The sequence below is a fragment of the Euleptes europaea genome, chromosome 7 (assembly GCF_029931775.1).
Source record: "Euleptes europaea isolate rEulEur1 chromosome 7, rEulEur1.hap1, whole genome shotgun sequence".
Taxonomy (NCBI): domain Eukaryota; kingdom Metazoa; phylum Chordata; class Lepidosauria; order Squamata; family Sphaerodactylidae; genus Euleptes; species Euleptes europaea.
In genome coordinates this window covers 42,345,272-42,410,965 of record NC_079318.1, presented here as the reverse complement: position 1 = coordinate 42,410,965, position 65,694 = coordinate 42,345,272, and the positions used below count along the sequence as shown (strand labels likewise).

General features: G+C 44.2%; 1 protein-coding gene across 1 annotated transcript; it reads right to left on the bottom strand.

Annotated features, from left to right (window-relative positions):
• Positions 1 to 15,459: 15,459 nt before the first annotated feature.
• PPP1CB (protein phosphatase 1 catalytic subunit beta) lies at positions 15,460 to 51,882 on the bottom strand. The gene is made up of 8 exons (XM_056852337.1): positions 51,803 to 51,882; positions 36,640 to 36,771; positions 31,574 to 31,804; positions 30,812 to 30,916; positions 25,286 to 25,357; positions 23,556 to 23,707; positions 17,460 to 17,594; positions 15,460 to 16,474 (listed from the first exon to the last, which is right to left on the bottom strand). The coding sequence occupies exons 1-8, from the start codon at positions 51,852 to 51,854 to the stop codon at positions 16,370 to 16,372; spliced, it is 984 nt and encodes a 327-aa protein (XP_056708315.1). The 5' UTR covers positions 51,855 to 51,882; the 3' UTR covers positions 15,460 to 16,369.
• Between the last annotated feature and the right edge of the window lie 13,812 nt (positions 51,883 to 65,694).

Below are 65,694 nucleotides of genomic sequence, written 5' to 3'. Positions count from 1 at the left end.
CTTGTCTTTCCAAGGTTGGCCAGGGTTGTGATAAACAGAGCAAAGCAGACAAGATGTCTGAGAACCGTTAGGGAGGGAAAGAGTCATTGTAACTAGATAGAAATACCAGGTGCACTAACAATAACCCTTAACAAGTATTATCTAGACCACTGGTTCCCAACCAGGGGTCCGTGGACCCCCAGGGGTCTGCGAGAACTAAATTAAGGTCCGCAAAACAAAGTTATAAACCCATAATAAATTAATATTTTCAATTAAAAGTTCTCTATTTTAAAATATATATATTCAAATATTATTCTAAGTTTAATGTTTAACTAACAGTTATGATTAAAGTTTATTGTCAAATTCTCAGAATTTTTATTTTGAACCTTGGGGTCCCTGCACCGAACAAAAAAGTCCTAGTGGTCCCTGGTCAAAAAAAGGTTGGGAACCACTGATCTAGACCAATGAAATTATTCTTATATCTCTGTAAACCAATGATTTTCCTTATTTTAGTAAACCAAAGAAAGTTATTCTGATTCCCATGGATCATCCCCTAAACCTCTGAGCCCAATGAAAAGCTATAATGTAATATGCGTAGTTAAAATATTATAATGAGCTTGCAGAAGGTGATAAAAGTCCAAACACACTTATGTCCGGGGCTCCGGGCTCCATTTTGAAAAGCTTTGAAAAGGCTAGAGTCTGGAGACTCAAACAGCTGTTTGAAATAAAAGAAACCGGACTTCAGAAAACTGGCTTTGAGTCTTTGTGTTTGAAACCCAACTCCTCGATTCTTCTATAACACCACCATGAAGATATGTGGGCCAAAACGTAATAAGGGGTGGGACCATGTGGCCCCTGGCCATGAAATTAGCCGTCCAAAAATGTTGGAAATTTCATCCTGGTGACAATTACCTCAGTTTATGTGACCTACAGAGGGAAACGGGCGGGATCTCAGCCTCGTCCCACCAATCAAAAATCTCCTCAGAAGAACCCCTTTTAGTGCAGAACTGAGTTCGGCCTCATCCAGGCTAAGGAGCGGCTCCCGTCTCTCTTCCGTCCAATCAAGGCACGGGGGTAATGAGTGGGAGCCAATGAAAACACGAGGGGCTCATCAAAGCTCTCACCACCAGTCCCTGCCTGGAAGCACAAAGGAGCTCGCTTTCTCTTGGGCTGAGGAGAATCATCCAATCAGGGAAAAGTGGGCCTTGTTGCTATGGTGGCTGTCTTGAAGAAAGCGGTCTTGGAAGCTTTGGTCTAGGCAGGCCCTTACCTAGGTCCACTCTGTTAGTGGAAATAACACGCACATCCTCCTGATCTGTGCAGGGACAGAAGAGTAGAGATTAAATTTATAAGAACTTGGGCGGCAATCTAAGTAGCCGGAGGGGAGAAATTACAGCAGAAAATGGAGGAGAAACCGTTTAAGCAGTCGATTCCCTGTTTCTCTTCTTGGGAAGACCATCCCCTTCTGAAGCGCTTTGTCTTTACAAAAACTTGGCACCAGTGTTTTCATTTACACATTTGGCCCGAGGTAATCTCAATTATTGTGTGTGTGTGTATGTGTGTACACACACACACACACACACACACTAGGGTTGCCAACCTCCAGGCAGTACAAGAATATGCTGGGATATCTGCAAAAACAGTTTGTATTGGAAAACCAAACAAACATCAACAGCAAAGTGCTATATACAGAAGTGACAATTCACATCAGTGAAGTGCTATATACATAAATTGCCATAAGCATATACACTTTGCTGTTGTTGTTTGGTTGGTTTTCCAATACAAACTGTTTTTGCAGATATCCCAGCATATTGTACTAATTTCCTAACCTATGGTAACAGTACAGAGATGTTTATTTTTGTTGGAACCTCCAGGTAGTAGCTGGAGATCTGCTATTACAACAGAGTTCCAGCCAATAGAGATCAGTTCACCTGGAGGAAATGGCCGCTTTGGCAGTTGGACTCTATGACATGCCAAACCCCGCCCTCCTCCTGCCAATGGCGAAGAGGGACCTGGCAGCCCTAATATACACACACACCACTACACATTCCTCCCTAATTGTAATATTCAACACACACACACAATCGATGAATTGTAGGTAATTTATTGGACACCAGGGGGCACTGGAAGATAAACCAAGGGCCTTCCAGACTACATTTGTGTACTAGTTCACAGCGCCATTGCGAAATGAAATGCAGCCGTAAAACCAACTCCACCATGAAAGCAGTGCAGGCAATAAAGGAACATTGGCCAATAGCAGCAAAACCCCCCATCAAAATAACACTTATTAAAAGCAGTCAGTCATGTTCGGTGTCTCTCAGGCAAACAGATCTTCTGGATCTCACAGTGACAGTGCAAACGGAAGGAAGGAACAGCTTTGTATATCATAGTATATCGGGAATCCACTGTCAGGAGGATAAAGGGGGGTTAAATGGCTTCTTGCAGCCTTGTGTTGAATCCTCTCCTGAAGTGCTCCATGCACTGGCAGGGAAGAGTCACTCTGTCCTTTGCCCCTGCAGCACTGCCTGATTTGGTAACCTTAACCCAGTTTTTATCTTTTTAAAAAGGGCTTGATCTCTGCATTCCTCCTTTTCAGCATATATGTGCTAGGGAGACTAGAGAACCAGTAAACAATTTAGCTATGGAAAAAATGCTACCTGCAATTTCACACATCCCCAGGGCACAAGCAATGCACCATTGCCGTACACTGAGATTGTGCTACTTCACAGTCTTTGTCACTGTCACTAAATTTCTTTGTATGCAAGGAGGGGGATGATTTTCACCAATTCCCTCCTCCCATGGAGACCTTTGATTCCCTCCCCCCTCCAAGCTATTCCTGGAGGTCCCATGACCCCCTGGAACAGCAATTTGGCAGGGACGAATTTGGGATTTCCAGGCAAAGAAGGGACAAGCAAACCTCAGAAGCCAAGCTGTTGCATTTTCAATATCTTTAATGCAATTTGCATTAATGCAAAATTAATGCAATTTGTACTTATATAACTTTATAGGCTTGAGACCCACATCTTCTATGCCAATTTTAGATTATTTTTATACACTATTGATACAGTACTGAAGACACTAAGAATAATTTTGGAAACCAGTGTTATCCTGGGGGACAGAGGCTCATATCCCAATAAACCCTGGACTTACTGGATTACCCTGGGGAAGCCAATGTGCCCGCCAGACTCAGTTCCTGTATCCTGAAAATGAAACTTAAGAGTTCAGCCTGATGGGTAGGGTTGCCCCCACCAGTCCACCTGGCTGCCCACCGACCAGCTGAGGGTCGGTGGGCAAAATGTGCACATGGGCCTGCCCAAGGCGCCATGTCACTTCCGGTTTACACCCGGAAGTGCTGCATCGCAAGGGGCCGTTTACCACTCCCAGTTTGAGTGGCAAAGGCCCCATTGCGATGCAGCACTTCCGGGTGTAAACCGGAAGTGCCGCGATCATGTCGGCGCTGTTGCGCGCACACGCAATCACACCTCACCTCCACCCCAAAAACCGCCCCCCGGAGGAGAGGAGAGACCTGGTAAGCCCACTGATGGGGTTGCTGTGAAGGCAACTATCAGAACTGTGTCAGCTAAAAAAGGTGAGCGTTATGTTCATAAACAGCAGTCCAGTTGAAGATCTTTTGAAATGTCAGATATTTTGTATGCAGAGAACACCTTGAAGGGAAAAGTGGCAAAGTCATTTTTGTGCACAGCGTATTAGGCTGCTTAGATTGTGGCCTATGTTTCTAGCCATCACTTTAAAACCTTGGCAATACCAGAATGATTGATGTTCTGCAGGCGCCATCTTGCAGATTCTTCAATGAATAGCAATATTGATCGCATGCAGGAAGCTGTACTAGGATTAGGTAAGTAGCACCCCCCCCCCAAGCCCCAAATTCTACATACCTCAACTATTGTTGCCCTTGAAGATATAATAGTGGCAAAAGGTTCTGCAACTCCATTCTTGGCCATGAAATGCAAGGGTAACAGCTCTTTCCAAAGATACAGAGGGGTTTGATCTTAGAAGGGCACAACTCTGCATAGGATTGCATGGTTAACCTGTTGCTGTGCTGGCCAAGCCAAAGACAAATTGCAAGGGACATAATGGGCTGGATCCAGTACAAACTTCAACTTGCTCTAGAGCTCTTGTGCAAGCAGAAATGCAAGAAAAAGATCACACCAGCTGGTTGCGCTAAACCAAATGTACTGTATCCTCACTTGCATTTCCACTATGCAAGATCTTGTGCAACCAATTTCTGGGCACTATAAATAGTGTAGAAAGTGCTAGTAGTTGCACAAAATCTTGCGCAAGTGGAACGGCGCTAAGTCTGTTTATATTTCTGCTTGCGTATCGCTGAATCCAAGTAGGGGAGTCGTTGACAGAGCCATTGGCTGGTGTCTCACCTGATGTCAATGTAGTGAAGGCTGTCGCCCCTTTCGCCCTTGTTCACTTCCAGGTATGCCCTTTGTTAATTAGTCACTAACCAGGTTTCTGTGCTTAAAAGCAACCAGGTTATGTGACAGGAAACCAACTAAAAACCTGGCTGTTGTTCAGGCCACACATATAGGTTGTTTATGCATGGGAGTTTTACCTGAGGTTCGTTGCTCGCTGGACCCACATGTTCCTGTTGGGAGTCTATGCACCCGCAGTCTGAAAGCTCAAATCAGGAAGTTTTAAAATCCCTGCCCCTTGAAATGCTGCTTCGTAATTGGCTGTAGTGAGAGAAAGGTTCCCTCCCCCCCCAATTGCCGCATAAAAAAGCATTTTAAGAAAATAAAACAAAAAATGGAGCGATCTGAAAAGAAGGGGGGGAGAGAAAAATACAAGCTTGGGTTTTAAAAAGCCTTTCTTCTGCTCAGAAAGGGCTCCCAGGAAGTATTTGAATCCCTTCCTCTGGACATGCTGCTTTGTAATTGGCTGTGAGCTAAACTAAGCTTGCATGTCCCGCACTTTGCCTTATGCATGGAGATTTCACCTGGACTGAGCTCAGGGGAGAGGGAAGAATCGGGTTAACAGAGGAACGGGCAGTCCTGCGATTTGTAAGGCCTGGCAGCGAGGTCATCTCTAATGGAGGGGAAACTCATGCATAACTCCAAGGAACAACCAAGACAGACAGGAGGTGAACATGAGTGAAAGTACCCATAAACAACCATAGCATGCCAGATTGTTGCATGACCCCAAAATTTTCAGCTTTCTGTTACAAAAAGGCACTTTTACAATAGTTAAAGAATTCACCCTAGTGGTAGAAGAAATGCTATTTGAGTGAGTGGGTGCACCCCCCAAGTTATTTAGAATCCAGGGTTTATCAATCTTCATTTCCCATCTCATAACTTTGTAGCTATGAGTGATAGCAATTTTTGCCTGGAGCAGAGTTGAGATTTGAAAATATGACAACGCAAGTATTAAAGGAGCAAGCAGAAACATGCCCAAGTTGTTTTTCCAGCTCTCAAGAACTCTAATCCCATGTATCAATATTTTTGTAGGTCTGGCACAGGTTGAAAATAACCATTTCAGAACAAGAGCTTATTTGAACAATATCTGCATCAGCACGCCATGCACTACACATAGCTATTATTTTTACAGCCCATCAATATGCTTGGTACCTTACAGAAGAACAGGGCTAGAACAACTGCCCTATGAGAAGTGGTTAAAACACTTAGGGCTGTTTAGCTTGGAAAGAAGGTGGTTAAGGGGAGACATGATAGGGGTCTATAAAATTATGCATGGTATGGAGGGACAGGGAGAAACTTTTCTCCCTCTCTCATATTAGAACGTGGGGTCATCTGCTGATGCTGGAGGGTGAGATTCAAAACAGATAAAAGGAAGTATTTCTTCACAAGACACATAATTACATTGTGGAACTCCTTGCCCCAGGATGTAGTGATGGCTCCAGTGGCACCTTAAAGGTTACCAGTTTATTCCTACATAAACACTTGCGAGTCACAGCTCACTTAATCAGATGCATGCATTTTAGGAAGTGAGCTCTGATATACCATAGTTGGGGGTGCTCACAGACCGCAATTTGCTGGTGCAAAAGCAAGATGGCATGGGGGTGGGGGGGATTTGTAGCTGGGGATGTTTTAACTATTATTATAAGCCACCTTGAATCAAGAGGAAAGGCCAAATACAAATGTTCTAATAAATAAACATTTTAAAATGCTGGAATAAATTTTGTGCATCTTTAAGGTGCCACTGGACTTCCGTTTCATGAGAACAAGAGGCGAAAGGATTTGCCTGTTGGCAGAGATGTGGGGCAGACAATTTTCTAGTGTTCAATTTTTCATGGAAAATTTTCCAGTTCTGAAGATCTATTGTTTCTTAGAACAATGATAAATGGATGCTTTTGCCAATACGAATACAATATTAGGCAAGTTTGGCAGTGTCAATGTTGTAATTAATGGGTTGGATCCAGACTAAATTTTCTACTATTGGAAAGTTTCCATCAGCAGAACAGAACTTTCCTGCCTCCTCTGCCCACTGGTCCCTGCCAAATGCTGTTCCTGGGGAAAAGGCGACCTTCAGTGTCTGGAATAACACAAGTGGCAAACCAAAGGGGTTTGCTGCAGGCAGTTGGCAGAAGCACCTCTTCCTGAGGATTTATGAAAGCATACATATGTGTTTTTTATTTGTAAGATAGGCAACGCCAAAACCTACTAATTACAAAATACAAGCCACATCTGGAATGTGTAATTTAAGCTAACATCACACCCATTCAAGGAATAATAAAGATAGGTTACATAGGAGTGTTACCAAAGAATTTGCAAATGCTAGGTACATTACCCACTGATAACACGAATAATGCAAAACCCTACCTACAGGACTGTCTCTCCTGATATACTTCCAGAGAGCCCTATGCTCAGCTGGAAAAAACCTTCTGGTGAGGTGATCCCTGGCCCAAGATCTATCATAAGAGCATAAGAAAAGCCATGCTGGATCAGACCAAGGGCCATCAAGTCCAGCAGTCTGTTCACACAGTGGCCAACCAGGTGCCTCTAGGAAGCCAACAAACAAGACAACTGCAGCAGTATTCTCCTGGCTGTGTTCTGCAGCACCTAATATAATAAGCATTCTCCTCTGATATTGGAGAGAATAGGCATGCATCACGACCAGTATCCATTTTACCTAGTAGCCATGGATAGCCTACTCTCCGCTTCCTATTTTTCAGCCAGCTCTCAATCCATAAGAGGACTTGTTGTCTTAGCCCATGACTGTGAAGTTTGCTTAGCAGTCTTTGGTGGGGGACTTTGTCAGAAGCCTTTTGGAACTCCAAATACACCATGTCCACAGGCTTATTCCTGCTTATTGACACTTTAAAAAAACCTCTAAAAAGGTTAGTGAGACAGGACCTACCTTTACAGAAGCCATGTTGGGTTTTGCTCAGCAGGGCTTGCCCTTCTATTTGCTTGACAATTCTATCTTTAATAATGCTTTCCATCAGTTTATCTGGAACAGACGTTAAGCTAACTAGCCTGTAATTTCCTGGGTCCCCCCCTGGAACCTTTTTTATAAATGGGTGTTACATTGGCCATTCTTCAGTCCTCTGGTACAGAGGCTGATCTAAGGGACATGTTACTTATCATTATTAGAAGTTCAGAAATTTCCCATTTGAGGTCTTGAAGAGCTGTAGGATGAATGCCGTCTGGTACCTGTGACTTTTGCAGTTTGCCTAGACGATCTAGGACTTCCTGCCTTGTTACCACATTTGCCTCAATTCCTCATTCCCCCCTCCCCAAAATTTCTGTTCAGGAGAAGGTATCTGCCCTGTATCTTCAACAGCGAAGACAGATGAGAAGAATTCATTTAGTTTCTCAGCAATTGCTTTATCCTCCCTTAGTGTTCCTTTACTCCTATTGTCACCCAGGGGTCCAACCGCTTCCCTAGCTGGTTTCCTACTCCTAGTTAACTTAAAAGAATTTCTTATTGTTGGTCTTGATACGTTGGTTTTTTTTGCATCCCTAATTGTTTGCTTGCATTTCCTTTGTGCAAGTTACTGACCTCAAAGGAGCCAATTCACTTACATGTCTGGTTGAGGTAATGGCCACGAAGAAGGCCACCTTCCTGGACAAAAGGGAAACAGGACATGTACTCATAGGCTCAAAGGGGGGCCTAGTCATTCTAATGAGGACCAGCTGGAGGGACCACTGGGGAACCAAGACAGGAACCGGGGGGAAAACATGTAACAGACCCTTCATAAATCTCTTTGAGAGGGGGTGAGAAAAAACAGTCGACCCTTCAATTGGGTCATGGTAAGCGGATATCGCGGCCAGAAACACCTTCACCGAAGATACTGCTAAGCCCTTACGTGCTAACATAAGCAAAAACTCAAGAATTAATGTTAGAGGGCAGCCAAAGGGTAGGGCACCCTTCTCTGAGACCCAGTTCTGAAATTGTGTCCATTTCCTAGCATAGGAATCTCTGGTAGAGGGTTTCCTAGCCTGTAATAGGATCTCTTGAACCTCACTGCTTAAGGTATACCCTGTGCATCGATCAGCCACGCTGTTAGGTGAAGTCTGGGTATGTCTTGATGCCATACACCCGCCCACACTAGCAGATCCGGGACCTGAGGGAGGGGAGTGACATTGGGACTGGCCAGCCTAACTCCGGGTACCAGATTTGTCTGGGCCAGCTGGGGGCGATAAGAATACAAAGGGCGTTGTCTGCCACAATCTTGCCCAACACTCTGGGTAATAGCGGGAAGGGGGGGAAGGCATAACAGAACAGATGGGACCAGCTGATCTGGAATGCATCTCCCAGGAAGATGTCGTCGTTCCCCGCTAGGGAGCAGAAATGAGTCGCCTTTGTGGATTCCCAGGTTGCGAATAGGTCCACTTCTGGGTAACCCCACTTTGCAAATATCGGCAAAGGTATTTGTCCTGGATAGACCATTCGTGATTGGTCCCATAATCTCTGCTGAGACTGTCTGCCCATGTATTTGCCACCCCTGCGATATGGATTGCCCTGGTGACTCCATTGGAAATGGCCACCTCCCACACCCTGATGGCTTCTTTGCAAAGGGACCTGGAGCCAGTGACCCCTTGTTTGTTGATGTAAAAGACTACTCATATTGTCCGACTGGAGGAGTACCTTGCGACCACGGACCACATCTGAAAGAGAGGTAAGGGCCAGACGTACAGTAACCAATTTTAACATATTAATATGGAGGGTGGATTGTGACACCGTCCACAACCCTTGAACTGCATGACCCTCACAATGGGCCCCCCACCCCTGTAGGGAACCATCAGTGGTCAGGGTCACTTCATGAGACCAGTACCCGAAGGGAGTACCACTGAACAGGTGAGTATCAACCAACCCCCAATTGAGAGATTTAAGTATAATCCAGGGTATCGAAAAATGGTGGCAAGGGGAGTGTAACGTAGGCTGAAAAACTCTGAGAAACCACAGCTGCAATGGTCTCATGTGGAGCCTAGCATTCAGGATCACTGCTGTGGTAGAGGCCATTAGCCCTAGCAGCCTTTGGATAGACCTGATGGTCTGCCAACGCACCCTCTGAAAGGAACAAGCCAGTTTCTTGATAGAGGCAGCCCTCTCCACAGGGAGTAGACCAAGGCTTTGTTGGTAATCTAAGAGCCCTCCAATGAAGAAGATTCTCTGGGCAGGGATGAGATGGGATTTCTTCCAATTTATGGTGAGGCCTAACCGCTTGCATGTGGACAGGACCAGGTTGACCTGACTCTCCAGGACGTCAGGAGATGCGGCCACAATCAGCCAATCATCTAAATAAGGAAAAATGGTGCAACCCAGAGTCCTGAGGTGGGCCATCACTACAGCTATGGTCTTAGTGAAGACCCGGGGAGCCGTGGCCAAGCCAAAAGGGAGGGCAAATAAAGTCATAGATGCTCGAACCTCAAGTACTTCCTGTGGCTACTATGGATGGAAATATGGAAGTAAGCATCCTTTAAATCCATCACCGCAAACCAGGCCTCTGGGGCCAGCAATTCCATAACACTTGGAAGCGACACCATTCAGAAACGTGAAACAAACAAGAATTTATTCAACTCTCTGAGATCCAATATAGGCCTGCGGCCTCCGTCTTTTTTATCTACGAGAAAAAATCTGGAGTAAAAACCTCACTCGTGGGAAGAGGGAGGGACACACTGAACAGCCCTCTTGGTGAGCAACTCTTTTAACTGAGTTGCGACCTCCTCCATTGGGTTGTCAACGGCAGCGGGGGGGGGGTATAACGGCGGTAAACTTCTAAACTCCAACTTGTAACCCATCATAACAATTTGAAGGACCCACTCATCTTGGCAGATGGCCTGCCACTGATCTTCTTCCTGGACCTGTGAGAGTCAGAATTTGCGACCCTGGTGGTGCATATCCTTCTGAGGAGGGGGTGCCGAGGAGGCTTGGTTCTTATTGCCTCCGAAGGTGTTAGGTCTCCTCCCATTCCCTTGGGGTTGGTACTGTTGCCGAGGATACGGATATTGCTGCTGCTGCGGAGGCCTGTAGTAGGAGGGATAATATCCCTGCCTCCTTTGGGGTTGGAAGCGATCTCTGCTGCCACTAGTAGCAGGGAGGACCCCATATGATCTGGCTGTTTGCCGGTCTGTTTTCTTTTAAGGAACTCATTGGTCGATGGCGAAAAAAGGGTCTCTCCCTCAAAGGGTAGGACCTCGACTCTAGCCCTGGTGTCAATTGGGAGTGCGGTGTTCCTGAGCCAGGAATGCCTTCGAATTATGGCAGACGCTAAAGTACGTGTGGAGGCGTCAGCAGCATGCTTTCCTGCTGCAATCTCCTGCAGGGAAACTTTCATGGCCTGTCTGCACCGGTTGAATTGCCTTCCTAGGTTTTTCCGGGATCTCATCTAAATGCAAAGATATCTTCTCCCACATAAACAGCTGGTAGCCGCCCAGGATGGTCTGGTAGTTGGCTATACAAAAGTTGAACGCTGCAGAGGAGTAAACCTTTCTCCCCAAAGTGTCGAGCCGTTTACTTTCCTTGTCTGAGGGTGAGGCTTGAAGGCCAATCTTGTGTTTTGATTGCATCTCCTCGGTGATGATGGAAGGAGGAGGAGGATGGTTTGTCAAAAACGAGCAGGAATCAGGTTTTACCCTATAAAAATTCTCTACCCTCCTTGTGGTGGGGGGGAGTAGAGGCTGGTTTGGTAAAGATGGGAGCTTGAATGTCTTTAAGACCCTCCAGTACAGGAAACAGCACCAATATCAGCAGAGCCAGCATGGAGTCTGCTCAGGATCTTGTCCTTTGGCCTCTTGTCAATTGCAGTGACGTCAAGTACTAGGGCTGCAGCAATTCTGAGTATTTGGTCTGCTCTAATCCTAGAGTCCTCAGTAGGTGAGGAGCTATCTTGGTCACCGACCTTATCATCCGGGGATGATTCAGAAGTGGCATCAGAGGCAACAGTCGTCACAGAGGTGCCCTCCATAGGGTCATAAGGGTCCAGGGAAGGAGCAAACTGCTGAAATTCAGGTTGAAGAATTGGAGGGTTAGGTTGAACAGGCAACATCTGTTGGAAAGGCTGACCGTATATATCCAAACCTCTGGATCTGCAAAATTCAATCCAACTAGGGATGTCAGCAGGAGAGAAGAGCATCTGTTGTGGATGTTGATAACCCTGCCATAGAAGGTTGGGAGGTGCAGGGGAGCCTGAGCGAGATTCAAAACCCTCAGGAGAAGGGTAGATTAAGTCCTGTTCCAACAATGAATGAACCGGTGACCCCACCGACGGAGTCTTCGGTGTGTGTGTGTGTGGGGGTAACAGCCCGCGCTGTTTTAGCGCTGGAGCTTTTGTTCCTTTTGGCAGACTTGTCTTTATGTTTCAACTTTTTGGAAGAGGAGGAGGAGGAGGGCTCTAAAGAGGTGGAGGAACTCTTTCTCTTTTTAGAAGATGGGCTTGGTTCCGGAGGCATCGGGCCCATAACTGTCGGGCCCGACCGTGAGCCCGTTTGGAATGGCGCCGGGTCGGGTGGAATCGAGCCGACTATCAGCTGGCCGGTCGGAACTGAAGAAGCTGTCGGGGGCATTGAAGTTGAGCATGCGACCAAATTAGGGGTCAAGGCTTCCTGTTCCGGCATCAGGGCCCGAGGCGTGGCTTTTTGCAAAGGAGCCGAGCTCCTAGCTGGGGCCGAGGCAGTGCTCCTCTTTGCGGAGTTAACCGACGTCGCTCCCGATTGATCAGCTGGAGAGCGGGTCGGGGTGGAGCGCGCCGACGCGGCTTGCTTAGCGGCCGCCTCCAAAGATTTTTCTCACAGGGCAGCCTTTAAAGGGAAGGCTCTGTCCTTTCGGGCAGTATTAGTAAACCCCTTGCAAACAGTACAGGCTTGTACAACGTGCCCCTCTCCCAGACACAGCAGGCACAGGTCGTGGTCGTCGGAGAGGGGCATTTTTGTATCGCAGTCCGCGCATTTTTTGAAAAGTGGCTTAGACGCCATTGCGGCAATATAGAAAGATCTGACCTAGGCCAGATGAACTGCCTCAGGTCACGGTAAGTCTGTAGGAAAACTCACAAATCGGAGATCACTAGAATACTTCTACACCAAACGGCGGCGAAAAAGAAACTGAGGGAGGAGGGGGCGCCCCTCCCATTGGGTCAAGTGGTGGTTTGGGCAGGAAGGAACCACCGTGCTCTCCCAGGAGGGGAGGGGCACCCCCTCTGTTTCTAGGCTAGAAAAATCTTCCACTGAGAGGCTGGCCTGCACCTGCGCAGTCCCATATGTGGGGCTGCACTAAGGCTGACAATGAAGTAGTAATGTTAGTGATGCTAAGGAAAATGACTGAAACTGAGCTGTCCTAGTGACCTCTATGAAGAGTTAAATTGTAATGAAGTAGACTAGTGGTGTAACCACCTCTATGGCATATCATTCACAGTGCTACAATTAGTGTCATTAGTGCCTTTTTTGTTTAGCATAGGTTTAAACAGTGTCACATAAGTACATGCTATGTTGACTGTAAATTTTTGCAAGTATTATTTCAATTAGAATAGTTACCACAAAACATTAAAAACTTATTTGAACAACATTTAAATCTCCTTAATTAAACTGCTTCAGTTCAAGTATTTGTTCTTGGGACATAAAACCTAACTAAACTGTTTGCTTAATGAGTTGATAAATAGGCTTATAATCAAACCATGCTTTATTCAGGGCATCCAAAAAAAAATCAAATAATGTATTTTCTAGAAAATACATTTCACTGGTATTAGCCTCCAGAGGGGAAAAAAGGCCAGACTTGAAAACCAAAGAGGCAGTGTTAATAGGGTTTATTCTTACAATAGGTTGTAGCCCATGGATCCATTCTGCTAATGACACAGCTTTCCTCAAGTGCAAAGAGCCACTTGTGCTGGAGAAAGGCTCATTATACCAGGGAAAGTAACTCTGTTGTTGGAATGGATCCATCCCGATAGTCTTCCAAGTTGGCAAGGCCGGTTCTAATATAATACTTTGTATCAACAAAATGGTTTCGAACAATTTGTGCATTCACATGTAAAATCTTTTTTCAAAGGTCATCTGGACAATTTGTTCAAAACCTATCCCATGAACTAGTTATATTCAACTGCCCAGCTTCTGTGCTGCCTGAACAAATTAGCTTCACTGAATATGTATGATGCAAGTAATCTTTGGCAGGCTTTGCTTACAATTCAAATGTAGAAGAATGCTCGACATAATACACAAGCATCCACAAAGCAAAACTGTACTCTTAAATTCCTGGGAATTAAAGGTAAGAAAACTAGTTTAGAGTAATGATTCGTACTTCTGTTCTTATAGCACAGGAAGAGGCTACGGGGCCTGTAACAAACTGCAAAGCCAAGAAAACCTCACATCTCATTTGACCTTTGAGAATGAACCGATGGGAGCCAGTGATAAGCATTTTACTTACAAGATCTAGAAGCTGATCGCAACTGACTTTAAAGTAGCTTCAAAGAGGAGGCTTACCATGAACAGTAATTTTAACCATTACATTCTATATTGATTTCACAGGCATTTTAAAAATACAGCGTTACCAGACACGGAGATGTGACAGGGAATGTTCTTCCCTTTTAAGTAAAGCTGCTTAAAAAAATAGTGTTATTGTTTCTGAAAGTGGCTTTGCACACACAAAAGGTCAATGTTAATACTTTGTGAGTATTTGTTTAATGTATACAATTTTAGCTACTGTGACTCAAACACCTTATCTGACATGAGAGAGCTCCACCTAGTTTACATGCTATTGCAAAAGCACCTGGTTGGCAACTGCGTGAACAGACTGCTGGACTTGATAGCCCTTGGTCTGATCCAGCATGGCTTTTATGTTTACTCTGCCATCTTATCACTATCCTGGTGTGGTCATCTCTTTTCTCCAATGTGGATGTCTCATGAAGTTCACGGCTGGATCCTACTAGTTTTTCTGCTCAATCTCACCCAGTTCCTCTCATTGCAGCCTGTCCCACATGGCTTTTGTCCCTCTGGGTCCCACAATCCCCAGCATAGATTTTTCAGTGTTCAAAGAACCTTTCCTTTTACCATGAGAGAAAGAGTTGGTAGATCTCAACAATGACTCCTTTGCATTCAAATACTACGCCAATGTAGGTATCACCACAATGAGAGAAGCACAGCTGCCAGCCATTAGCCTACAAGCTGGCATCTTGCCTGGCACAGCATATTTCTTGCCATTACATAACCTGATTCACTCTACTCAAATCAGTGCCATAGGGCTGATACAACACTGCAGGATTTTTATATTAATGCCAGTATTGAACTTTTGGCTGCATAACATCTGTTGTATGGCATAATGTCAAATCACTTTATTAAAAAGTCTTCACTTCAGGAAAGAAAGGAATAGAATGACCAGTCAGACTTCAAATCAATTAAACAACTTTACTAAATGAAAAAAACCTACATTTAATATATGCATTTAAAACAAAATGTAATTAGAAAAGAGACTTAAATCCATTTTAAAGAACTTCTCACTTTGCCAGAAATCACCCTTGCATAATATGTGTCAGTTCATAAAATGCAAGTTACCAAAATCCTCAACTTATGATTTGTGAAGACAATATTAAGGAGTTTTACATTTATTGTTGCACATTTAGAATGGTATAAACCAGCAGCTTCTCCCTAAATCATATAAATTTGACTGTGTTCAACAAAATTTGTATTCTTATCCAATCTGTCTTTCCATTTTTATCCTCCTACAATCTCTGGACATTACTTTACCACTTTGCCATTTGTCAATACGAACCCTTTAAGAAAGGAAAACAAGAAAAGAAATACTGCATCAACTCTTGATCATGTACAGAAATTATTGCTACTATAGTACACTACAAAGCAGAAATCTATACAGAAGTATATGAACTTTGATCATGAAAATCCAGAGATATAATCTTTAGTGACATAAGCCTTACAATCATGTAGAACATTCACATGGCAATATTAGACAGTCCAACCACCACTAGCCATAGTTAGCCTACTGCTCACTGATCAACATCCTATCAAATGCACCCTCCTGGAGGGCGTGGTAGAGTGTGGGGGGAGAGAAAGGGGAAGAAGAGGGCTAGCTTTTCAAGGCTTGTCAAAGGAGGATCTTCGGTGAGCTATGCAAGATGCAATTTAATGCAAGTATGGCATTACCAGGAAGCTAAGCATGCCAAAAAGGTGTTTCATGCTAATAAAATCTAATGCAAGGTACCACTTAATCAAGTTACCAACTAATAATACCATTCTTGTCCTATTTTAGTAAAATGAAGTGCCATCATGAGTGTTAATTTAAAATGGTGCGGTGCACGAAGTCATTCTGTGGAAATCTACGATAAAATGAAAGTTTAGTTCTTCAGAAAATATTGACTGTTGGATTTTCCAAGCAGGGCACTTTATTCAAGTTAACTAGCTTGGATGTGGTTTATCTTTAGATGCTATACTCCTGTCAGAGGGGCACGTATTAAGTTAGCAGGAGTACTGGAAGAGGGGAAACAGTGGCAGCTGCCTTAAAAAAAATCCCTGCCACAATTCATTTTCAGTCAGGGAACATTGCTAGATACTTTGCCATCATTCTACCTACAAAATAATAGAAATAAAAGCAGTCAAGCAACAGTAAGACCACATTACACAAATGAAACATCATGCTCTCATCTGGTTTAGCTATTACATCAAGCTTAAATTGGGATGTTGGTCAACTTTAAAACTGATGAGAATTATGCAACCAAAAGAATTTGTTTAGATCTGATTTGACTCTATGTTGGTTATTGGAGTATACTTGTTACAATACAGTGTTGCACATCAGTCAACTAGAAAATATTAAAGATCCTTTACCCGTCTCTTTAAGTTAAAGATGTGACATCATAAAGGGTGTCAAATGGCTGGATGGTTTTACAGTGCACACTTATTATATACTGTATATATGGAGTTTTGTCCTTTATAGATCTGATGGTTGTTCTAATGTGTTCCTTTCTTCACCTCTTCTTCGGTGGATTAGCTGTGCGAGGTGGAGTGACTGGACGTCCAGAATTCAGTCCACCATACTGGTACTTTGCTTTCTTTTCAGATGGTTTCAGAATCTTAAAAGCAAGGAAAAAGTATTTCTTATAAGAAACCAATAAGCCACCGAAACAACTATGGTAAAGCACCATGAAGATTTGAGCTTCCTGAATGAATAAATAAGCAGCCTGAATGAAGCAATATTTACTTCGCTTACACTTCACCTTTCTCCCCAGTGGGGGCGCTAAGCAGTTTACATTATTCTCCTCTGCTCCATTTTATCCTACCAACAACCCTGTGAGGTAGGTTAGAGAGTGTATGATTTGCCCAAGCCTCCATGGCAGACTGGGGGTTCAAACCTGGGTCTCCCAGATCCTAGTCCAACACTAGCCATTTCACACACTTCCCCATCACTTTCTAAACAAGCTGTTGCCCTTTGTATGAGCTTCACATTTCCGGCATACCAACAAAAGACAATCACAGAAAGGGATTATGCAGGAACTCACTCTGCTCATTCATCTAACCAGGATAGGACCATAGGTCAGTGGTAGCACATGGAGAAAACAACTAATGCCTTAGACTACGGAGAGCTCTTGGCATTTGAAATAAGCAGGACTGAACTAGATGAGCCAATGAGTTGGTTTGTTACACAGCAGTCTCATAAGCAAACTAAGCCGGGTTCAAAGAACCAGTCACATTAGCTCTATCCAGTTTTTAGCATGTTATCAATACTACTTACCAAATGAAGAGACAACAACATGAAGTTCTGACTTTGGTGACTCCTTGTTATTTAGTCAACACCTGCTTTCATTTTTTTTACAAGTGTGTCCTCAAAGCTTATAGATAATAGCCTAGCAACCCATCAAACACAAAAGTAATAACTGATATTTGCCCAAAATGCGAACCTTCAGCAAAGGAAAACTCAAGGTCAGATTCTTTCCTCACCATTTAAGCACTGTTTTCCATTCTAGATTTGAACGGGCAATATCGTGCTAGTAACTTGTGACCCTAAAATCTAGTCTTTATTAGAAATACTGAGAAAGCTCTGGTCTTGGTTTACTGTACCTGAAAAGAACACATCAAAGTTTCATCCACACTCATCATCCCACCAGCATTATCAAACTCTCCACAATAATTAGGAGCGGAAAATAAGGTAACAAGCTGTCGTTTAGCAAAGAATTCATAGCCATCTTCAACCACCTGTCAGTGAGGAAAAGAAACAGCCAAGTTTAAATATTTTTGCAGTCTTAACCGTTTTTTACTCCACATCCTCAACAGTTTGTAAAAGTAACTACACATACTACAGCAGTCACAAGCAAAACAAACCATTTAAAAATCTACAGCAACTGTGGTGTCCGCAAGCCAGATGGTGACTGAATATGCAATTTTAAGATTTTGCAATTTTAATTCTGGCCAGCAAAATAATGAACATCCTGTGAATTAAACTATATGGAATACAAACAGATTAATGGAAGTCTTTGTTGTGATACAAAATGAGCTCAAAGACCTCGCTAAATTTCTGGGGTAACATTTTGAAGCCCAGAGGCTCAAATTCAAGCAATGCCTGCACAAAAGCAGTACAGATCACAGCTCGTACAATGTTTTGTAATCTCTCACTTTGTGACAGAACTATTTGCAGCCAACAGCAGGAGAAGGGTACCCCGGATACTTACCGTGAGGGTCCTTTCTCCTCTGAGGATAAGGTCATCTTGTTGAGTGATTCACGCCGCTTGCCGGGGAAGGCAGAAAGTCGATTTATTTCCTGTCCCTTTTGGCGGGAATCTCCCACCTCTCCTTGCCGAGTTTCCAAGGACAGGAACCACCTAAAAACTCTGTTAACAATTGTACTAACAAGGAAATCTCTTAACAATTTAACATAACATAAGGGAAGAACAAATGGACATAACAGACGTCCTAACTGGAAGAATGGCTTATTTTTAACCACTCTATTCCCTTTTTTAAACTGTTTGACACCTGAAGGATGTCAAACTTATTAACTTATTTTATTTGTTCCATTTAAGAGTTTCTGCTTTTATTGTATTTTATAGGATTTCACTGGGCGGGCCAAGATGACCTTATCCTTAGAGGAGAAAGGACCCTCACGGTAAGTATCCAGGGTACCCTTCTCCCTCTGAGGAAAGGTCATCTTGTTGGGACCTCCTAGAGCTGTCCATTAATTGGGTGGGATATTAGGTGTCCTCTACTACGTGCTGCAGCACCCTTCTGCCAAAAGCAGCTTCTGCGGAAGAAAATGTGTTTAACCTATAGTGTCTGACAAAGGTTGATGCTGAAGACCACGTAGCTGCTCTACAGATCTCTTCCACCGAGGCTTGTCTGGCGAAGGCTGCCGAGGTAGCTGCACTTCTCACAGAGTGTGCTGTGATGTCCACAGGAACTGGAGTGTCATTAGCTTTGTACGCCTCCGTGCTACAACACCTTACCACAGAGCTGATGGCTTTTGACAATTTTTCCCCTTTTCTTGGCCCAGACACAGAGATGAACATGATCTCTGTCTTTCTTATCTGCGCTGTGTGTCTGATATATATACGGAGGGCCCTGCGCAGGTCTAACCTATGCCATTCTTTTTCTTTCTCACACTGTGGATTGGCACAGAACGAAGGTAGATGGATCTCTTGTTGTCTGTGGAATACCAAATTTACTTTAGGTATAAATGTGGGATCTGGACGAAGGACTACTTTATCGGCTTGGAAAATATATAGGCCTGCGTTAATGGAGAGAGCCCCTAGCTCTCTCCATACCTGCCGTGCTGAGGTGACCGCGACTAGGAACAAGGTCTTCATCCTAAGGAACTTCAACGGGACCTCCCTCATAGGTTCGAAGGGATGTTTTGTAAGTGCTTCCAGAACCACGTGGGGCCGCCATGTAGGGAATCTAGGAACTGGGGGCAGCTTGGATTGCATTACCCCTTTTAAGAAGGATTTTATATGCGGATGTTTTGGTAGTTTGAACCCATCTAGGTGAGGTATCACCGAGGCAATGGCCAACAGTTGTCGACGTAGCGTCACTACTTTAAGGTTCTGGGACACTCTGTCATGTAAGAAGGCCAGGATATGAGCTGTAGTTGGGCACAGAGGGTTGATGCCTTTACGTCTGCTCCACCTGACGAAGGCCTTCCACGTAGCATCGTATATCCTACGCCTCGCCGGTCTGCGGGACTCAAGAATAGTATCTACCACCTCTGGAGCATATCCGCATTCTAGGAACCTGTTCCTCTCAATAGCCATACGATCAGCCTGAACCAGCCAGGGTCTGGATGATGGATGGGGCCCTGCTGTAGTAGACCCGGGCGGAGAGGGATTCGCCAGGGGTCCTGGATCGAGAGCTCCTTCAGTGTTGGGTACCAAGGTCTCCTGGACCAATCCGGTGCCACCAGGATTACCAACGCACGTTCTCTGCGTATTTTCCTGAGAACCCTGGGTAGTAGAGGGAGAGGAGGAAATGCATAGAGGAGACCCTTCGGCCAGGGTGCCAACAGGGCATCCATCTGTTCTGCCTCTGGGTGACGGAACCTGGTGTAGAAGCGGTTCAGCTGGTGGTTCTTGTGGGAGGCGAAAAGGTCCACGATCGGGGTGCCGAACCAATGGACAATTTCCTCGAAGGCTGTTCTGGCAAGAGACCACTCTCCTTCCACTTGCTGTCTGCTTAGCCAATCCACATGCACTTTCTGTGCTCCCTGGATGTATTCCGCCTTCAAGGATCGAAGATTTCTCTCTGCCCACTGCAGGATGTGTAGGGTCTCCTGATGTAATTTTGAAGACTGTGAGCCCCCCTGCTTGTTGATGTGGGCCTTGGCGGTGGTGTTGCCTGTCCTTAACACATGTTTTCCGATGACCAGTGGGCCGAGTGCCTTGAAGGCCATCCAGATGGCTCTGATCTCCAACTGATTGATGCACAGGCCTCGTTCCTGTGGTGACCACTGACCCTGCGCTAGCTGGTCCATCAGTGTGGCTCCCCAGCCTTCCAGACTGGCGTCTGTGAAGATCTGTACTGGATCCTCGTGTATGTAGTTTTGTCCCCTGCTTAGGTTGCCTGGAGACTACCACCATCGTAGACTCTTGCATACCTGGGTCGACATACAAACCAGAAGGTTCTCCTTGGCCAGGATCTGGTTCTGGAAGGGTCGTAGTAGCCCCTGCAAGGGGCGGGCGTGTAGTCTGGCCCATTGCATGCATCCCAAGCAGGAGATCATCAATCCTTGCAGAGCTGCCAGGGACATCAGTTTGGTGGACCTGGAACTCGCAATCTAGCTGGCAAACTGGGCCAATTTCTGTGCCTTGTCTGGCGGTAGTATCACTGAGTTGGTGGATGTGTCCAAGATCACTCCTAGGTGTAAGAGACGTTGCTGTGGTTCGACGTTGGTCTTTCGCCAGTTCACTAGGAAACTGTGCCTCTCCAGGCATTGGATCACCTTGTGGGTGTGAACTAGGGGTAATTCCTTAGACGAAGCACATATTAAAATATCGTCCAAGTACGGGTGGATTTGTATCCCCTCCATCCGGAGGAGAGCTACTAGAGTTACTAGGACCTTTGAGAAGACATGAGGGGCGGAAGCCAATCCAAAAGGGAGGGCCCTGAATTGTAGGTGCTCCCCCAAATATGCAAACCTGAGAAACTTTTGGTGCGCAGCATGAATAGGGACATGTAGGTAGGCCTCCGTGAGGTCTATAGAGGTTAAGAATGCCGCTGGACGGAGAGCCTCTATGAGTGAACGAACCGTCTCCATCCGGAACTTTTTGCGGAGGACAAAACGGTTTAGAAATTTTAGATCTAAGATGGCCCTTCAGTCCCCGTTCTTTATGGGGACTGTGAAAAATATCAAATAAACCCCGAGTGGCATTCCTGCAGAGGTACTTCTTCTATTGCCCCTATCTGCTTGACGTGATTTATGGCCCTCATTGTGCGAAGATGTTTTTCCGGTCTGCGGGAGGCTGGAGATTGCAAAAATCGGTTTGGTGGGAGGCGTTTGAATTCTATACAGTAGCCCTGGTGGATTGTTTGATGAACCCAGACATCCGGCTCCAGCGCGTCCCAAAAGGACTTGAAGGCTTGGAGCAGTCCTCCCACCTGTAGGGGCCTGGCATCACTGTTTTCCCTGCTTGGGGTTCTTGTCTGTCTTGTCCGATCTGTAGGCAAAGGAGGAGGGCTTGTTAAATCTACCTCCTCGCCTGTTGAAGTTCCTGTTGGACAAAGATCCCTTTTGGGAGTCCAGACCCTGCCTGTGTAGGGTGTGATAGGAACGAAAGGAAGGAAAGGAGGACTGTTTTCCTTCCTTCCTTGTTTTGGTAAGGCCTTCTTTTTATCCCATGTTTCTACTAGGATCTTTTCCTCTCCCACCAAAAGATCCCCCTGAAAAGGGTAGGAGATGACGACTGATTTTGAACCATGGCCTGCCTGCCAGGAGCGAAGCCATAGTGCCCTCCTGGTGGCAACAGAAGCAGCCACGGCCCGGGCAGAGAAGGTCATGGCGTCTAGGGAGGCATCCGGACGGGAAGCTGGAGGCCTTCATAACCCTGGTCAGTCCTTCAGCCACTCTTCTATTTTCATTAGGAATGAGTTGTACTATTTTTCTTAACCAAACTATGGAAGCCCTAGCCATAATGGAGGCAGTTGCTGAAGCTTGAATGGCGATGGAGGTGGCCTCATGGGTTTTCTTACATGTGAAGTCGGCCTTCCTATCTAAGGTATCTTTGATTGTACCCATACCATCCTCAGAAACCAGTTCAGAGAATTGGAGGGCTGCTACGGGTGTATCCACCAATGGTACCTTTAGCATGTCCATAGCTGAACGTGCCAAGGTATACAGCTTTTTCACCTGAACTGGGAACTGCTTGTTTGCTGCAGGTTTTTCCCATTCTGCCTGTATCAGGCGTTCAAAGTAGGCTGGGAAGGGAACTGCCCTGTTCTTGCCCTTAAGGGAAAAAACTCTTTATCCCCTGTAGTTTTTGATTTAATATTTGGATCCTCTAAGGGAACCTGCTCTTCAGTTAGATTCAGGGCTGCAATGGCCTTGGCGAGCAGGCCCTGAAATTCCTCATTGGGAAAAAGTCTAGGCTGATGGTCAGGGGTATCAGAAACCTCCTCATCGGAAGAAATCTTCCCTTCTTCCCTTTTGTCCTCCTCTTCAGAATCAGGGGGAAGGGAGGGGGACCCCTGTAGGAGCTCCTGAACAGGCTGCTGTTTTCTCGCTGCCTTAGTGAGCCAGGGGGTATAGCTACCAGCCTGACCAACCGAGTGGCCTTGTGTGGTCTCAGTTGCCATAGCCTGAAGGTTCAAAGGAGGGGCAAACATCATGGGTTGAAAGGAATGCATGTTTTGAAAATGGTCTCGAATGGCCCTTCCCACAACATCATATAATTATGAGTCACAACCCTGCCCCCAGCCACATTCCCTGGGAAGGGGGAGGGGGTACATTACCACTCGCTGCCAGTAACGAGTCTCTCGATTCCTGATCCAGAATCACTCCCTCGTTGCCACCATGGGCCGAACGGGAGGAACTGGCATCCGATTCTAAAAGCTGCTGCATTTGCGGAATGTGAAGGCGCTTCGGTGCGGCTCTTTTTCCGCTCACTTTCCCCATCGCGTTGTTCGGTTTGCGAGGGAGCGCGTGTACGACCGCCCACAGCGACTTGGGAGTGCTGCTGGGCGGCAAAAATGAGCCCGCCGTCGTCCAAGTCCCTGTCGGAGAGAAGGGGATCTTCCCGCTCTTTTTCCCTATCGGCCATCTTGGTTTCCCTCCCGCTCGCGATTGCGGGGGGGGGGGGGAGTCGGGAATTAGAAGAGAAGAATAAAAAGAAACAGATAACGAAGGATAAATTAACTAGACAGAAAATATATAAAGGAGGAGGAGAAAAGATAGGTAGACTAGACAATCCTACTCTAAAGACTTTGGAGAGCCTTCTCCAACCAACCTTCCCCGATTAGGCAGGAAGAAAAACTGAGGAGAGGTGGGAGATTCCCGCCAAAAGGGACAGGAAATAAAGCGACTTCCTGCCTTCCCCGGCAAGCGGCGTGAATCACCCAACAAGATGACCTTGCAGTCTAATTCGTTCATTGATACGCAGTGGCATGCTGCACTGGTTTGTGTGGCAGACAGACCTCTGAATACTACAGAATAGAAGACAAGTACAGACAGATTCATACCTGATGAGCTCGACAAATCAAGTCCAAATCATGACGATTCAAAAATTTGCTGACCACGTCTGCTCCAAAAGTGAAGGAGACTCCACGGTCATTTTCGCCCCATCCTTGCACATCCTTGTCTGGATCAGACCACAGCAGGTCACACAGCAAGCCTTAGGAAGAGAGGGAAAGCCTTAGAAAAAGGTCCCAGCTTGTAATTTTAAGAAGTATTTATCTAGAATGTGTAAGACTCTTGGTAGGCAATTTATGCACAAACATCATAGATTAAGTGCAACCCAGTTCTTAATGGACTCAAAAAGGAAGTTTTATTTGACCTTAAGGAAGAAGGACTGCAGCCCATGTTCACTTCCAACACCACCCTCCCCCACCAGTTAACAAGTCAACATCTTCCTATACTGAGCACTTGACACTGATCCCCAGCAGGAAAAATCTGGAACAACTGAGAATACATGAGATTCAGTGAATTTCCACACTGAAAAATCTTGGCGACTAGGTATCTCACATGGATGTAACCAGCATTAATTTCTTACTTGTCTGAAGCACTGTTTTGTTTAACACAAACTTTAAAAATCATCATCCGGAAAAGGATTGTGTATGCTGGAGCACTGTTAGAACTGCAACAGAGCAAACCAGTTTCATCCATTATGTTGTGTACAATGTTTGGGGTTTTCCTCAGCTTTCTACTTCACAGCATAGTGGCAAGAAGACCGCTTTGAAACAGGTATTCGGTTTAAAATCTATACCTGTAACTCTCTAGTGAGAATTAGTGCAAGCCACTAAGGCCCCCACCTCCCTAGAACTGTAATATGGGGATAACAGTGACATGTCTTATAGGAATTTGTAATAAATGTTAAGGACAGAATACTCCATAAGCACTGTCTTACAGTCCCATCTGCGTCAAGCCATGTTATAAAGTGTTAAGAGCCATAAACTTATTTGTTTGAAGTCAACACCCCCCTAAAACCTTTTGTATCTATGTTTAATATTCAGGCATTCACAATTAGAACCCTCTCACACACCACGTTAAAATTTCCCACACCCTAACACTACCCAAACTGGCCTTTTTCAACTGATTTTGTAAGTTACAAGTTCTAAAACTGTCATATACCAAGTGATGCAGCCAACGAATTCTAGTTACCAAATTGAAGGAATACGGTAACACTTCCTTCATACCTACTTCATACCTATTAAAGAAGGATTTCTCAAATGGAAGATGCAACTCTGCTGATCAGAAGTCCTTGACCTCCAACTACTAAATATTATAACCTAAGATTCTATTAACTCTTTACCAAGCAAATAAAAATTAATATTTAGTTAATACAGAGACTACCCTGTTTCCCCCTCTCAACTTTACAAGGAACGTGTCTGTCCCAACAGGTGCTGGAGCAACATTTGCTTAACTTCTGGCTTTTTATATTTTCAGGTGGAGACTGCCATTTTCTCTTGCTTCACCCCAGAATTTTGATGCCACTTGAGCTCAGTTACACCCAGCACCAAATCATTTAAGTCTGCAGCTCATTTTGTACAAGCTACAGACCAGAAGCCCTCCATCTTCCTTTCCCTCTCATTGTTTAAATATGCAGCCTGATGAAGAATCCTGGAGAGCTCACAGTTCTGCAGACTGTTTGATAGTTTTATACTATGTGACATGTTTTTAGATCTTTCTGTGAGCTACAAGTTCAAACTTTAAGAGAAGTTCACTTATGAGCAAACATTTCTATAGGCCTCACCTGTATCAGGAACATCTGTGGGTCTCATAATTCTTCGAATCTGTTCCATTGACTGCAGATCTGGAGACAGCCCTGTTGAAGTAAGAGATTAAACTCATTCTCCTTGTTTGCGGAAGGTGAGTCAAAGTGATGGACAATTTTGACAATACTAACCCTATTTTCCACTGTGAAAAACTTTAATTAGTAAACCACATTTAATGCATTTGGTATTTAAGCACAATAGATTTAATGGCTGCTATAAGCTCTTTTTCCAAACACTTCAAAAGTGTAAGGCTTCAATTTGCTATCCTTGTTAGAGATATGGTTACCCCCAGTATCTTAGAATGAATATAAAGGTAAGCTCCAAATATTTGCTGACAGACAACATGCAACTGTGTTATCAAACTACAGGCAGGGACTGCACAGAAAAATCCACTTTATTAAAAATGTAAGGGATTCTCTATCTGACCTCTGTACAGATACTTAAGTCGTAGGTGTGGCTAAAGTGCAACAGCCGAACAGCTCCTGGCTTTTTGCCAATGCTTTGCTACAGCTAGCCTAGGGAATGACTACCTGCCCAGGATGTATTTGTTTTGTTGGCTACGCCTGCTGCTGAGGAGAAAAGGGCAAGCTCTATACTAGGAATGATTAGGAAAAAGACTGAAAATAAAGCAGCCACTACCCCAGTTCCCTTATATAAATCTACACATTTGGAACACTGTATAGTTTTGGTTGCCCCATCTCAGTGGGGAAGCGGACAGAAGGTAGAGAAATGGCTAGGTGGGGAGAGAGGAAGCAAGGAAAAGGCTAGGCAGAAGAAGTGGGGGTGATGGGATTTCTGTCCCCACAAGTTTTTCCACACTATCAAATAAGACAAGCCTGTGCAAAATAGGAACTGCTGAATTAAAACGATGTGTTACTATAACAATTCATTTATTTCCATACATAAGAATCCATTCAGAAAGCCTTGCGTGCAGTGGGCTTTCTGGCACCCAATAACAAAAAACACCATAAGCAACTCTGCATACCACACTGCTTTAGGAAACTCATCCTTCCCTGAGTTTCATAAGCTGCTTCCAATGCAACACAAAATAGTTGTAATAAGAGCTTTCTGTATAAACTCCACGGTCCACGTAGACTAACAGTTAATAAATCACAAATGTAAAGTGCATTACATGAGCAGGAAGTTCACGTTTAAAATAGCCACTGGACAGTATCTAACTTGTCAAGACTCAGATGTAACTTGCAACTGAACAATTAGCTGCCCTTGTCTTGATGATGAAAGCTGCGAAACTGAACCACCCACAGACAAGGCTCTCCATGTACTTAGGGACTTTCCAAGACATAAAAGAAAACATGACTTTGTATATTAAACAACACAAGGAGACACAAACTTATGACAACTGAAAATGCTCCAGAAAGGTGTCAAGAGCAGCCGAGTGTCAGTTAACTATGAAATCCTGTGGGGGAAAACTTGCAGAAGTTGTATTCTGGAGTCAAATTCCAATGTATACCCCCCCATCTGCTTGTGATGCCAAAGTCACTGTTTTTCACAACACACAAACACATCTGAAGACACACTTCCACAGGTAGTAGAATGCTTCTTTTGAGAGGACTTGCTCCCCCTTTTTGTACACTTAACTCACACCAGTTCTATTCCTTTATAAAGCTATAATTTCTGGGTTTAATTTGAACCAAAACTAGGTTTTGAACCTCAGTATTAGAAACCACTATAAACTCTCAAACTAGTAATTACTAATTTTGTTTGCATAGATATTTTCCCACCCTATGGCAACATAGATGTTCTTCAGGGCAAACACACTGGTTGCAACAACCTACTCGGGAGGAAGTTCCAAAGTTCTCATGCCACTACGGAGAAGGCCCTTCTTGGGTTGCCACCCATCTAACCTCAGATGGCAGGGGCAACTGAAGCAGGGCCTCTGAGGATGACCAGAGTGAGCAGGCAGGTTCAAATGAGACAAGGTGGTCCTGAAGGTATGTTGGTCCCAGGCCATACAGGACTTTGGTGTTCTCAATGGAGATAAGTGAGCAGCGGGCCCCCATACAGATTAGTATTGAAACAAGTGCTATTTAATTGCTTCATAAGTGATCTTGGTTAGCAATGCAGTGACCAAGTCTGGGATGACACCAAATTATGCAGGATTGTAAAAACCACAGCAGACTGTGAAGATCTACAAGAGTTTAAGCTTATGAATTACTTACTTCAGTGAAATGGATCTTAGAAGCACTGAAGATCAAGGAGACTAGCAAGTAAAAAAAACATGGTTTCTCTAACTTCAATTGTCAAAAAACTTCACAGCTGCTTGTAAGCGTGGCTCACATTAAGCTAAGAGGACAAGTAAAATGAAGTGAAGGGGACAGTGAAAAGGTCTTTCAGGTAGCAATGAGATTAGTGGCCGTGCAGGCAACAGAAGTCAGCAGACATACTCCAAGCAACATCAATAGCATTTGAGGGCTGAGGTGGAAAAGGTTGTCAGTGCAGCCATGTGAGCTGTTTCAAGCTATGGTTTGACAATATTTATTTTATTTTTTTATTTCTTGCCCACCCTCCCCCGGCCAGGCCAGGCTCAGGGCAGGTTACAACATTAAAATTTCCAATTTAACAACAAACAATAAAATATAGGAAACCATAAACCACAAAACAACCCAATTAATTTAAAAGATGGTCACCGTATATAAGTGCTTACTGTAGTAGATGAGGCCAAACATAACTGGTTCGGCTATCCACCTCAAATAGATCACAAACTGAGGGTTGGGAGTAGGGAGGCCAGCACAGATCTCACTTAATCTCACCTGCAGCCATCCTCAACCATAGGCCTGGAGGAATGGCTCTGTCTTACAGGCCCTGTGGAACTCCTTCAGGTCCCTGATGTTATTAGGCAGAGCATTCCACCGGGCCAGGGCCGAAAAGACCCTGGCCGAGGACAGCCGCACATTCCTTGGGCCGGGGACCACCAACAGATTATTGTCAGCAGAGCGTAATGCTCTTCGGGGGGTATACCAGGAGAGGCGGTCCCGAAGATACGAGGGTCCCAGACCGTGTAAAGCTTTAAAGTTTAAAACCAGCACCTTAAATCTGATCCGATACTCCAGCTGGAGCCAGTGCAGTTGTCGAGCACTGGCTGTGTATGGTCTCGGGGCGAGGCCCCAGTAAGGAGCCTCGCCGCCGCATTCTGTACCAGCTGAAGCCTTTGGGTCAGTCTCAAGGGCAGCTCTACGTAGAGCGAGTTACAGTAGTCTAGCCTAGAGGTGACCGTTGCATGGATAACCGTAGCTAGATCTGGGCGGGAGAGGTAAGGCACCAGCTGCCGGGCCTGGCGGAGATGGTAAAATGCCACCTTGACCACGGCTGTGACTTGAGCCTCCATAGTTAAGGAGGCATCAAAGATCACACCCAGGCTCCTAATGGCAGGCGCGGGTGTTAATTCTGCGCCGTCAAGAGCCGGGAGCCGGCACCCCATCCCCAAGTCGCCCCGACCGAGCAACAGAACCTCCATCTTCGCTGGATTCAGCTTCAGGCGGCTCTTTCTCAGCCACCCAGTCACGGCATCCAAGCACCTGGCCAGTGTGTCAGGAGCAGAGTCCGGATGGCCATCCATTAACAGATAAAGCTGGGTGTCATCAGCGTACTGATGACAACCCAGCCCGAAACTCTGGACAATCTGGGCAAGAGGGCGCATATAGATGTTAAATAATATCAGAGAGAGGATTGCGCCTTGCGGCACCCCACACACCAAAGGATGCCGCTGTGAGACCCTCTCCCCAAGCGCCACCCTCTGTCCCCAATTTTGTAGGAAGGGGCACAGCCATTGACGGACTGTGCCCCGAATCCCCACATCGGCAAGGCAGTGGTCGAGAAGATTGTGATCGAACGTGTCGAAGACTGCTAACAAATCTAAGAGTATCAGCAGCCCCGACCCTTTAGCTCACTGGTTCCCAACCGGTGGTCCGCGGACCACCAGGGGTCCGCGAGAACTAAATTAAGGTCCGCAAAACAGTTATAAACCCATAATAAATTAATATTTACGCGGACGGCGTGGTGGCGGCTCGCGGGCACAGAGCGCGGCGGCGACTCGCGGGAGCGGCGAGTGACAACTAAGGAACATGCGGCCCCAACCAAGCGAAGTGGGAGCAACTCCAGCGTATGGCTGAACGGCTATGCCCGGCTGGCGCAACATACCATCCTGTGCCACCAGGTGGGCAAGTGCGCCCCCGGTTGAATGCCTGCCTGCTTTCCCACGCGAGGGGGGTCATCTGGGGCAGCTGCCTGCTTGGGGCTTGGTCGGCTAATTTTTAAGTTGATAATTTTGTATGGCCCGCGAATGATGTTATAAATATCCAAATGGCCCTTGGCGGAAAAAAGGTTCCCACCCCTGAAGTAAAGTCTGCAGAAACACAATCTATGCTGTGTGAAACACCTTACTTCATTTCAGTAATCTGGCTCTCATTTTAACCACTGATCTACGGTTTGTGCTGTCAACAGCATATACTACTTTTTAGTACTATTCTATGGCTAGCTATTGATAACCCATGGACTTCAGGGAATTCAGAAACAGATTTGGAAGAATCTGGCTAAAAGGAAAGAAGCTGTGACAAGTTGGACAGTTTAAATGTGTTTCACATTTCCTTTTTCCATAGTTTGAAACACCTTTTGTAAATTTAACGGAAAGAGTTGAACTGAAATACCTATTAAAGAATGCTGATTCATGATTGCTTAAGCTTTGGCACGAGAAAGATAGATTTAAATGGTAGACTTCACTCAACTAAATATTGCATATTACAGGAGGGAATATAAAACCGATACAAACTACAATGGCATATAAATCAGGGTCATTGCTTTTTTATGATGAGTGATTCAGGTTTAAACACTACAGAAGTCTTGCTGCTGATGCCAGATGAACTTGTTCCAGATTTAGTGGTTGGTTCAAGTTGCATATTCTATATTTGCTTCAGTTTGGAAGTCTTATTTACTTTGAAGCCAACGTTTACTAAGCAGTGTTCTAAGTTCATTCTATAGTTGAACAGTCTTCAACTCAGAAACTGTTCTGGAGAGCAGTCTACCAAAACCAATTCTGAAGGAAGCAACTTGATCATGAGCATTTTAACAAGAACCCTGAACAGCACCCACCCACTACATATTACATCAGTGAAAACATTCTACTGGGCTTGTGTCAGCCATCAACATTTTAATTTTCACATAGACAATCCTCTCTATGTCAGTACTCTATGTAACAGATACAAAATTCTGTTCAATAGCTCATATGAATCTCTAGCTTCCTTTGGTACTAGGAAAATAAACTTAGACTCTCACACCATGAAACTTAGCTTTACAGCTCAAATCTGGAAAAAAATAAAAGACCTTGCGCATCCAGAATTGCTTGGTGTGATTCTTGGAAATCACTGATATTATCAATTTGTCTTGATTATGTTGCAACTACACTTTGCTGGAAATTAGTTGTAAGGTAAATAGCGGAATATTTCTTGGTTTACTTTTGTTTTAATACACTGAAGAAACAGTTTGCTTACCTCCATGACAGCAGAAAATCTTCTCATCTACAATAGCTGCAATAGGCAGACAATTAAAGCAGTCTGTAAACGTCTTCCAAAGTTTGATATTAAATCGCCGTTTACCTGATGGAATGGGAAGAATAGTGTATTAGGTCTTATACAATTTGATTTAAGTTGGAATAATGTGGTGTGTTCTATGGACCAGGTTATTGAAGACGTGTAAATTATGCATTACATCTGATGCTGCTGAATTGTTCTTCAACAGTTCGTTTTTAAATTAACTTACAGATCAACAAAAAAAGAAAGGCCTCTCTATATCTATTTTTACCTTGCTTGCTCAAAAGGCAGCTCAGATGTTTCTCCTCTTCTCCATTTTAACATTGGGAGGTACACCAGTGTGACTGACCCAAAGGATATCAGGGAGGTCTGAACTTGGAACTCCCCAGTCCTAGTTCAACGTTCTACTACACTGCCTTCAGTCTGCCTACCTATACATTTCAAGCTGCATCCTAACATTCACAGAAATGCTAACGGGTCTCTGGAAAGGTTGCATAAATTTTTCAAAATACATATTAGTACACTCCATCACCTATGCTCAGCAACTATTCAAGGGGCAAGAAACTTGCGTTACAGGGCATTCCCCTGGTTTAAAGAGCTAACTGTAAACAGCATTTCAGATTATTAATTTATATAACAAGTTTTAGTAGGCATTCTAAAGCCATACACACATTTCAAAAAAATTGTTGAACACCAGAAGCATCCCTAGCAAGTTTTACTTACATTCATCATAGAATCCATAGATGCGATTAATACTAGCACACTCATGGTTTCCTCTCAAGAGGAAAAAATTCTCTGGATATTTGATTTTATACGCAAGTAATAAGCAGATGGTTTCCAAGGACTGTTTGCCTCTGTCCACGTAATCCCCCAGAAAAAGATAATTGGCTTCAGGTGGAAATCCCCCATACTCAAACAATCGAAGTAAATCTGTATATTGACCGTGAATGTCACCTAAAAGAAAGGGAAATTGAGATTTCACGTATTAGTATCATGAGTTAAGATCCAAGGTAGCCCACTATGCTGGTAACATATTAAGCTCTAGGAAGAGCTGAATACTGAGTAGTTCTCTACCCTGATCCTGGAGAACAGTGGGTGATATGAGAGGGACATGATCCCAGTATTAACCCTTCCCTTCTTGTATTTATTCACAGCCACCTCTGCTGCTGTGGTGCTGTCAATCTTTTCTGTTTCTTCAAAGAACTGCAGTCAATAAGGGATCATACAGCGCACAATGATGTTGTGATGCTATTTAGCCAAGTTTGGTTATGTGCTCATGTTGATAAGGGCAAATATAACCATTAAGATTCAGATAAATATAGGTGATGCTTTCTAAATTGATCACATAGACAATTTTAGCTAATCAAGAACCACTGTCTTTCACAATATCCTTCCCAAAGGGTAAACTACTCTATCAACAAATTTTTGCTTAGCATGCTATCTTTTTTGGCCCAACTCTCATTTGGCTCAAATGATATGGAATATAAATAAAAATTCCCAAGTACCAACACAATCTACTGAGCAATACAGAATTTTTATTCCTGGAAAGTTAGTTTGCCTGAAAGTTAAATATTTCCATTTGAAGTGGTAAACATAAATGATAATTTCAACTGAATATTATAAGAAATATTAACCAATGAAGTTATTCAAATTACCTTTTACTTAAGGTCCAAAGCTGCAGAATACTTGCTGCTACTGGAAATGTGGTGAATAGTATCAGCAGTTATAGAACACCAGTTGCATTCATAGCCTGCATGAAGTTACACTGCTTTCTCTATGACATACTATAGCAGTGATGGCGAACCTTTTAGAGACCGAGTGCCCAAACTGCAACCAAAACCCCACTTATTTATCGCCGAGTGCCAATGCGGCAATGTAACCTGAATACCACCCCCAGAGGGGGCCCAGAGGGAGAGGCTAGGGTTGCCAAGTTCCTCTTCGCCATGAGTGGGAGGTTTTTGGGGTGGCGCCTGAGGAGGGCGGGGTTTGGGGAAGGACTTCAGTGCCATAGAGTCCAATTGCCAAAGTGGCAATTTTTTCCAGGGGAACTGATCTCTGTTGGTTGGAGATCACCTGTAATAGCAGATCTCCAGCTAGTACCTGGAGATTGGCAACTAGTTCCTTAGTGTTTTCTCTCTACATATCAAGACAAATGGAAAGGTGTTTGGAGGATAGCTTGTGGGCACTTCAAAGGTGGAATAGGACTGCACGCCCCTCCCCCCGCACAGACCCAGAGGGTGCCGGAGAAGCCGCTGGAGGGAAAGAAGGAAGGAAGGAAAGAAGGGAAGGGAGGGGGAAAGGGAAGGAAGGGAGGGAGAGAAAGAAAGAAAAAGAGAGAGAAAGGGAGAAAGAAATGGAGCAAGGGAGAGAAAGAAAAGGACAGAGGGAGACAGAAAAAGAAAGAGGCCATTTATACATGGGAGGTTTTGCCTTGGATTTGCCACTCGGTGGGGCGCGGCGGCAGGCTTGTGAGAGGCGAGCAGGGTGGGGCAGAGGGTGCCTCCTTCGCACCCACCGACCAGCCATGCCCCTCCGCCCGCACAGGCCCAGAGGGCGCCGGAGAAGCCGCCGGCCATGCTGAGTGTGAGCGCTCAGCTTCTGTTCCCCGCTCTCCCACCCGCCTGGTTGGCCGCGCACGCTCCAGCGGCGGCAATGGCGGCAGCTTCTGTGGGAGAGTCCGGGGGCCACTGCCAATGATGTCGGAGGTTCCCCACCCCTGGGCTACAGCCCCCATCTGGGGTGGGGCAGAGCCGGAAAGGCCAGCGGCTTGGAGGAACCGTGCGTGCCGGCAGAAAGGGCTACGCGTGCCGGAAGTGGCACCCGTGCCATAGGTTCGCCAACACGGTACTATAGTATTATCCAGAACTTGACTCAAAGGGGAAAGCTCAGACACTGTAGAGCTAAAGATATAAAGAACTGGAAAAAGCTACCCCCCCAGACTTTTTCAAACAGAGAAATTTGGGGAGTACTGCAAAAAACCCTATTAAATATTCTCTTTTAGAGAACGTGAAATGCTTCTTAATGCAAGTTTTGTCTCACTAAAATGCATAGCATGAAAGTCTGAGGGCTTCACCAATGGAAAAAAATGAGATATTTGGGAAAACACTGAAAATTGCTGATTTTCTTCTTTTGGAATGAGTAAAATGAAAGACAAAGTTTTACTAACACATAATAATTTTTATGTAAGACAATCTATAGCATTATATTATTCCTATGAATACAGCAGACATACAGTATTTAATACTTTTAAAATAATAATGGCACCCATTATATGCTATGATGGGTTTAGTGATGCAACATTACTTAGACCTCAACAATTTTTCTTTGGCAGTAGGAGCCAGCCCAGAAACCTAGGATCAAAAACATTTTTTAACCTCCAAGTTTCATATTTTAATAATAAAGTATTCCCGCTCTTGCTACCACAAAACCAAATCCAAACCTCCTCACAGTATCTCATAATTTTATTCAAACTATGACCACAAAGTTGCAGAATGGAAATACAGGGGTAATCCTGATGGGGATCACCATAACAAAAAGCTAACTTTTAATCCTAGCCTAACTTCTTCCCACTTTCTCATAATTCCATTATAGTTTTTAAAAGCTCAATTTAATTGAATATTGGAGTCAGAATGGAAAGCAACTGGCTTTCTATACCGGCTCCAGTAAGAAACCATTCATTAAGAAATTAATTAATCCACTGCAAACAATAACAAACAGTAGCAATAACATCATGCACATTTATTTTATGTCATGCAACAAAACATTCTAATGTAAAATGTAAAGCAACTCTGTGCTGGATCCAGCCAGCTTTCACTCAATCTCTACCAATTCCTCTCCTTATTACAGCCTATCCCACATGACCTTTGTCAATTCAGGTTCCATATTTTTTTGGGTGGTCACAGGAGGCCCCTTCCCTGCTTTTACACCAGCAGAAAACTGGTTGTATCCAACCCTTTGTACTTCCACTGAGAAATGCTACAAATAAAACAATATGATAATCCTACCTATATTTTTGAGTGTGCCTCTCTTCAAATACATTTCCTTTTGTTTACTACATAATTTGTTTTCTACCTGCAACGTTCTGATCCTACCTTTCAGATGGCAAAAAGTTAAGATACCGTATTTTTTGCTTCATAAGACACACTTTTTTCCTCCTCAAAAGTGAGGGGAAATGTCCGTGCGTCTTATGGAGCGAATGCCGGCTGGGAGCATGCGCGTTGGGACAGCGCGAGCCGGCGTTCCCCACCCCGATGGCCAGCTGGGAGGCAGGCGGGGCCGCACAGAGCCAGCTGGGCGTGTGCGCCGGCTCGCTCTGTGCGGCCCCGCCTGCCTCCCAGCTGGCCATCGGGGCGGGGAACGCCGGATCGCGCCGTCCTGACGTGCACGCGCCCAGCCGGCTTTCGCTCCATAGGACAAGTTTTTAGAGGAGGAAAACAAGATTTTTTCTTGTTTTCCTCCTCTAAAAAATAGGTGCGTCTTATGGAAAGGTGCGTCCTACGGAGCGAAAAATACGGTACTTGTCTTACAGTAGCACAGGGTGCAGCAGATTGCAACTCCTTCCCATGGATTGGGCATATCTGCCATTTTTCTTATAAAAATTATGACACTTTAAAATTCCATAAATTTACCAATTTATATGCTAACTAGTAAGTTATAAATGATGCATTTATATTGTTAAATCAGTAAAAGTAATTTACACTTGATAGGAAAGTAATGCATGTATTTCAACTCCCCCGCACAAATTTCTGGTTTTTCCCCAAAACAGTGGAGGGGTTTTCCATGGCAAATTTCTAGAAATCATACATTTCTATGTAGAACAAACTACTGGAGAGTTCCAATCACAAATGGAATCTTACCACTCGTCATTTAATTTCTACTAAATATTAAAACTAAACTAGTGCAAGAGCTAGATTTTGAGTTTCTTGTATCACTAGTTCATTTGGAAGTAATAGAACTCTGCCTGTTTGTTGTGGGTTTAGGAGGATGGACAGGATTCAAACACCTCCAAAGCTGCCCAGCAAAGAATATGAAGCCACAGAACTAAAAACAGAGTGGCTCATTTTAGATCTAACTCAAAAATGAATGCACAAACAGCCCAAATAACCAAAAAAATGTGAAGCATTTTTACTTGGTCATATAAATTGCATTTAAACTTGGTTAAATCAACTGCTTTGTTGAAATAGGAACAAGATGAGTATTTAAAGATTGAACACAATCTTCTCTTTGCACAACAGGACCTAAATTAACATAAGCCCTCAATGTTGGCATGTTTTACAATACACGTCAAAGCGACTCAATTATACAAGATTACACCTCTGCTTATATATCTTTGGGACGACAGGCAAGCAGGCCATTTTTTTGCTGTAACGTATACAAGAAGCCTCTAGGGAGCAAATTTTTGCTTTGCATATCCTTTAGTTTTGGCCCTCTAAGCGGGTTGCTGAGGTAGCTGATTGAGAGGCTGACTAAAAGAAGGGCGAGTGAGAGAAGAGAGAGAGAGCGCAATAAATAAAAACTTTCTTAGGTTAAACAAAGCTGATGTGTACTGTTGTTCACTATACGACTTATGGTGACGAGGATAAGCTGAAGGACATGCAAAGCAGAAACTCACCCCCTAGAGGCTTCTTGTATACATTACAACATTTTATATCAAGTTATCTACTGTTCGATGAGCTCTCAACGATGAAGAACACCCTCTTAATATGTAGTAAAATCAGATGAATTTGTTGCACAAATTGCAAGACAGGACTTTGTTCATAAGTAGGCATTACCAGACAAATATCACGTACCACATATCTTCAATGGTGCTTCTAGTTCCAGGAGAATGGGCTGGCTAAGAAAGATTTCTCGTGATTTTATACACAAGCCCCGAACTTCAGCTTCTGTCATCTGCACAATCTTGCCAGGACGACATCCTCGCACTAAAAGAGAAGAAACAGTGAATTTTTATACATTCCGTTTCTATGAGAATGTGTCAAGGGGAACAAGAGACGGGAACTAGGTTTTTAAAGAGGAAACATCTTGCCTTTTAAGCATTTATAAAGGGTTTCATAACAAATATGTAACATTTAATACAGGCTAAAATACATAATATTTTTTTACTTTGCACCTTTAAAAGCTTCTGTTTTTTTGAATATCTGCTTGCAAGTAAAACCAAAGTAAATACTTTTGCTGGTTATCTTAGTTTTAGTTGAAGAGGTGGTCAATCCTTATCACTGTACAAGCTGTAAGATTAACTATTATGCATGGTATCCATAGGAGAAGACAGGCAGCACCAACAGTACCTTTCTGCCTCAATAGAAATTCTTAATTATACTGGTATATTGATTTTTGTTAAATTTCAATTCAGTAACCCTATCACAGTATCATTTGGGTGGGGGAATAGCAGCATGGACACAGTGATGACTCAAATGACATGATTTAAATACAGGTGGTATGGAACATGTGGGGAAGAATTAATCAGAGCACATTAGTGCCTGTCAAGAGAGAAATGTGTCCTATTGCTCAGCAAAAAACAAAACCAAAAAAACCCCACTGAATAGGTAAGGCCACAGTATTTGCTAATTGCTAGCAACGTCCAATTCCATCTGATGTACATTTTCATTCCATGTGACAGATCATCACTCAGACCTCTGGGATGTCCCCTCCTTGTCAAGTCACAAAAAACAAGCTCCACCAGAAGAAGCATCTGGTTAGAACAGGGGTTATCAGAAAGGTCAAATGTATCCTTCTAGTAATCCAGAGTTACATTTTGCATCAAGTATAATACTGCAATGGGAGCAGACAGAGGAGAATTATTGTCAGAATAAAAACAAACAGATTGTCCTTGGTCGATTACCATTCGCAATGACTTACGTAATTCAGCCAGAGGGTAGGGGAAGAATGTTGGTTTGCCACAACAAACAAATGAAATGAACACTTAACATCTACCAAACTAACTGCACATTTTCTTTTGTCAACATAGTGTCCAGAAGTACTCCCAGATCTGATCCCAACACAGAGGGGTGTATTCAGCAATCTAAGGGTACAATCCTTGCAGAGGTTCCCTTAGTTCTCCTCCCCCAGCTGTTCTTTCCAACACTACAGAAGTTGATTTCCAGGAGTGGAGGACCTAATTAATAATTGTGTGCCATCAAGTCAAAGCCAACTCATGGTGACCCCAGAACCAGGGGTTTCAAGGCAAGAGATGAAGAGCAGTGGTTTGCCGCTGGCCTTATTCTACATAGTAACCCCATTCTCCCTTGGTGGTCTCCCATCCAAGTAATAACTATGATGAGATTAAGCTAGCCAGGACCGACCAATAGCTTAAATTAGAGGGAAGAAAAGGTGATTCCACACCCCCTCATCTGTGTGGTTATTAGTCCATGTGAGTTGCATGTCCTTGGAAGTAGAGATGTAAAAAGGCGGGGGGCAAGCAATCAGGAAGTTTAGGGGAGCACTGAAAATTGCCTATGAAATATTTTCTCTTTTGGAATGAATGCTTTTAAGACAAGATTTTACATAAAAGTACCTATGCTACACATTTTGAGTAAGAGTCAGACAATCTATATCATTAGATAACGACCATTCTTATTAGAGATGTGAAAAGCCTACAAAAAAGTCCCCCCTCCTCAGACTTTAAGGGAAGATACCTCTGAATAGGTGACAAGGTTTTAAAGACAAGGTTTTACTGAAATGTGTAGAACAAAAAATGTTATGCAAGATAATCTACAACATTAGATAATTCTTTTAACGTTTACATGTAAATAATTATGTCAACAATACAATATAATGTCTTTGATAATCCATTAATGGTATGATGTTTAGCCGGGCTCTTGATTAAACCCAGAGGATGTATATGCATTTACTGTTCATATATGCTAGATTTGAGTTCACTAACAAAGCAGAGAGGACACAAGCCTGATATTTTTTTTTGGTCTACCACATTCATTTTATCAATAAAACAATGAATCTATAAATGGAAATGAAGACAAGAGCAGCCGAGGGAAAGACACAGAGCTTCTCTGCCCCCCCCCCCCCACATTTAGGTATCTTGGTGCTTAACTGCCTGATTGGGGGGGGGGGAACACTGTGTCTTTCTCTCGGCTGCTCGTCTTCATTTCTATTTATAGATTCATTGCCTTATCGGTAAAATGAATATGGTTGACAACAAATATTAACAGGCTTGTGCACTGGTGTGATTCTCTGCTTTGTTTGTTTAAATGTTATAGCAGCTCAGTTAAAATGAGTCCCTGAGATCAGGAGGGAACACAGCTGGGCAGATCCCACACACACACACGTCCTCCTGAAGTCAAGAAACCCTTTTTTCCCCTTTGTAGGTGATTGCCAATGCACTGAGCTAGCTTGAAACAAATTGGATGGGGGAGGTGTTTTTCCAGACCCATCTCTGCTTTGGCTGTAAAACGACCACATGGTTAATTACAAATGCAAGAATCCCTCTGCAGGGCTGGCGAATATTTCAAATAACACACTACAGCCAATTACAAAGCAGCACTGTCGGGGGGGGGGGGGGGAGAGACTCAGAAGCTCCATATTTCGCTGGGGATGAATAATTGAGGGCAAGGTACTACTGGAAGATCTTCCGGCAAAAAGATCCCATGAATAACAGTTTTTAGAATTTGGGTCAGAAAGCTGAGCGGCAAACCCAGTGCAAATTTCCCCTGCACAAATGGCCTCTGGGAATCCCACATTTTCCTATTAGGAAATTGCTTAGGAACTCCAAATATTAACAGTTTCAGAGGATATCTGTGGGGGTTACCGCATTATGTATTCCCAGCGATGTATTAAGAGTTTGAAAATGTTACAAAAAACATCGCTTTAAAAGGGTTTTTGGATGCCACAGCTAAAAAATGGTTGGAAGACGTCTTTACAGCTAAAGGGGCCAAAAAAAGTGCAGACAGTATTTTTTATAACAGTTTCAAACTCTTAATACATCACTGGGAATACATAATGCGGTAACCCGCATTGTTGTTGATCTGCAGTACAACAGCTTGATTCGAGTCCAGTAGCACCTTCGAGACCAACAAGATTTTTGGGATATAAGCTTTTGAGAGTGAAGGGTATCTGATGAAGGGACCTTATATAACCCAAAGTCTTGTTGGCCTTTAAGGTGCCAGTGGATTCAGATTAGCATATACGGACAGTAAACGCATATAAATTCTGAGTTTAATCAAGATTGTATTTTGTTCTTGGAAATCACAGAAGAACAAAATGTGGTACAATAGATTTTAGAGTCTTACAAAGCCCAAGGGTGGGGGAGAACGAAAGAAGAACTGGTGACTAACCTGCTTAATATCGAGAAGAAGAAGAGTTGGTTTTTGTACCCCACTTTTCTGCTTGCCTTGTCAACAGAAGGGGGTGAAAATCTCCTACCTGATATGCACAAGCTTCTGAGTTTGACACTGGTAGAAAGTGCCATTAAGTCACAGCCAATTTATGACATCCCCTTGTGGGGTTTTCAAGGCAAGAGACATTCCAAGGCAGTTTGCCATTGCCTGCTTCTGCACAGCAACCCTGGTATTCCCTGGTGGTCTCCCATTCAAATACTAAGCAGGGCTGACCTTGCTTAGTTTCCAAGATCTGACATGACTGGGCTAGCCTGGGCCATGCAGGTCAGGGCAAAATTGGCATTGTATAATCATAAACTGAACACCACTCATTCTCAGCCTGCTTTGGCAAGGCCACCCACAGCCCCATCTTGGGCCTGGCCCAATAATCACACCAAAAGCAGAAAGAACCCTTTCCTGCCTGAAATCAGAACTTGAAAATGCACTTTATACAAGCCTACAGGGTTTCACCATAGCATTACCGGGAAAACAGGAATTATACACATGAACTTAACAAACCTACTCTTAGCCCACCTTTTCAGCAAACCCTGGTTTAACCCGATAGCCCATCCAGCTGAAATGAAGTCCAAGTGCAAGTAATTGTGTTCTCACCCATATTCAAGCTCTTCGGGATAAGGGTCTGTTTCGTGTTTTGCGCTTATCTGGAAAGCATCACACTCACTGAGAGAATGATTACTAAGGGGTTCTAAAGGATGCATCTTGATTGACTCACCTAGTACAGTGCACTTTGACATGAACCAACACGTAATATGTATGTCTAATACATGAATTTGATGATGGCCATATTTGCATGCAAAAAAATTGGCTACCCAGTTGCACAACAACCTAGACATAAAAACATAGTTTAGCAACTGAAGTTCATCAGCTCTGTACTGACTCCTAAACTTATGTCAATAACAAGTAGTGTGGAATATTTTTCAGCACTATGTTTTTCACAACACAAGCTTCAGTAAACCAAAATAAGAGAAAGCTAGGAAATAACCCAACAAGTGGGAGGTAAGAGATACACGACAAACTATTGCGCTCCAGTGCTCAGATGTCTCAGTCAACACCTGTCCCGTCTTTGCCCAGAGCTGGCTTGTCCAATTTACAAGGCCAGGTGAATGGAACTCAAATCCTGTTGTTGCTGCCTGCCCAAGATTGTAGAACCAAGTATGTGCACAGATGCAACGGATCTGGAAAGCTGCAATTTATGGCTGATGGTCTATGGTTTTATTCTCACTAATTCCCTGCTATAATGCTTAGATTTTGAAGAATTCCAAACAATGTAACTTGCCTGGTAAACCAAGCCAATAGTTTAGATCCTTGTGATAATTTATTGTGGCCTAAGCTGTGGTGAACCAGAGCACACTGATGCATGAACTATTACACTGAGAAACAGGTTAGATATGCACATGCATTAAGTACAAGATACACAGGAGAGACAGACACAGCACTCTAAGTCTAACCCCAACCTCTTCCTTTCTCTGATTAATAGTTTATATACACATTCATGATCTTGCTTTTACTCATAAAATGAGAGCAAGCCAAAGGAAAAAAAAAGGGGGGGGGGGAGAAGTAGAATCACAGGAACACCGGATACTTAAAGCCACAATACAGGAAAGAAGAAAACGGCTTGCTAAAATAAGGGTTTATAATCTTTTCCAGAACCAACATAAAAACAAGTGTTTTACAGAAACCTTACTTCCTATATCCTACCAATCCATCTCCTGGCCTTGCCAGAAACAGGCTCAAATCAACACACATATTAAAGATTTACGAAGGGCAACCACACACACCCCAGCATATATTACCATAAGGAACCTTGTTTCATACTTAACAGCCACTGCAGTAGATTATGACTGAAAGTGATAACCTACCAAAATCTACTACCCCAAAACACACACATAATTACACCAATCATGAGTTGCAACACTGATGAAAGCTGCCACCATTAAAAAACAACATTTTTAAGTGTGCTAGACAGATGTTATTACAAACAGTGATAGCTTATTCAATGAAACGGGCATTGGGAAAAGGTATGTGCAATCCCAAAGGTTTTTCATAATACAACAAGGTAGCTGCTTCAAGCAGCTTAAAGTTCTGATTTTCAATGCATGGTAAGCACTTACAGCCTGACACTCCCATCTTCATTATTTGAAATATGGCCAATGGTTTACTAATGAGAAAATATGGGACAAACAACTGCTAACTGGTTCAGTATATCTGACAACCCAGGCAGACATCAGTGCCAGAATATACAATATTTTGTTGTTCTTGATAAGTTCATTCAAGTCCCAGATTTTCTGTATTTTTAGCATTTCACTGTGTTCAGAGATTGTCTTCATTTATTAACTAATAATTCTTTAACTAGGCATGAATAGGCAACAACCGTATAGGATATTATGAGGGCTTCATGGATATAGTCAGGAGTAAGATGTTTTGAACCCATTCCCCTTTACTTCATCTAACGTTCATCCAACTCCTCATGTTATAAAATGTATGAGCCAAATGGCCCTGACCTGGATAGCCCAGGATACTATTGTGCCTTGACTAGTGCAAAAAGAAATAAAAAGCTTATCAAGTAAATAATGCTATTACACTTCTGAAACTTCTGGTTATTTTTCACTCCTCCTATTGAACATGTGTTAAGCTATTTACAAGGAAGTGGTGATATGGGGACAGGCAACACAATTTTCAGAGCAACCAGGCCAAAACTCCCTGACACAATCTAGTTGTTCTCATTTGAGTAGACAGACATAGATGGGGATGTTTATCCCAAAGCAATGCAAGCTAAAATGTATAGTAATAGCTTTGTTATCTAGCACTCATGGGGTTGCTGGTTAATTAAATGTGCTGAATAATCTTATTGCTCTGCCCCACCTAATTCCTATAGGAATCTGCTGCAATAAAACCCCGCCCCACAGGAAATGTCACAGCGACAGCCCCAATACCTTGCAAGACTCTTCCCCCGGAGCCATCCTATGCAGGAGGCAGAGAAGCAAGCAAACTGCGCAGGAGCCCCTTGTCAGAGCTGGCTCCTGATAGCTCAAAGCGGGCTGAGGGGGAAAGACACACCCAAGGATGATGTCAGATGGCAGCAGTAGCTGTCAGCCCAGCAACAGCTGGAGTTATTGAGCTGGCAGGCAAGGGCCATGTGCACACCTGAATATTTACGGGAATGATGTCTGAGTGGGAGGAACTTGTCCTTCGGGCAATTCCAGTTATCTGAGTGTTCTGGACAATCACACACTGAATAACAAAGCTGAAACTATAGGCACAAGAACTGGAACAGAACAAAATTTCTGTGTAATGAAACTAGTTAGTGAAACTGGCAGCACAAAAAGGCAGAATGTGTCAGCTCAGGTGACTGGGCAACATGTGTCACTATCCCCTCCTCCCCAGATGAGGGAACAAGGGCTATGAACAGAGATGAGGAAAAGTTACACACAAAGTGGAAAGCACATGCATCCAACACAGCAACTTTTGCAGATGAAGAAAAAGCAAGCCTTTTGAACTACATAGTTATGCATTGTAATTATAATTCTTGTTGATAATTACTGAACAGTAAACTCAGATGTTTTCATTTTTTCAGTTTAATTTTGACTTCACAAACAAGGGGTGTTAGGACTAAAAACTTTAGTGAAGAGGCAGAACAAATATACTCCTTCCCTCCTTTTATATTCCTCTCCACCCCACAAGTGATTCTTTACTCCTCAGATCCATGTTTGGGGACAGTTATTAACTCAGCTGCTCCTCTAATCAAGATGGGAAGCGCATAGCTTGAGCAGAGTAGCTTCAGCAATGTAGCCAAGGCTTGGCCCCAGGACATCTACCACCTCAGATCTTCCCAATGCTCAAGCATTTGAGAATGAAAGGAGAGTTTGCTCTGATACCCTTTGCCCACCCAAAGGCAATGTACGTGTTTTACTTGGGCTCAGTGGGTGAACACAACAAGCATAGCCCACAACCCAGAGTGGATTAAAATCAATGAATTTTTTAAAAAAATTAAAAGTCAGATTTAAAAAAGTTTTTAAATTTAAATCAATTTTTAAAAAATAAAATGCTTTTTGAGGCTAAATTATCTAAAGATAGTTTTCTGTTTAAGATACATTAAAGTCTAAAGGTTATTCATCATTAAATAAGAATTAGTTTTTAATTATGTAGCATAAGGCTGTATATTCATGCAATGTTTAAATTTTTTGGTAACTGAATTCCATTAATCCATTCACAATGTCATGCTCTTCCAGAGGTTTCTGCAACACTGTTTTGGGCAGTTTTTCTATCTAGAAGATATGATCACAGATGCTTTGTTTTTGCAGTTCTCATAACTGTGAATTTGTCTGCAGAGATAACATGCCTCTTCTTCACATAAAATACAGGGTTGAGAAAAAGACCATAATCCTACTGTTCCTTTGCAAATCATTGTACACATATTCAACCCTTAACCTCTTAAGTGCTAAGTTTCAAGAAGTTCAATGAACAGAAGATTGTTTGGAGTGGAATAGATCAGCACAAGGAGTGAAGTGTGAGGAAGGAGAGGTAAGCAGTAAAAATAAAACCTTTTGAGCAGAACACTTCACAAGTCTTTATATAGAAAACTATTATTTAAAGCTAGTCTTACTAACTAGTGCTTTAAATCATGATTTAAATCAATTTGATTTAAATCAAATCAATCCTGCCCACAATCCACTCAAGCTTCACCTTGCGACTGAATCTACTCTGAAGGAAAGCGAAGTTTTCTCCCTCCTGGCTCTGAAGCCATTACATGATCTGTTGTAGGCTGAAGGGGGGCGCATCTGCTTCCAACCACTCACCAACCCAATACAGCTCTTCCTCCCTACCTAAGTTCATTCTTGATAGGCCAACTCTTCTCACCATTTAAAGGATTGGGGGCGGGGAGAAAGACTGGCCTTTGGAACCCATGCCCTCAGAGAATTTAGAGACAGGATGAAGGCTGCACATGCAGCTAAATTTATCAAACTCAGGATAAGATGGCTGCCTATACAGGAAACAAAATAATTCTGAGTAATATGTAAGAGGAATCCACAAGTCTTGGCTGGCCTGTGTGTACCACTGGAGGAAAGGATAGGGTCTTGTCACCAACAGTCTTCAGAGGCACTTAGAAGAAACAAGATTTCCTCACTGCTTCCAAGCGCCTTAGAAACTCTGCAAGACACAGCAATGATCCTGTACCTATCTCACCCCTCACTCAGCATTGTGGAAGGTGCTCAGCCGATTAATAACTGCCAGTGGCAAGCTGGTGGGTATTTTATGGAACCCAATAATGATTGCCATGCTCCTTGAGCTGTATCAACAGGCCCATAATTCAATGACTTCATATCATTTAGAACATTGCTGTTGTAAAAAGAGCAGAGGGCTAATTTTCCAATCTGTTCAGAATGTAATAGCTATATTTGCAAGAGAAAGCTAACGAAAAACCAGTTTCTGGCCATCTATGTTCCTCTGAATGAATGACTTAAAAACATGTTTAACATAAATAGTTTCTTATTTTGATCAGACGCTGCCTGCTCCATATAGTATATTGTTTGTTCTTGGGAATTACCATCTCTTCCTACATAAATTCCAAACATTGCCCAATACATATACCAACTGAATCTATAGAAAGCTGTCACCACTTTTCTATGCTTTCTTACGTACCAGGATATGGATCTCATAATTTTATTTTAATTTGTTTTTAAGACCAAAAAAAGGATACTTCCCTCACTTTGATTTCACCTACAAGAAAGATAAACATCACAGTAAAATGTTTTTAAGACTATCTTCATTTGAAACAAAAAGTAAAATCAACTATCAATGAGGTACAGCATTATAAATGACACCAGGGAAGCAGATATTATCCCCTTTCCTGCAACTAGAACATGATAGTTGTGATTAGTCTTTGAACACTAGAGGCTCTCATCTACAGTGCTAACTGAAATACTCTTCCCTCCAGCACCCCGGCCACAAAGAGATCACATGGGGGAAAGTACACTGATGAATAGAGGTGAGATATTTCGAGGTTGTAGTTTAGGAGGCCAGAAGGATAGAACGCCTAGTTTTCCAAGGAATTAAAAGGCAGCTTTCAGTACAGTTCTTATTTGTACAGATCTCCCATCAAGTTTATTAAAAGCACACACAGTAACAATTTCTTCCCTGCAATGTAAAACAAGTTAACCATCTCACTACCATTATCAGGTATATAGAGTAGGATAGATTCTTCCACTGCTCTGTAACATTAAATCCTTCGAATTTTAGTACAGAGTGATGTCATTAAAGAGCATCTTTAAAAACTCCTCTTCATGCTGAGTACTGGCAGAAGATTTCTAAACTCAAAAATATTTATATGGGACAAAGGATGCACCGCAGAAAAGGCAAGTTTCTGAAGTGGAACAAAAAATCCCATGTTTCCTTCAAGGCAGCCAAATGCTAGTTACTCATATTTTTTAAGCAGCTCATTTCAGGACCTTCTTAGGCTCAGGTTAATGAGCAGCATCCACCAGAATTTTCGATATAGCACACCTTGTTCATCCTTAAAGTGACTTCAGATGGCAACATAAGCTTAAATTGCTCTAGTACTACCTGTGTAGAAACATACCACAGCAATCCAAAAACCACTTCCCTCACACACAAAGATTAATATTCTAATGCATGCACCAGCCAGGTTAAAAATCTTTTATTATCTTAAGGATTATTCCTTAATCTTATTCAGTATTAAGGAGTGGCTGTATGCCCCTGCACTGGTGCCACTGCAGGCAGACACCCCACCCTGTATCGGGGGTAAAAGAACCTGGGCACCCCAGGTGTACCCATGCAAATGCTGCCCCATGCAGACCTTACACTGATTCCAAACGGAATGGGGTATAACGTTAATATGTAAAGGACACTATCAACCAGCATCCAAGCAACAGCTCTAGGACCAGGGTGCCATCTTGCACTGTACAAAACTGCTATTCAAAACCATAAGTGATAATTCAAACTATAAGACTAATGCCAAAGCATAAGACAAGACTGCATACACAGGGCACAGTATGCGGTAGAGGTAAAGAAAACATTCAAGAGTTTGACACGCCCTCACAGTCTCCTCTCAAAGTAGGTCTCTTCTCCCCGCAAATCTTGGACCCTATAACTTTTACCATGGCAAGACCGGAAACAGATCCTCCAAGCATAGGACAAGGTAGCTTTAACTGGGGAATCATAAACCACACAGCAAACACAACTTTACCCCAACAAAGGGCAATATACATGAAAGAGTATGATGGAAGCTATGGCAAGGATGGAGGAAAGATTAGGGGGCAACATGTTAAGATCTGTGTAAACCACAGTAAATGGTCTTGTGTACCCACATGTTTAAGATCAATATATATTTATAGAATGCATATAAAAAATCAGTGTACCTCATAGACATGTTAGTATTCCTTACTTACAACAATCCTCTCAGGTGGTCCATTATTAGCCAATACTGCAGACTGACTGAGGCAAGGAGATCAACTTGCATTATGCAAAGTTGTGCTCTGAACATCTGTGACTCCCAGGCACATGTGGTCCCAATTTGTAATAGGGCAACAACTATTACAAAAAGTGTTTAACCCCCCCACACACAGAGAGAGACACCCCATTTTCCTTACTTGAAGTGGCCCCTGGGAAGCCACTAGTTGCCCCAATGAAGAAACTTATGTGAACGCTATCAAGTGCATTTACAGCACAGGCAATATTGGAATGGAGGGCATCAGAGTTAAACAGCAGAAAAACTGCTGGACAACAGTAATACATTTTAAAATGTTCACTCTATTCAATGACCTATTGCAAGACACTAAAGAAGTAAAGAATTCTCTTTCACAGCTTTGTAGAATGTCTGCTAGGAATGGATTCTTAGGACTCACAGCAGGACTTCTCTCGAACTCTCATAAAAAAGCTTTCACAGGCTGGAGCGCCACACTTCTTTATTCAGGAGTTTTACTTCACTTCAATGACAATGTGTATTCATAAAAGTAAGTATTTCTGTACTTTATGTAATTCTACATGCTGAATAGACTGTATCCTTTGCATTCAGAACTGAAAATATACCAGTAATGCAATGCCTTTTATTGGGCCAACACAATGAAGCCTTTTAAGGCTAAAAAGTCTTTTGCATAACAGCAGGAAAGACAGTAACTGAAAGCAGCTTAAAAGCAGAGTTCAACAGATCAACTTATCAAACATATTATCTGAAGTGACTGAAAACGTACGCCTTAACAGAAAGACTTTAGTAAGGGAGTTCAAGCAGGTTTCAACATCTGCAAATTTTACACACACTTTCAATAGGGCTTAGTTTACATATTTTACCAGTATTAGTTTTTAGAATCTAGTACGGTTACTAACTTGTACTATTTGCAATATGCTCAATTATGTAGTCTAATCAAGACCTTGAAACTTATCAGAAAGGAAAGAACAAGCAGGCATTTTTGTGGTACAGAAAAGCAGCTATTTATGCATTTCTTGCCATATTTTGCATATACTCTCAAGACAGCCCAAAAGGTGAAAGCAAGAATACAGCAGTTCTCAAAGTAAATGCATGGATGGCTAGGCTAGCATTTAAGCAGATATAGCTATATGTGATAGAAATATTTAAAAAAGCTCACCACAGTTTTCTGAATATTTGAAAGCAGGGAGCTATAACATATGCTTCAGAAATATTCCTGCTCAAAATCAAAAGATTTCTCACTTTAACCCCAATCTTACCATAACAGTATTATCAAACAGCCACATAAATCAAGATGCTCTCATCTGTCATGATTATATAAAGAGAAGCCATGAATCCTAAAAAACTTCAGCATCCAGGATACTCTTCAATGTATAGTACGTCAGCAGGGCAGGAAATGAAATATGAACCACAGACAAAACAGACCAGAAAAAGAACCATACTCAATTACTAGAGAAGACAAAATAAAATTTCTCATCAAAGCTAACCTTAGAATCACAGTATTTATGCTGAAGCGTATAACCATCTCCAGATTCCAGTCACAACCCATGAGTAAAGCTAAAACCTGCAGTTTCTGTAGGGACACCAGTTCATTTGCAGAGAACTGGTACCTCAATCAAAATATACTGGCACCAATCCAGAGAACTGAAACCATTAAAGCATGCTCACGGCATTGTTCACAGATCTCACAGTTGGGGAATAAAAGCATCTTGCTGCCCCAATAAGCTCTCAAGCATAGTAAGTTAATGAAGATGGCACACCCTGATTCAGGCCAGGCTCCCTTCCCCCATCCTCCCTACCACCCATGATAGTGGGAGGTACCACCTTGCCTCTATTTGCATCCTAAACAGCTGACCAGTGCTATGATATGCTTGTTAGAAAACATTATTACAAGGCAATATTAATATGGGTGGTGCCAAGGCAGTGCCGCACAAATCAGTTGAAGGATCCAGACTGTCTCCACACAGCAGCCTGTTAAACTTCCACTGGACCAAATAGCTATACCCGAGTCTTTTTTCAGGCGCGGATCACTACTACCATTCGATGATGGACAAGGAAGCAAACAGCATTAATTTCAACTGTATTTCCAAACATATATACTTTGGAACAGGGTGTTAATCTGCTTCTGGCACAATGAGTTAGTCAGAGAACAATTTAAGGTATTATTTCCATGCAGAATAAGTAGCTACGACAGTTCGTCAGATGTAAGCCAACTGTTTAAATCTGAGAACAACAACATTCTGCTGCAACATTATCTTTCTTGTGATTCTGAGCTCTGTCCTTATTAGTAACAGAAGCACATGTCTGCTGAAGTCCTGATTTGTCAGAAGAAAGGAGGGTTTATAAATATTTTAAGAAAATAAAACTATGAATTCATATTATGACACAAATGTCGTAGTTATTTTGTTTTGAGTAGATTTGAACTGTGTTTAAACATTCACATTCTTTACACCTGACTGTTTTACCCAGTGGACAACCACAAAAGTTTTATGCATATAGGAGTTTCAGATGCCCTGAAACATGCAAGATTTCAGGAAAAATAGTACCGGATAAGGCACAACAACATGCAAGTAGAAATGACAGTAGAAAAGAGATGGGCATTTCAATGCTAAATAAATATGGCTCAACAGCTGTAAAAGAAAAAAAAGGAGAGTGCAGCATTTACCATAAAAAGTGGAGTCTAACTTAACAGCAAGAACTGAAGTCTTTATACTACTCCGGATATATGAACATTAACCACCAAGGAGGAAAAAGGTCACTTTTCTAAAACCCATGAAAAAGCAACCTGTTCCAGGCCTTAATTTCATGTTAGCTGCTATTTGTGAGTTGATTATTGTACCACAGGACTCCCCTCCAAGAATGGCGGAGTGGTGCTAAAGATTGACAACGACGAACCCAACAGCAGTACGGGAGAGAGAGAGCTGGAAAAGGGAACCTCCTACTTCTACCTACGCTTCCCTACCTCGCCCGTCGCTTCCCTACCTCGCCCGTCGCTGTAGTAAAGGGAAGGAAGGATGGTGGAGTGAGAAAAGCAGGCGACAGAAAATCTGGTGGGAGGGTGGCTTTGTGTATTTTGCAGCGCGGTGCACGCAAGCCAGCCGTGGGTAAGAAAACAAAGGATCCCCACCTTAAAGTCAAGCTAATTCACAGTGGGTAGCCGTGTTAGTCTGTCTGCAGTGGTAGAAAAGAGCAAGAGTCCAGTAGCACCCTAAAGACTAACAAAAATATTTTCTGGCAGGGTAGGAGCTTTCGTGAGCCGTGCAGTAGTAGAAAAGAGGCAGAGTCCAGTAGGACCTTAAAGACTGACAAAAATATTTTCTGGCAGGGTAGGAGCTTTCGTGAGCCGTGCAGTAGTAGAAAAGAGGCAGAGTCCAGTAGGACCTTAAAGACTGACAAAAATATTTTCTGGCAGGGTAGGAGCTTTCGTGAGCCGTGCAGTAGTAGAAAAGAGGCAGAGTCCAGTAGCACCTTAAAGACTAACAAAAATATTTTCTGGTAGGGTAGGAACTTTCGTGAGCCGTGCAGTAGTAGAAAAGAGGCAGAGTCCAGTAGGACCTTAAAGACTGACAAAAATATTTTCTGGCAGGGTATGAGCTTTCGTGAGCCACAGCTCACTTCTTCAGAAGTACCTGAAGAAGTGAGCTGTGGCACACGAAAGCTCCTACCCTGCGAGAAAATATTTTTGTCAGTCTTTAAGGTGCTACTGGATTCTTGCTCTTTTCTACTAAAAGTCAAGCGTTAAACATTCCCACTAGCCCTTCCACACCCACGTTGGCGCAAGGATAACGGCTACTGGGATGCTCTTGCACGTGTGAGGGGCTCTGAACACACCTGAGTCATGTGGGTCTTCCTGCGGGGTGGGGGGAGGGGTGTTAGGCACCCACTCGGAAGATGCCAGGCACCCACTCACACGCCCCTCAAAAGATCCACTTTACGCACTCGCATACCTCCTCCCGTCCCCCAAAAGCCTAGCAAAACGCTTCAAGAGCCCTTCGCAGTTAGTTGAAGGGAGGCGCCGCCTCGTTCCCATTGCTGGGGGGGGGGGAAGAGAAGGCAACTTTCCCCACCACGCTCGAAGAAAGCATTTCGACCCCGGCCAATCCCTCCTCTGCCGCAGACAGGCCCCAAGCGCGTTGCCTTCACCCACGGCGGAAACACGCTCACCTTCCAGCAGCCGAGTGATGAGACTATCCACATTCAGCTCCCCGTCCGCCATTTTGTAGCCGATGGACTCGGTCCCGGGCGGGGACGAGAGAGAGAAGGCGAGAGCGCTTCACTGAGGAGGAGGAGGAGGAGGAGGAGTTGGGGCGGAAAGCAACAGCTCACCCTCCCCCCCTCCCAAAAAAGACCCGCTGGCGGCTCCGGCTCGGCCGCGGCCGGCACCCGAAAGCGCCCAACGCGGTCGGCGTCGCTTTCCCCCTCACGCTTCCCAGCTGTGGTAAGCCGGGGAAGAGCCGCCGCCGCCGCCAATCCTCCTGCCCGTCTTAGGCCCCGCCACGCATGCGCCGTGACGTTCTTTCGCCGACTCTTCCCTCCCGCGCCTCTTGCCGCTGCTGCTTGACTTCAACGAACGCGCGGGAGGACGGGGTCGCGAGCCAGGCTTGAGCGCCGCCCGCCCGACTGCGCAAGCGCGGCCAGCTCGGTCGCCGCAGCGCTCCGAGCGTTCACGTGGGCGCGCACGCGCTTCAGTCGGCCGCCCTTTCTTCTTCGCCGCCGCCGCCTCTGTTTGTGTCTCCTGGTAACCGTCGGGGCCTGGTCGGCGCAGAGGCTCGCCTTTCAAACAGGCTGTGCCTGCGCTCACCCGGTCTCGAGCAGAAGATGGCAGGGTGTTTGCTGCTCGCCTCACCGCGTTATGGGAAGGAGACGAAAGGCAACGCTGTCCAACCACAAAGGCTTAAATCTATCTATCTATCTATCTATCTATCTATCTATCTATCTATCTATCTATCTATCTATCTATCTCCACTTTAAACGTAGGGTTGCCTACCAATTTTATTTACCGAAACTATCAGAAAAAGAAGGCCACAAAGCGAGTGAAAGCCAGAAATGCACGTCTATTGTGTTTTCATTCTCTCCTGTTTTCTGTAAGATGCATGTGCAAGAAAAGAAAGGACTTCGAATAAGATCAGAAGTATTCTAACAACTTCCCTTTAGAGAATGGCACGATATTATTACATTTTTTTTAAAAAAAAAAGCTAGTTCGCATTATGAAAAGCATCTGCACTGAGCACCTTGGCTTTTTTGCTTTTAGGGGACAGCTGTTCCCTTGGAGAAGCCACATGCCGAGAAGGAAGCAAGGTTTCAGGAGTTTGGGGCTCAGAAGGTAGTAATACTTTGTTTTGCTTGGTTTGTGAAATTTTAACAAATTGGCATCAAACCCACAAAGACGCCATACCTGGTGATTGTGAAGCCTTCATGTGTAAACTTAGATGTGTAAGGACTGTCTGTGCATAGATGAGAACTAGGATTGCCAGCTGTCAGACTTCAGTACCTTGTTGCATTTCAGCAATAGTAAACGCCACTCCAGACATTGCAGAGAGTTTTAAAAGTTTTATTAAGAGAAGCAAACGGGTCAGTAGGTCTATACAAACTTATGGTCAGAATACCGATGGGGAAAATACAGGCTATCTTTATAGGGGACGTAATCTTTTATAGGGGACGTAAAGATTACACGTAATCTTTGAAAGGCAAAACATCAGGGTTCTTTCAAGCTTCTAGAGGTGCCAGGAAATGTGTGTGTAAAGTGCCCTCAAGTCGCAGCCAACTTATGGCGACCCCTTATGGGGTTTTCAAGGCAAGAGACTAACAGCGGTGGTTTGCCAGTGCCTTCCTCTGCACAGCAACCCTGGTATTCCTTGGTGGTCTCCCATCCACATACTAACCAGGGCTGACCCTGCTTAGCTTCTGAGATCTGACGAGATCAGGCTAGCCTGGGCCATCCAGGTCAGGGCGGGTTGGAAAATACCTGGAAATTCTTGGGGTGGAGCCTGAGGAGGGCGGGGTTTGGAACGGGAGGGACTTCAATGCCATCGAGTCCAATGGCCAAAACAGCCATTTTCTCCAAGTGAACTGATCTCTATCAGCTGCAGATCAGTTGTAATAGCAGATCTGCTAGTACCTGGAGGTTGGCAACCCTAATGAGAACAGCATTTTGCACAGACTCCATCTTTAATGAGAGTGAGACAGGCATGGTAAAGCAAAACCCCATTTCAGGTTTTGGTTTTTTTTTTTGCTGTCGTCACCACTGATTTCAAGGCAAGAGATGTTGGGAGGTAGTTTGCCATTTCCTGCCTCTGTGTCATAACCCTGGTATTCCTTGGAGGTCTCCCATCTAAGGGTTGAAATACAAACCACATTGAAAGTGGATTATAAATTGTAGAGAATCTGTTCTAAAAAAGAATGTTGCAGGAATTATGATGCTGTAGAATAAGTAATACCACAAAATAACAGACAATGGTCTGAATTATTAGAGTAGGCAAAGAGGAGTGTAGAATTTATACTTTTGCTTATAGATTGAGGTTGCAGTCCTAAGGACACTTTTCTGGGAATAAGCTGCATTAAATAACACTGAGAACCACTGTAGTATATTGGTTAGAGTGTCAGACTAGGATCTGGGACACCCACATTCAAATCCCCACTTGGCCATGGAGGCTTGCTGCTGGGCCAGTCATACAGTCTCAGCTTAACCTACCTCACAGGGTTACTGTGAGGATTAAATGGAGGAGAGGAGAATGATGTAAGTTGCTTTTGGTCCCCACTGGGGAGAAAGGCAGGGCATAAATGAAGAAAACGATAAACATAGGACTTATTTCGGAGCAAACCTGCTTAGGATTGCTCCCTTTCACAGTGCTGTCTTTAGTCAATGGATTTAGAAAGGTATAACTGCTTCGGATTTCCATGTTGCATACAATGTTTCTGCTGGGTGAGTGGGATGGTTCTGTTTGTCTCAGTTCTTCAGACACCCTTTCTGAAAACAGCAGTTCTAGTTTTGGGTAACTGCCTTTTATTTGTGGAGGGGAAGTACAAGCCAGTCAGTCAAATGTCTGTTCCAGGTAGAAGAACTCCTACTGAGGAAGAATCAACATGGCTTCTGTAAAGAGAAGTCCTGTCTCACTAACCTTTTGGAGTAATATGTGGATATAGATGAAACCATAGACATTATATACTGGGACTTCAAAACACAGATTCCTAAGTAAAGAGTGGTCATGGGTTAAGAAGACAGGTCCTTTCATGAATTAGAAATGGATTAAATGTTAGGAGGCTGAGAGTAGGTGTAAATGGACTGTTCACACAGTGAATGGAAACAAGTGGGGTTCCACAGGCATTGGTATTGGCAACAGTATTATTTAATTTGTTTTTAAATTATCTGGAATGGTTGGGGTGAACAGTAAAATGGCCAAGTTTGCAGATGACACTAAATTGTTCAGGATGGTAAAAACCAAACTGGTGTTGTCTTGTAAATACAGTTAAGTGTAAAGTGATACCCATTATAGCACAAAATCCTAACTTTGAATATACACTGGTGGGGTCTGAACTTGTGGGAAATTAATAGGAAACAGATCTTAGGATTGTGGTGAATATCTGGAAAATAAATAAAATACAAATAAAATAGGGAGAATGATGTGAGCTGCTTTGGGTCCCCACTTGGGAGAAAGGTGGGGTATAAATGAAGGGGGGAAAGGTCAGAGCGTGACTAGTGAAAAAGCGAATTGTCTTTTTGTGGAATTCAATGCCACAGGCTGTAGTGATGGTGACTAGCTCAGTTAAAGGGAATTAGACAAATTTGTGAAGGTACATCAATGGCTATTAGCCATTATGACTATATGGAACCTCCATATTCAAAGCAATAACTTCTGCATACCAGTGCTAGGAGGCAGCAACTGAGGAAGATTTTGACATCTTTGCATCACTTGTAAGCCTTCCAGGGGGCATTAGGAAACAAGATGCTGAATTAGATGGATCATTGATCTGATCTGGCACAGCTGCTCATATGATCGTACTTTTATGTTCCTAAGTATACCTGCACTATCAGCACACTGCTACATTGGCAGGAAAAAATGCCAGTGCAGATCTCGGCCAGGGAACTGCTATCGCAAGGAGGAAAAATGGGCAATACAAGGAGCATGTTGAGGGGGGAGCAGCACTTAAAAGAATCCTATGATTGTTTAGGGTTCATTCCCGGTCACCACCTGGGTTTAGCATTTCATCTCCCCCCCCCCCCAAAAGGAATGTAAGTTAACATATTTCCAATGAAATCAACAGGTCTAGATGACTATCACTACAGCCTCGGCACAGGATAGGAACCCAACATCTTCTGCAAGGAATCACAGCACACCTTCAGGAGTATATAGACCTAGCCAGAGAATCTTGAACTCCTGTATCAAGGCTTCCTACATCAGTGTCTTCATGTGAGTAGAATTTAGAGCACGTAAAAGAAACATAATGGTGGATACCTGGGTGAAACGGCATGTCACACAAACAGTTAAGGTTTGCAACAAAGAGGAAACAGCCTATTGCTGTCACTTGTCATTTCATAATTGTACACGCACTTCAGGAATTCCAATTTCACTAGTGAAATCGGGGTTGCAAAGACAAGGTAACACACACCAGAAATTCAGGACTCATCTTCAAAGCTGGACTCTAAAACATTTCACGCCACGCCCAGAAATATGCAAAAGAAATGCGCACAGTATCTGCCACATGCCCAAACAGCATAGAGAAATAATACACTAGTGTAGCAGTTCCTTGCGTTATGTGTGGTAACAGTATCTTTTAAAACTGGGAACATGGATTTTATACTGTAGGAAGGGCCTCGTGGGCCAGAGACTTTCAAATACATATAAACTTCCACCATCCACTCATGAAAGCAATAGAATGTGCAGCCATCTTTGTTGGTGAATACCAATCACACTACACCTACTGGTATTGCTTGGCAAACACTCATACCTCCTTTTTCCTTGCTGGAAAAGAGTCAAAGTACATGAAGCAGAGTCTGTAGGACACACCACTTCCTCCCAACAAGTCCTAGCCCTGCTGCTTCCAATCTTCTGCATGTAAACTCATGGCTGACAGAGCACCCAAAATGTAAGCTTTGCCTTTTAATGATCACTTCAGCATCCTCCTGGGCTGGGACTCAAGCCCACATCTATTTTTCTTTGCTGCGTTCTTTCCCATGAGCTGCCAGATGGCTTTTCATGATGGCCCCCGTGAGCTTCCTGTTGTGGTTTATACTCTTCCTTATGCATCTGCTCTTCTCCTTTGCAAAATGATTGTCAAACAGGGCACCCTTATAGTTGTGTTGTATTTAGTTCTCTGGTGAATGTCTAGGAGGGAGCAATGTTTCTGCAGCAGGACTTAAGCTCTTCTTCTGGAGAGCTCATAAGTTATCTATGTGACTCTCTTACCTATGGAACTAATGGGGTAGTGTGATTGGAATCACACTCTTTGGCCATGGCTGTTTAGGGTACTTGTGTTTCTGCTTGTAGGAGATTTGAAGCCCTCTTTTTGGGAAGTCTGTGGCTGGATCTTCTCTGCATTTGTAAAGGCACATAGCAGTCAAACAAGATTCTGATTTGATTTGGGGCTGTGATGCGGGGGCGAGTAACTCTTCAATCTCTGTCTGGTTTCCCCAGTTGTGTTCATTTCAGTCCTCTTCACCGGCATAAGGCTAGCCCTGGAAAGGAAAGGTAGTTATCCTCTCTTTATTTTGTCTTCTTCCTTTTCAGGGCTAATAACAGTGCAGGAGAGAGTACATTTGTGATAAGAGAAATTCTGTGAGGGTCATTGTTCAATACTCCCCCCCCCCGCTGTGGTCCTGATCCAAATCAAGGCCCTAAGTGGTTTACATTTGCCTTTTTAAAATGTTGGGATGATCCACTCACAGATCTGGACATTATACTGGAGAGGATACTAATTGCTTTCTGGCTCTTTGGTCATGGCAGAAGATGTTCTTGGCTAGATATCATGGAGCTGAACAGCTGTATCCATGCATTGCTCTGACCTGGACAGCCCAGGATAGCCCAATCTCATCAGATTTCAGAAGCTAAGCAGGTAGGGTTGTCAAATTCCAGGTGGTGGCTGGAGATCTCCTGCAATTACAACTGATCTCCAGGCGACAGAGATCAGTTCCCCTGGGGAAAAATGGCTGCTTTGGCTATTGGACTCTATGGCATTGAAGTCCCTCCCCTCGCCAAACCCCACCCTCAGGCTCCACCCCCAAAATCTCCAGGTATTTCCCAACATGGAGCTGGCAACCGTATAAACATAGTCTGCTCTGGTTGGTATTTGGATGGGAGACCACCAAGGAATACCAGGGTTGCTATGAAGAGGCAGGCTGAACCTCTCTTGCCTTGAAAACCCTATGGGGTTGCCATAAGTCAGTTGCAAAAAAAAATATCTATGCATTGGTTTGTACTTTAACTGCATTGATTATCCTTGGATGTTGATAGTGAGTAGGCTCTTGAATGTTGGTAACAGGATTATGTTTGGGTAAATCTGTCTATGTTGCTATGATAACTTTTGTTTCTAATAGTATTGTCGTGGTGCTGCCTCTGCTGCTAGCTGAGAACAGAATCATGACTGACAGGGCAATACAATGCATGTTTACTCAGAAGTAACACCTATGTTCAGTGGTGCTTGCTGCCAAATGAATGTGTATAGGATTGCAGCCTTATTTACACTGACTCTAGCCCCGATATAGTAACCATGCAACAGAGTAGGACCATAGAACTGTACTGCCAGTGACTCACTTTCCTATAGGCAGGGGAATAATAATACAAGGTATTAACATCCTTTGATGAAAAATAATATACATTTTTATCCTTGTAACCTCTGTAATGGCTTTTAAAAAAGAATATAGCATGAAATCAACCATGTTTCTTGTTTGGTGAGTCATATTTCCCTGGGCTATTCTTCCCAAGAACCCTGAGTGCTGTATTCAAACCTAGAATGAGTTCTGTGCAGGTCACATGTGCTCCAAAGGAGTGCTGAAAGTGTACCAATAAAAACTGGTTCACACATGCAAACTTGACTCATTTTCTCTGTGTGATTATGTGTACAGCTTGATTGAAACTTAATCCAGACAAGACAGAAGTGCTCTAGTTTGGGAATAAAGCTGTCGCAGGAACAAGAATATGTCGTTGTTCCACCAATACTTTCCTGTTTCTGTGGAGTGAAGATATTAGTTCTGCTTATCCCTCCAGGCAGTGTTGCAGCGTTTTGTCACTACATCCTGGTTCTTGTTGACAGCAGTAGATGGTTGGACGCAAGGTTGAAATAAGCTCCTGTTGTGCATAATTTAATTATCCACACACATTCTTTGCATGTTCTTTACTCAAGGGGATTTTGTCTTTTTATGGTGCCTCTTGTTGCTTATGTGTGTGCACATGCGCAAACAAGCATCACAAAAAATGGAGTGGAAAAATCCACCAAAGGTTCACTTTATCCATTAAAATCAAAGTTCAGCATTTGTATGTACACACAGACAAAATTAAACATGCCAATATAGAAGTGATTTTAAAAAGTTATGAAAATTGCTATTTAATTAAAATTACATAGTCTGGAAACTATGGAGAAAAAAACAAAGACAACAGGGAAGATGCTAGCCATGTAGCTCTAGAGCTTAATGAGAGATACCCTTCCCAGTCCATATACCAGCCACAGCCTTACAACAATGTGGGAAATATAAGGAAGCAGCCACATGGTATTAAAACCTGCCACGTGGTAAAGTGGCTATCTGTATTAGCTGTTAGTTCTCTTCATCTTTCAGTTCAATAGGTGGCTGCCTGACTATGACTTGTGCTTTGTTTCAGCCATTTCTGTTTTTCTCTCTTCCTCTCTGTATCTTAAGGGTTGCCAACCTCCAGGTACTAGCTGGAGATCTCCTGCTACTACAACTGATCTCCAGCCGATAGAGATCAGTGCGCCTGGAGAAAATGGCTGCTTTGGCTATTGGACTCTATGGCATTGAAGTCCCTCCCCAAACCATGCCCTCCTCAGGCTGCACCCAAAAAACCTCCCACCGGTGGCGAAGAGGGACCTGGCAACCCTACTGCATCTTGTCTTTCTAGCTGTTCCCTCAAGTGCCCTCCCCTTCCCAAACCCCTCTGTGCAGGCTCCACCCCGAAAATCTCCAGGTATTTCCCAACCCAGAGCTGGCAACCTATGCTTGAAGGACTACTTCCTCCCATATTGTCTAGCCCACCAACTGAAATCCTCTTCTTAAGCCCTTCTGTCTATGTACCCACCTGCAGGCTTTGTTGGTGGAGTCACCTCACCTTGGGATTGCCTTCACCACTGCAGTTTGCCTGATTGCTTACTTTAATTTCCTTTAGATGCCAAGCCAAAACATCTCTCTTTACTCAGGCTTTTAACGAAGTGCTTCTGTCGTTTTTGTTAAGCTCCTCACCTGAGTAGTGTTTTAACAATATCATTTTTGACTGCTGTGTTTTGTGTGCTTTTATTGGCTTGTTTTTATTGACTCGGTTTTATTGACTTGTGTTGCTTTATTGATGTGTTTTCATTGTCTGTTTGTTTGGTTTTATTTTGTTGTTGTGAGCCACATCAAGCAGTTTTGGAGAGGCGGCATATGCATTTTCTAATTAAATAGAATGTGGGAGGGGAGAGAGAAGGGCGTTTTATGCATGGCCGTTTCCCTCGCCGTCACCCCTCTGACGACTTCGGGTGTCTCTTGATTATGCATGCCTTTTCTAGCTGACAGAGGTCGCCTCGCTCTCCCCCTGAATTTCCTCACATTTTGCCTGTGTTTTCAGGGACCTGTTTTATCTCAAATTTGAAAACATGGGCAAAACGCGGGGAAATGTGCGGAGGGGGAGGAGCAAGGTGACCTCTGACAGTTGGAAACGAGCCTTGGTTACTTACCAGTGAAGGCTCCTTCTGCTCTGGGAGACGAAGGCCATCTTCAGCTCGGGTTCTTGTGCTTGCTTATCTGGGAGGCAGGAAACAAAAACTGCGGCCCTTCCTGTAACCGGGAGGAAGTAGCCCCTCCCCTCTCCTATTAGTCCAGTATTTCTAAATCTTTGACTTTGATAACCCTAATTTTTAATTTTATTTATTTATTTATTTTTTAACAGGAAGACCGGACTGTAAACAACAACATTGGATAACGTATAACGGAACGCAAAAACAAACAACGGCAAGATGCTCATTTAACAACATAATAAAAAATCAAGGACTATGATTTCTGTGTTGTGTGTGTTTGCTGAGGAAGGTACTAAATCATGAAGTATCCATTTTAAGTGTAGGAGGTATTAGAGTTCCTGATTGGGAGGGGAAGATGGCCTTCGTCTCCCAGAGCAGAAGGAGCCTTCACTGGTAAGTAACCAAGGCTCGTTCTCGCTCTGAGAGACAAAGGCCATCTTCAGCTTGGGATTTGCAAGAGCTTATGAATCCGGGTGGGTACAATTAAACCTCCTTGACACACTGCAGTACCTTTTTCCCAAAGGTAGTGTCCGCAGAAGACAGTAAGTCTAGCTTGTAATGCCGAATAAATGTAGAGGAAGACGACCACGTGGCTGCCCTGCAAATTTCCTCTACCGAAACCCTTCTGGCCAAGGCAGCCGAGGTAGCTGCGCTTCTAAGAGAATGCGCCGTGATATTAGTGGGCACTGGTAGGCCGGAGGCTTTATATGCCTGAACAATACAGCTTTTGATGTTGTAGCTGATGGCCGCCCTGGACATCGCCATACCCTTGTTTGGAGCTGTCAAAGTGACAAACAGTGAGTCGGAAAGTCTAAGGTGTTGAGTACACTTTATATATATTTTTAATGCTCTTCTGAGATCTAGAGAATGCCAAGACCTCTCTCTCGGAGAGGAAGGATCTGGGTGAAAGGTTGGGAGGACTATGTCCTGTTCCCTATGAAATCTCGTGTTCACCTTCGGTATAAAAGACGGATCTGGTCGCAGTACTACTCTATTTTTATGAAATATACAAAGGTGGGGAGCTACCGACAGTGCCCCCAATTCAGAAACCCGTCTGGCCGAAGTTATGGCTGTTAGGAATAGGACTTTTAATCTGAGCCACTTCAATTCTACTGTTCTAAGTGGCTCGAACGGAGGCTTAGTAAGGGCGGTAAGAACTGTGTGTATTCTCCAGGTCGGGAATCGGTGCGACACTGGAGGAGATGTTGTTTTGACCCCTCGAAGGAATGCTTTAACGTGAGGATGGTTTAAGATCGGGTATCCGGATACCCGGGGTACCAGCGTAGCAATAGCTGCTAGTTGCCTCCGCATGGTGGCGCACCGAAGGCCCAGTTTATGGCCTTCTTGGAGAAAGGTTAAGATATCCGAAACCCTAGGTTTAAGGGGATCTACTGATCTGTTTCTGCACCAGGAGTCGAAGACCTTCCAAGTGGCATTATAAATGCGGATGGTAGATGGTCGACGTGAAGCTAAGATAGTGTTTATGATATCTGGCGTGTAGCCCAAGTTCAGAAGCCTTTTCCTTTCAACGGCCAAACGGTCATCTTGAACCACTGAGGGTCCGGGTGGCAAACTGGACCCTGCAGAAGCAGGTCGTGACTCACGGGGAGACGCCAAGGCTCCCTGAAGGACATCTCGCGAAGGGCCGGATACCAGGGGCGCCTTGGCCAATCCGGAGCTACCAGTAGAACTGTGGCCTTCAGAAGCCGGACGCGGCGAATGACCCTTGGAATTAAGGGCAGGGGTGGGAAGGCGTAAAGGAGACCGGCCGGCCAAGGGGACATCAAGGCACCCGTCGCCTCCGCGGCCGGATGCTTGTAGCGGGTGAAAAAACGTGGAAGCTGGTGATTGGCATTGGATGCAAATAGATCCAGTACCGGGGTCCCGAACTTTTGGGTCAACTGATGGAACACTACTGGATTGAGCTCCCACTCCCCTTCGTCCAATAGTTGGCGACTGAGCCAGTCGGCCTGTACGTTCAAAACACCCCTTATATGCTCGGCTGTCAAAGACTGGAGATGATGTTCCGCCCAATGGAGAATCCTCGAGGCTTGTTTGTGCAGTACGGACGACCGTGACCCGCCCTGCTTGTTTAGATGGGCTTTTGTGGTCACATTGTCCGTCCTTATTAGAAGATGCTTGTTCTCTATCTGTGGGGCAAAATGTTGTAATGCCATCCAGACTGCTTTCATCTCGAGAATATTGATACTTTGACCTCTCTCTGATTGACTCCAGAGCCCCTGAGCTGGTTGGGCCCTGAAGGTGGCCCCCCACCCTGACAGACTGGCGTCTGTAAAGAGTTGTTCTGGAAGATCGTGAATGTATGGAAGACCCTTGCACAGGTTTTTTGTGATTGTCCACCATGATAGAGACAGGCGTGTTGCCTTGGGAAGAATAACATTCCTGTCTCTTTTCATCATAATGTCTTGTTGGAACTGCAGGAGGAACCACTGAAGCGGCCTGGCATGGAAGCGCGCCCAGGGCACTGCAGGGATGCAGGAAATCATATGCCCTTCAGTTTTGCAAGAGACATGAGTTTGGACGAAGGCGACCTGATGGCCTTCCTGGTCAAGGCTGCGATCTTGAGAGCCTTGTCCAAGGGAAGAAAAAGAGCATTCTGAGTGGTGTCTATCAACACCCCCAGATGTAACAGAGTCTGAGTAGGCTCCAGGTGACTCTTTTTCTGATTGATCAGAAAGCCGTGGTTTGACAGAAGCTTCAGAACCAAGGATGTATGTGCTATGCTCAGTTCTTTTGATGGAGCACAAATAAGAATGTCGTCCAGGTACGGGTGTACCTGGACCCCCTGGGCTCGCACTAACGCTATCAAGGCTACCAGGACCTTGGTGAATACCCTCGGGGCTGAGGAAAGCCCGAAGGGCATGGCCCGAAATTGGTAATGGCGGTCCTGGAAGGAGAACCTCAAGAACTTGCGATGCATGGGATGCACTAGGATGTGCAGATAGGCCTCGGTGAGGTCTATCGAGGTAAGATAAGCGTGGGGACGTAGGGCCTCTCTGATGGATTTCAGGGTCTCCATCCTGAACCGCCTCTTGATGACATACCTGTTGAGGAACTTGAGGTCCAGGATGGCCCTCCAGTCCCCGTTCCTCTTGGGGACTGTGAAGAAGAACGAGTAAATTCCGCAAGAGCGTTCTAATGGCTCTACGGTTTCGATGGCCCGAATGTTTAATAGGTGGTTTACCGCCTCCGCAGTGCGTAGGCGCTTTGTTTTGGACAGAGGTCGACGGAAAGATACTGTGCGGTTTGGAGGGTGACGTGCAAACTCTATTTGATACCCCTGGGATATGACTTGTGTCACCCAAGCGTCCGACTGGACGTCTGACCAAGGAGTAACAAAGTGGGCGAGGCGCCCTCCCACTGGAAGAGTGTTGGCGTCATTGTTTTGCTCCCTGGCGGGAGTTGAAATTTTGTCTGTCGGAGCTGGGCTGTGAAAATCTGGGCCGTGAGAAACGGCCCCCCTTCCGAAAGGAACCCCTGGGCTGCGACCACTGGCCTCTTCTTTGGTCATTTCGAAAACGCTGGAGTGTATGAGACGATCTGAATGGCCCAGAGGAACCCCTGTTGTCCCTGCGGAAGGTCTTGGGCAGGGCCTTCTTTTTATCCCTCGTCTCTACGAGGATGGGATCAAGTTGGTCTCCGAAAAGTTTTCCTCCCTGGTAGGGGAAACCCATTAGTTCTGCTTTAGAATGGGTGTCCGCCTGCCAGGGGCGGAGCCAAAGAGCCCTCCTAGCGGCTGCCTGCGTGGCAATAGCCCTAGCCGAAAAGGACAGGGTGTCCAAGGTAGTGTCAGCAAGGAAGGTGACAGCCTTGAGTACACGGGACACACCTTCCAGCGCCTTCCTGTTGTCCTCAGGAATCAGCTGGTTAAGTTTCCATGTCCAGACTATGGCAGCTCTTGAAATAAGAGCAGAGGTAATTGAAGCACTAACTGCCAGTGTGGAGGCCTCATGGGCTCTTTTAATCGCCAGTTCCGCTTTTCTGTCCAGGGGATCTTTAATAGGCCCCATACTGTCTCTGGCCACCACGTCGTTTGAGTGAAGCGCCACAACAGGGGCCTCCACTAGTGGGATCTGAAGCATTTGCGCAGATGGTTTTGATAGTGAGTAAAGCTTTTTTGAAACCGCAGCCACCTGTTTTGAGGCCAGAGGCTTTTCCCATTCAGCTTTAATAAGCGTAGAGAAGTAATCTGGGACTGGTATGGTCTGAGAGGGAACATTGTGTCTGTGGAAAAACTCCTTCGCCCCTCTAAGTTTGTCTGGATCTTGGGTCTCAGACACCTCAGCCAGATCAAGGGCTGCTAAAGTTTTAGAAAGAAGATAAGGAAATTCATCTTGGGGAAAAAGTCTAAGTTGTTTCTCCTCTACTGGGGGAGTCTCTTCCCCTGAGGAGAACTCGCCCTCCTCTAATTCTTCGTCAGAAGAATCTGGAGACATGGATACATTAGTATTGGAAGGTGGAGGGGCTTTTCTGGCCGCTTTGGTTGGCCAGGGAGTTCCCTCCCCCCCTTTGGTGACATTGCGCTGGAGATTGGAAGGAGCACCTTCCTCTCGAGTAGGCCCGTCCCCTTGCAGGGAAGGGGCCGGGGAGACCTGCAGAGCCTGCAGCCCTTCTACAAACACGCTGCGCACTAACTGAACGAGCTCTGCCCTAAGAGCTAACAGTCCCCCTTCTCCCCCGCCCGTCGCGCGGTTCTGAACATTACCGGGCGCCGTCTCCGCCTCTCCGGCTGTCGAGGTTTCCCTCACTCCGGCCGCTAAAGCCCTGGTTGGTGCTTGCTGCGGTGAGAGAGGGGCCGCCGCGAGTTCACCCCTGTGAGCTGTTGCGGCTGCCGGAGGTGCTCCGCGCCCAGCGGACGCGGCCTGGAGCGAAACCGCCGCCGCAGAAAGCGCGACGTCCTGGGAAGCTTCTGGGCGGAGCGGGGGGGGCATATCGGCCGAAGCCGATGTAGTAGCCCGGGGCGCTATGACAGAGAGGCTAGGAGCCGCGCCTTTTTCCTTTCCGTGCGTCAGGCTAGCAGCCTCGCTCGGATCCTTCTTCTTTTTCCTCAGCGCTGCGGTAGAACCTGCGCTTGTGGTGCCCTTGTGCTTTTTAGA

Excerpts from the sequence above, each read along its gene's own strand:
- PPP1CB (XM_056852337.1), bottom strand. The coding sequence starts at position 51,854 with ATGGCGGACGGGGAGCTGAATGTGGATAGTCTCATCACTCGGCTGCTG. Across the intron at positions 30,917-31,573 it reads CTATGGATTCTATGATGAAT|GTAAACGGCGATTTAATATC; the intron begins GTAAGTAAAACT and ends CCATTCCATCAG. Across the intron at positions 23,708-25,285 it reads CACAGATGTTCCTGATACAG|GCTTGCTGTGTGACCTGCTG; the intron begins GTGAGGCCTATA and ends TCTCTTCCTAAG.